General features: G+C 37.7%; 2 protein-coding genes across 2 annotated transcripts; one reads left to right on the top strand and one right to left on the bottom strand.

Moving 5' to 3' along the window:
* The first annotated feature begins 41934 nt into the window (after nucleotides 1-41934).
* On the top strand, nucleotides 41935-42873 carry MC2R (melanocortin 2 receptor). Its single transcript, XM_058177440.1, has one exon. It carries the CDS (start codon nucleotides 41935-41937, stop codon nucleotides 42871-42873), a length of 939 nt encoding a protein of 312 aa, XP_058033423.1.
* A 16298-nt stretch (nucleotides 42874-59171) lies between these two features.
* MC5R (melanocortin 5 receptor) lies at nucleotides 59172-61302 on the bottom strand. Its single transcript, XM_058177073.1, has 2 exons — nucleotides 61230-61302; nucleotides 59172-60511 (listed from the first exon to the last, which is right to left on the bottom strand). The coding sequence occupies exon 2, from the start codon at nucleotides 60410-60412 to the stop codon at nucleotides 59435-59437; it is 978 nt and encodes a 325-aa protein (XP_058033056.1). The 5' UTR covers nucleotides 60413-60511; nucleotides 61230-61302; the 3' UTR covers nucleotides 59172-59434.
* Between the last annotated feature and the right edge of the window lie 10787 nt (nucleotides 61303-72089).

The raw sequence follows: 72089 nt of genomic DNA, 5'->3' as shown, positions 1-72089 counted from the left end.
TTTCCAAATAAGTGAATCAGAAAACATGTGTCATCTCTAGTTCTTGATACACTAATTGAAACTAAAAGATGGCAACAAATAAACATAAAAAGGCACCGAAAAGTAAAACATTATTTGAATTGTTTACTGTGTGGTTTTTTTAAAATGGCATATAAAGTTGAACTCTCCTTTCAGCATGCAGTTTAAATGAAAACTGTAAGATTTTAAAAGTCTTTTTCCTCTGAAAATAAAGTGAAATTTGTTTGCTGATTTGCAGAATGGCTATAAATCAGAAGCACATTTTTTTTAAAAAAAGAAGAGAACCTATAAAACGGATTTGAAGAAAGATAATCTGAGTTCTGTAGCTGACAAATATGTCAGGGGATAGGCATGCTGTATAAAACTAAAATTAAAATATTTAGATAGTCTGAGGTTTAAAACATACTTATTTAATTGCGCAGGACTGAGCTAGATTTTAATTTACGGTTTTTAAATTGGGTTTTATTTTCATATTTTTAATTTAGGCTTTTAGAATAAGTTTTTTAACTGTTTTTAGATTGTATTTACCTGTTTTTTAAATGCCTGTAAACCGCCCTGAGTCCTTTGGGAGATAGGGCGGTATATAAATTTAAACAATAAATAAATAAATAAATAAGTGCCCTAAAATAATAAGACCTCCCCGAAAATAAGGCCAAGTGCTTATTTTGGGGTTCAAAAAATATAAAACAGAGTCTTATTTTTGGGGAAATTCGGTATTTCATTTCATTTCATTTTATTTATTTATTTATTTATTTATTTATTCGATTTTTATACCGCCCTTCTCCCGAAGGACTCAGGGCGGTGTACAGGCAAGATAAAACAATACAATATACAGATTAAAATACCATTTAAAAAACTTATTTAAATTAGCCTAAAATTAAAAAATTCCATACTAAAAACCCCGTTTAAAAATTGATAAAAGATAAAATTCAATTTAAGACAGCCCCGCGCAAATAAAAGATCGTCTTCAGTTCGCGACGGAATGTCCGAAGGTCAGGTATTTGGCGAAACCCGGGGAAGTTCGTTCCAGAGTGTGGAGCCCCACAGAGAAGGACCTTCCTGGGGCCGCCAGCCGACATTGCTTGGCGGACGGCACCCTGAGAAGTCCCTCTGTGAGAGCGCACGGGTCGGTGGGAGGCATGTGGTAACAGCAGGCGGTCCCGTAAGTACCCAGGCCCTAAGCCATGGAGCGCTTTAAAGGTCGTAACCAGCACCTTAAAGCGCACTCGAAGGCCACAGGCAGCCAGTGCAGTCTGCGCGGGAGCGGTGTTATATGGGAGCTACGCGAGCTCCTCTATCACCCGCGCAGCTGCATTCTGACTAACTGAAGCCTCCGAGTGCACTTCAAGGGAGCCCCATGTAGAGAGCATTACAATAATCCAGGCGAGAGGTAACGAGCGCATGAGTGACCGTGCACAAGGCATCCCGATCAAGGAAGGAGCGCAACTGCCGAACCAGGCGAACCTGGTGGAAGGCCCCTGGAGACGGCCATCAAATGATCTTCAAACGACAGCCGTTCATCCAGGAGGACACCTAAGTTGCGCACCCTATCCTTTGGGGCCAATAACTCGCCTCCAACAGTCAGCCGCGGCTGCAGCTGACTGAATCGGGGTGCCGGCATCCACAGCCACTCCGTCTTGGAGGGATTAAGCTTGAGCCTGTTTCTCCCCATCCAGACCCGTACGGCTTCCACGCACCGGGACAGCACTTCAACAGCTTCATTGGGGTGGCCTGGGGTGGAGAAGTACAGCTGGGTGTCATCAGCGTACAGCTGGTATCTCACCCCAAAGCCACTGATGATCTCACCCAACGGCTTCATATAGATGTTGAACAGAAGGGGCGAGAGAATCGACCCCTGCGGCACCCCACAAGTGAGGTCCCTCGCGGTCGACCTCTGCCCCCCTGTCAACACCGTCTGCGACCGGTCAGAGAGATAGGAGGAGAACCACCGATATACGGTGCCTCCCACTCCCAATCCCCCCAACCGGCGCAGCAGGATACCATGGTCGATGGTATCAAAAGCCGCTGAGAGGTCTAATAGGACCAGGGCAGAGGAATAACCCCTGGCCCTGGCCCTCCAGAGATCATCCACCAATGCGACCAAAGCTGTCTCCGTGCTGTAACCGGGTCGGAAGCCGGACTGGAACGGGTCTAGATAGACGGCTTCATCCAGGTATTGGGGTAGCTGTCGCGCCACAGCACTCTCTACAACCTTCGCAACAAAGCGAAGGTTGGAGACTGGACGATAATTACCCAAAATAGCTGGGTCCAGGGAGGGCTTCTTGAGGAGGGGTCTCACCACCGCCTCTTTCAAGGCGGCAGGGAAAACCCCTTCCAACAAAGAAGCGTTGATAATCTGCCAGCCTCGTGTCACCTCCTGAGTGGCCAGTACCAGCCAGGAAGGACACGGGTCCAGTAAACATGTAGTGGCGTGAAGCCTCCCCAACAGCCTGTCCACGTCCTCGGGAGCCACAGGGTCAAACTCATCCCAAATGGACTCAACAAGACGTGTCTCCTCTCCCTCGCCTGGATCATCCCAATTTCGGTCCAGACCATCCCGGAGCTGAGCGATTTTATCGTATAGATAACCACTAAACTCCTCAGCACGTCCCTGCAACGGGTCATCCCGCACCTCCTGATGAAGGAGGGAGCGGGTCACCCGAAACAGGGCGGCCGGGCGGTTATCTGCCGACGCAATGAGGGTGGAGGTATATGAACGCCTTGCCTCCCTCATTGCCACTAGGTAATGAGCAATTTGATCTAATACTCACAGATCCGTCTTTCATAGATTTGAGACCATAAGCAAGTCACATTTACAACACAGGGATATACAAGAATTTATTCCAGTACAGAATCTGAAGTGTGTGAGATGAGGGATATTTGCCTTAAAAAATATATTAAGTTTTGTTTTTGCCACTGTTTTTATTTTCTTCCATAGATTCCATCCTTTCATTTCTGTGGGGAAAATAACAAAAGGGAACTAGGGCTGGGGTCTAACGCGTATGTAAACATGGGTGTGCTTTCTAGCTGTAGAAAATGCAAAATCATTCAGCATTTCCATCCCAAAAATTCCTTAAATTGTGAACCTTTCTCTCCATTCAGCATAATAATAGTATTTTTTTTTTCTAAAGAACAGGTTGTTTTGCACAATTGGCTATTTACATTGAAAAAGCAAACTTCTGTAAAATGAACAAGTCTAGTTTAATCTTACAATGAAGAATGGAAGTCTTAATAGGATTAGTGACCAATACATTTTATTCCATCAAGTCTGATTTTTGCTTGCCCCGCCTCAATTAAAAAAAAATTATCAACCATGTTTCTGTATATATTCAAAACCTGTACCAATTCTGTGTTTTATAATCTGGTGGAACAAAGAAATGAGAGTTCCACATGCCTTTTTGAGAAAACCTAATTTCAGAGTTGAGCATTAATAAGGTGGTTTTGCTCTCTCCTCATCAGATGACACAGCCAAAGGTGTGGCAGTGTAGCCCAGATTTCTTCCCCATCACTATCTCTAAGAGAAGTATTTTGTTAAAGCTCCAAGGCCCACAGTTGATTACTTTCTATAAACAGAACAAGGAAAAATAACTGAGAAAAGACAAAATATTAATAATTAATATTTCCCCATTTCCCCTAAAATAAGACCTCCTCAGATGATAAGCCCATTCAGGCTTTTGAGCGCATGCACTAAAATAAGCCCCTCTTGAAAATAAGCCCTCCCCAAAAATATTAAACTGCATGTGCAGCTGGTCCCCACCATTTCCTTTGGTTAGGGTTAGGGAGACAGAGCTGAAAATCAGGTAAGATGGCAATAAGAGTCCCATCTTGCTCTAAGTGCCCTAAAATAATAAGACCTCCCCGAAAATAAGGCCAAGTGCAAAAAATATAAAACAGAGTCTTATTTTTGGGGAAATTCGGTATTTCATTTAATGAGCAATTTGATCTAATACTCACAGATCCGTCTTTCATAGATTTGAGACCATAAGCAAGTCACATTTACAACACAGGGACATTACATTACGTCCCTGTGTGAAACTGGTCTGTCTGAAGCAACTTAAATTTGCCTAAATGAAGATCTTTGTGCCATTCAGGTACTAAGACATAGGTATCTTAGTTGCTATTTTGTTTTATGTATTTTTAATGTTTAAAGTTTTTTTAATGCTGTGCCTTTGGTCATTTATTTACTTACGGTTCATTTTTATTTTGTTGTACACAAAGTCACATTGTTTTATTGGTCATCCTAAAAATCCATAAAAGGTAGACATTGACCAGTCATTTAATAATTGTTCAATGTTACAGTGGTCTCAGAAAGGGCACTTTACAGCCCATAAAGTACTTCCAACCATCATAAAATCTCACACTAGGCCCTCACACTAACATCACTGCATTTTGGGTACTTAACAATCTTTGGGTACTTAACAACCTGTTTGTACTTGCAGTCGGCTGCCAAACATCCCGCAGTAATGTGATTGCTGTTTGCAATCTACTCTGTAGGTTTCTCCAGAAAGTCAGTGGGGAAGCTGGAAGGGATTTTAAGCTACTGCTGCCTACCAAGAGGATTCCTTCTCATCTCTGGGGACTGGCTGAAATAGCTGCCTGTCAAATTCAGCTCAGCCCCTCCACTGGACTGCAGATCTTGAAGATCCAGGCCCCATTTCTGCAGCCCAGCAAAGGCCTTCTCTTCTGTATTCAGAGGAGGTACAGTTCCTCTGCCAAGCAGCAAAAACCCAGCAGAGGCCATTCTTTTTTATGCACAGAGGAAAACTCAGCCTGTCTGCCAGGCTATGTCCTCTTAGGCTAGTGAACACTGTCATTCTTGCAGTAGTTTGGAAGCCCCCTTTTCCAAATTGCACAATTTGAAAAAGGAACCTTCCAAAGATCATCAGAATGGGGCCACTAAAGGAAAAGGTAAAAGTAAATGGACCCAGGCAGGGTGGGATGGGAAGGAGGCCTGGGCCTCCTGGCCCTAAGCCACCTAGGCACAATTGAAGTTCTCTCCCCAGCACTCCATTTAACAACCAGAACCAGGATTGGGGCTGCTGAGTGAAGCAGTCACATGCCATTCAACTTAATGACCACTTCATTCAATGACTGAGATCCTGGTTCCAATTGTGTTCATAAATTAATGACTACTTGTAAATAAATATATGAATGCATATCTTCTTCAGCGTGTCAAAGAAGTAATATAATTTGCTTCAGCAAGATGTTTGTCAGCTCTTCCAGGCAGTGATGGGATTAAAATAATTTAACAACCAGTTCTCTGCCCTAATGACCGGCTGGGTGGGCATGGTCAGTGGGTGTGACAGGCAGCACTCAGCCTCCTGCACTTCCATGGGAGCAACACAAGGCCACGGAGGGCATGCCACCCCACCCATGGTAAACCTCATTGCAGCCTCCCAGGAGCAAAAACAGGCCATGCGGGGTGGGGGGGTGCTGCAGCCTTCTGTGCCCCATTTTGATCCTAGTAGACCTCCCTGCAGTTCCCTGAGAGCAAAAACAGACCACAGGGGGGCCATGCTGCATCTCCTATGCCCCATTTTGGGTCTAGTAGGCCTCCCTGCACTTACCTGGGAGTCAAAACAGGGCACGTGAGGACTATTAGAAGGGGAGGGGAGTGGCCAGCCAGCAATTTAACAACCGGTTCAGCCGAAGTGGTGCGAGCCGGTTCAATCCCACCACAGCTCCCAGGCCGAGGAACAAAAATCATGACTGATAATACTGATTTTATTATAAGGTTACAGTAATAGAATCTTGCAAGTCTGAAAGTGCTTTCCTCCACCACCATTACATTCCAGAAAACTAGGGAGAGTCGATTCTGAAATGTTTTCTCCATCCCTATTCCTTTGGATCAGATTTCTGTTATCAGACTGGTGTAGCTCTTTCTCCTTTTCCCCAAGGTTATTCTCACATCCCATAACAGTGCTTAGCAGTACTGTGATATTCTGATCACCATTTACAAAAATGGAGGAATCTTCTTGCATGCATGTACAGAAACATCTTCCAACTATTGCTACTACCAGTCAAAGCAGATGAAGAATAACAAGACAGCCATTTTGTTTCACATGCAAAAATATGTAGAAATGAAAAGCAACTTCAAGGGGCTGTTTCTCCCGAGCTTTCTTCAGTGCTTAACATCCACTGAAGTTCTGCAAAGGTCAGATTTTCTTCTGAAGACTGGCAATGCAGGAGGACCTCAGATGATATTCAGCTGTCAGTGAAGAAATATAAGTCCCACTGAAATCTTTGTCACAAATTAGGCATAATCAGTATTCTCGTTCGAAACTCTAATTAACAGCAGCATATGTTTCATTTCAGTAGAAAAATTCCTCAGAGGTGTCTTCATTATCTTTAGGTATGTGACAGAGGACAGCTGTCAGTACTTCTTTCTCATTAGGAAAACAGCCATCTACAGACATTATTAAGAGATATGCTTGTTAATAGAAAACGCTAATGCTAATAGCCTTCATAAAGGACAAATCCAATCCCAAAGAGCTATCAGTCAATTGGATAATTATACTGAATATTATCAAAGAACTTCAACAATATCTATTTTTTCCTTTCAGGCAAAGAGATCCGTAGAGATATATCTTGCTTTGATTCACAAAATTAAACCTTCTTCATGCAAATAATATTTATAGCTATCAACTGAAAAAGTATGCATTTTATGCTATTTTCTCTAACACATTTATTAATGTAGACTGTCACTATATTTACAGACATAAAACAAATAAGAAATACAGATCCTAACAAACAAGGCTACACAGAAAAGGAAAAATGATCAGGAAAATGAAAATAAAGTAAAATAAAGCAACACTAAACTAAGATACAAATACATTTAAAATTATAAAGTGTGGTGACCGAAGTTAAAGTGTTAAAAACTTAACTATAGCATGGTGAAAATAAGTAAGTCTTTCACAAAAACCTAAGATGTCACTAAGTTCTAACCCACAGGTGTCAAACTCGTCACGTCACATTGCCATCCCATTTTGCGATGTTTTTCCCTTTCACAGAACTGGGGTGGGTGTGGCCTGCACCTGATACATCTGGCCCGCAGGCCACAAATTTGACACCCCTGTTCTAACCAATATAAAAATCTATAATACCAATAACAACATTTTCTTAAGTACATGAGCATTCTTACAAACCAAAGCTTAAATGTATTTAGTTAATATACATGTTATTGATAGAACTTAACTTGCAAATAAATGTAGGTTACAATCCCAAATCCTGAAATGTAAGCAATAAAATTAGAATCAGCCTTCACAGCAATTACAGACCAGTGCTTAGTAAGATCTTAAATATCCATAAGTTGTGTTTCAGATCAGTATAATCTGAATATTCATTAAGGTATAAAAACATAACTGGACGAGAAAAGTGATATTTGTCCCTAAAAGTAGACTTTAAAAATTCACCAGAGAAATTTAATAAATTTTGATAAAGAAAATGGAACAAAGAAGGATCGCTATGCAGCAGTGAAGAATATATGCTTTTCCATGATCAGGAGCTAGATAACTAATATCCAGAGAGCAATATCACAATATGTTGGAAGTTAAAAATAGCTTATGTTAAGTCAAAAATGCAAAGAAAATAATGGAAGCATCTACCAATCAGGCCAAAATATCTAATGAGATATTCTTATGTAGCAGCTTAGAAATTGGAATGTGCTGCAGGAATATGGAATCAAAACCATTTAGTATGGTCTGGTTCGTGAAGTAGTGTATTATAAAAAAAATTCAAAGCAACCATGAATAAATTGGCTGAACTTGATCAAATCATTGCCTTTCAGACTCAATTATCTTATAAGACACGGTCATGATTGGATTTATTGCATTGCATAAAGGCAGGTTGCCATAAAGTGCTTCATAGCTTTTGACCTTTATAAAGAACTGCAGCTATTAAAATCTGTTTCTCTCCTTTTCCTCTGGTTTTTTTTTTTCTGTTATTGCACATTGTTTTTTCAACTTTGTTTTGTTATTTGACTATACTTCTATAGTAACATAGCAGGTTATGTTAGACTGTATTGATAGACAGACTGTGTCTGTGACTGATGACCTGGAGCCATTCTTTCACACACTTCATTTTAATTTCAGAGCTGGTATCATATTTCATATGCAAGACTATCAATCAGCCATGAAACAATGCAGTCCATTCTGATGATTTGTGACAATTCTCCTGTGGCTTGGTGCTTCTACATCTTTTTAAAAAGATGTCAAGTCATTTAATTAAAAGATCAGAAAACTGAAATGCTTTGGGTCCAGAAGATACAGTGCTACACTAATCTGTTGTCACAGCTGCTTCAGAGTTCATTATTAATAGGCAGAATATGACGACTTTATGACTTTTCCCTGACCAAAGTGGTCAACTTCAACATTTCTACAAATTCAGTTAATGTTACAATCCAGTGTCTCTCTTAGTTTTGATCAAAATGTTGGAAATGGACAACTGTTGCCAATCAAATCCTGCTGAAATATAATTCTGACACTTGCTACCATTAGCCAAACATATTTATTGACTAAAGTTTAAATAGTTGTGAAGAAATTCTGGGTAGCCAACATGTTTTTAAAAGATCAGTATAAATGACAAGTTTTGAACCCCAAAACATGTAACGAAAGAAAGCATAGATAAACTTGGGGATTATTTTACCAATGGTTAGAAAATAGAAGCAGAAGTTAGAAATTGAGAATTAAGGATGTTATGTAAATAAAAATGAAATTAAATTACTTTAAATTAATTAATTAGACTTGGGCGATAATGCTTACAAATGTGATGGCTGTATGATGTTTATAATGTTTAATATTAACTACTGGTAATTATAAATAAAACCAAACAAAGCGTTTAATTAAATAATGGAAAATGTTTAATAAGGATATGTGAAGAATGTGGTGAATAGATTTTGAGAATAATAGTTATAACTATTGTGTGTATAAGATTTATTATTTGTATTTAAAATATATTATACCCAGTCAGTACACTGCCATTGTGGATATGGAAATTTTATATATAACAAAGAAAATTGTATAATAAAAAAATAATATTAAAAAAATAGATAGTAACCAATTGAAGAATATGTCCTTCAAATATACTTAACAAATTTCACAGGCTCAATTCACTTGCAGTAATTATATAGGAGATGGCTCAACCATGAGTGACTGTCCATATTGCCTCTCAGTCCAGAAAAGTGTGCAATTAACAAACAACATGAAATTGCATAAAGATCTTTCTGGGCACAGTTGCCATCTGCTCTTTGAACAGGAGCCATGAGCCCAAGAGGAGCTCCCAAATTAGTCATCAGTTCTCTTTGGGTAAGGTGGCCCTAAAACCCAGAGCTAAACAGGGATTAAGCAGATACCTGCGTTCTTCCCTACGCAGACCCCCACCAACAGCCTTCCAAGATTAAGTCAGAACCTCCATGGCATTGCTTGGTCAGCTCAGATGAAGATATTCCATTTAATAAGCAAACACATTATCTAAAATCCAGGGGTGAAATCTAAAAATTTTCCCTACCGGTTTTGTGGGCATGGCTTAATTGGTGGGCGTGGCTTGATGGTCAGATGGCTTGGTGGGCGTGGCCAATAACAATAAATAATAAAAATAATAAACAAAGTATAAAAAAACAATAAGAGGTACCAAAAACCAACTTTCACACTTTACACACACACAACATAACACAACTGACTCACACACAATGTAAAAGCAGCTGCACTTCACACTTCACATAGTCACAAAAAGCTCAAAAACCAACTTTCACACTTTACACACACACAACACAACACAACACAACTGACTCACACACAATGTAAAAGCAGCTGCACTTCACACTTCACATAGCCACAAAAAGCTCAAAAACCAACTTTCACACTTTACACACACACAACACAACACAACTGACTCACACACAATGTAAAAGCAGCTGCACTTCACACTTCACACAGCCACAAAAAGCTCAAAAACCAACTTTCACACTTTACACACACACAACTAACACACACACACACACACACAATATGCCACATACAGCTTTCTGAGATTTTGTGTGTTTGTGTAGTTAGAGTGAAACACTACAGAAACACACCAAATCTCAGAAAGCTGCACAAATATTTTATTTTATTTTATTTTATTTTGGACTTCAAATCCCAGAGTTCCTCAGTCAGCAAAGCCAGCCAGTTGATCACCGAGGAAATAGATTAGCAGAATAGATTGATTCTGTCTGGGCTGAAACTGAAACGGCTTTCCGGCTGGAAAGAGCCATGCGTTCATCAGTAATCAGGTAAGTGCCTTAGAATCTCTACTCTTAACATGTTTTCTACAAGTAAGAGTACAAGTAAGGTTCTGCTGTTTTTTACTTTTAAAGGCCTGTTTCTGCTGAAGCAAAACCGGCTTTTAAAAGTTTTTTAAAAAAACACCTCTGCAGATGGAGCGGCTCAGCAGAGGCAGGTGGGGCGGGGCCAGGGATTTTTGCTACCGGTCCTCCGAACCAGCAGCCGCCATCGCTACCGGATCGCACGATCCCCTCCGATCCGGGAGCATTTCACCCCTGCTAAAATCCATTTCAGCTGGACAAACAAGCTTTTATTGATGGCATCTTCCTGACATAGTTACGAGTTTAAAGTAATGAAAAGTAATGAAATGTTTTATCTGTGACAATTGTTTGTGTATACTGTTGTGACAAAAAGAAATAAAAAAAAAAGTGTGGCCGCAAAAGGCAGACACTATCTTCACAACTAAAACTGGAAAAGAGTAAGTGCTGCTATAAAAATTAGTGAAACTTGGGTCTCTCTTTATTTTGTTATTTATTTGCTTGCTTGTTTTGATGATTTGGACCTACAGATACACTTGGATTAAACCGGGGGTCTGCAAACTTGGCTCTTTTAAGACTTGTGGACTTCAGCTCCCAGAGTTCCTCGGCCAGCAAAGCTCAGCCACAAGTCTTAAAAGTCTTAAAAGAGCCAAGTTTGCAGACCCCTGAATTAAACCATTATGACAGCAATGGTTTATAACATATCTCTTGGGCAATCTAAGCTGAGATCAGACTGTCAGATTTCAATGTACAAATGTATGAGAGTCCTTGTGTTTGTACATTGTTTCCAATGAGGAGAAATACATTTTAACTTGTTATGCTTTCCTGTTCTTCTTCCAGCACACAAAACTGAACACTTGCTTAATGTCAAAGAGGTTATTTCTAGAGAATGTAAAAAGAGGAAAAAGTAATGTCATAGCAGAAAGAGAGAACTTCTACTGAAGATGACAGTTCACCCATGGGGGGAAAGGGTTAACTGGAGCTTGAACCTTTTGAAGTGAACCCAAAGTCAAAAGCAAACGGAAACTGCAGTACTGTTTAATTTATTGGATATACATGAAGGTTATGCAGTATTTCTGGTTCACTTTCCAAAAAACACTTCCCAGATTATAGGAGCACTAAGCTTATCAATAACACTTTAAAGAAGACATATCCTTTCTTGGAATTGTCTTGTAAGTTAGGCAGCTGATGAAAATGCATGGCTGCTTTAAGCTAAAAAATATATCTAATGGAACTAAACTGAAGTAATTTTTGCAGGTGTATAGGTAGTATTCAATTTACGACCATATTTGAGCCTGGGATTACAGACTTAATCCATTGCGGTTGTTAAGTGGGTCACTAGGTGACCACGCCTGATTTTATGACCTTTTTTGCAGAAGTCATTAAGTGAAAGCTGCAGCCATTAAGCAAATCCGTTTTATCCCATGGGCATTTGGGCTGGAAACAAGAAGTAAATACCAAAAACGTGCAAAAAAAAATGCCGAAAATGGCAGTCATGGGATCATGGGATGCTGCAAATGGCCATAAATGTGAGGTGGTTTCCAAGCATCCAAAATATGACCATGTGACCATAGAGAGGTACAGTCAACGGAACTTTGAAATTGGTTCATAACTTCAAACAGTTGCTTAGCAACCGGTCATTAAGCAAGAAGCACTTACAAATGTGAATACATACCACTATTAGTTAATTTCCTCAGAATCTGGGGAGTTAAACAAGAAATTAGGGTTCACTCTAGACTTTATTTTGTATATCTGATGAAGTGGTCTGTGTTTCACATATGTTAACTGAATAGAAAATTTGTTAGACTTTAACAGTGCCACAAAAGTGTTCAGTTTCTCAGATTCAACTCTTCTCAATATTTATGAGTCCTGGAATCTACTGCTAGGAATCTTTATTGGATCATTTCAGTATACCTTTTTATCATTATTCCTTGAATATTTAAGGAGTGTGTAAAGATGATATCATTCTGATATGTGCTCCTGTCTTACAAATAAGCACCAGACCGCCAAAATTCAGAAACTGGAAAAATTATGGAACAGTTCAGCAGCAGATTTAAATGTATAGAGAATGATTCTCTTTTTACCTTTTTCATTTCCTACAATTCAGGGAAAGAATACCTGAATCATGCTGTTAATCCGTGAAAAATAAAGAGAGCTGACTTTGGAATGACAGCTGCTATTGGGAACCCTGCTGTTAAACTGTCTCCTTAGTGAAAAATGCTGCTCATAATTCATTCATACAGTGTATGGCTTTTAATGGGTTTTTTTGAGTAATATTCAAACAAACAACTACATCAATGCAATTATTTCCTCTAGCCACCCTCTTATGAGATAAACATGGAGGCAAATGTAGGTAGCACCAATAAACAACTCTTTCACGTTCATTAAAAGTCCTTTGTAAGTCAAAATAGAAATAAATATGCTGAGAGGTCCTGGCTAATGAAAGTCCCTTCTTGTTGACAGTTTTTCATTTGTATGCACTTATTTTTAAAAAATTAATTTGTCATTATTTTAATGACAAACATCATAACATCATTTGTCCATGAAGCATGGCCTTATGCTCTATAGCAGGGGTGTCAAACTCACATCATCACAGCATTGTCACGTGATGTATCAGGACATTTTTACCCTTCACTAAAGCAGATGTGGGTGTGGCCAGCATGTGATGCATCTGGCCCATCGGCCGGGAGTTTGATAGCCCTGCTCTTAAACCTCCCCTCATATATTTAAGAAATATATCTAATAAATGAGAAAATCAGGGTTGCCTGGACACCAGAAATATTGAAATGAAAATAAATACAGCAATGGAGAGTGATAAGAAGAAGGAGAGAGATGGAAAGGGAGAAGGAGGGAGAGAGAAAGAAGAAAGGGAAGAGGAGAGGAGAGGAGGAAAGGTAAGGGAAATAAGAGTAGGAGAGAATGTTAGATAGGGAGGAAGTGGGGAGAAGGGGGAGAAAGGAAGGGGAGAGGAGAGAAGAAAGTAGGTAGGATGAAAGAAAGGAAGAAGAGGAATGAGAAAAAAAAATTGCTGTGAAAAGGAAAAGATGAAATGGAAGAAAGGCAACCCTGAACATATTTGAATATATTAGGATAAAAATTGAAACAATTAAAAAAGAAGGATGAAGGAGAATGCATGCCAATAAAAATGGAGAAATTAGAATTTGAGGGCGAAAGAAGATGAGACTTAGTGAAATGAGCAAGGAAATATTAGGATATGAATAAGAACTATGAAAAAAGAATATTTTGGCAAAAATTGTAACTAAGTAAAATGTATTTGAATATAATAAGACATGATATGGCCAATACTCTGTTCATAAATTATGTATGTGTGTAGGGAGGGAATTAAAAAACCAATAATAACTTGTTCAAAAAAAATAACAGCCCTGCTCTATAGGAAGAATAGATTTTTAGGGTTCTATGGCATGTTTCATATTTGTTTATCTGGTAAGTTGTCTTGTATTGAAAACAATTTGAAAGAGGGATGATGTCTATAAACAGTTCAGAAAAAGAGTTTGCTTTCATTTATGAGAAATAGAAGCTCACTAGAACAGTGAGCTTCTATTTCTCATAATAATTTATCTATTTATCATCATTTCTATAATATTTATCAGAATCAAGGCTTTTGGATGTAGATTACATGACTCTTTTTTAAAAACTTTGGAAGTGTTAATTATACTATCTTACCAGTTGTTAAAGTTGTTCTAGTCCCCTTTGATTTCAAAACTTATAGACTTTCAGCCTACAGTTCAGGAGGCAACAAGCTTTCAGTCACCTGTGATTGATGAGGATGATTCTGCTGAGGTAGGTGCTGATTCAAAGTCTGAGCTTGAACAAGAATACAAAGCCCTTAATCAGACTGCCAGGCAAAAAGAATTGAGCAGCAGAGGTTGTCTTGGCATCTCAAGAGGAAAAGGTGATGATTCCTTTTATGAAGCACAGCAAGGAACTCTGACTATTTAACAGCATGTGTCAGGCTTCTTCTCCTTGTTAGAAAAATTCTCCTGCTTTCTGAACTCTGTTCCTGTGACCTCTTCCTCTAAGGCTCTGTGATTTAGTTTGACTTTGGCTCAGCTTCTGTAGAATAACTGGTATTTAACCCGCTGACTTTTCTTGGCAATCCTGCAGCTGAATTCTTAAAAGCCAGCAGCCTGCAATGTTAGCATAATTGTGAGTTTTAAATTACCAGTTCTTGAATCTGTTTTGGCTACTGGTGGAAAATTTGCAACAGTCATCAAATCATATCTATATGATATGAGACTTAAATGTAAGCTCTTCTTCTTCCATCTTTCCATTCAATAGACTCCTGGCCATTCTTCTTCCCAGCATTACATTATTCATTGTTATCTGCAATAAAGCAACCTGCCTAACAGAATAACACAGTTGGAAGGGACCTTGGAGGTCTTCTAATCCAACCCCCTCCTGCTCAAGCAGGAGACCGTATACCATTCCAGACAAATGGCAGTTTAATCTCTTCTTAAAAGCCTCCATTGATGGAGCACCCCCAACTTCTGAAGACAATCAAGTTCCTGAACACAACGCTGAACTTGTTAAAGATACTGATTTATACTTAATTATGCCTGGCCTGACAGTTGGGAGGCTGCCAAAGATCCTCCTTTCTATGTGAGCTTGTATTTCCAGAGAATACCTATTTCCCTCCACCTCTGTTCTATTAATCTTTGCCTGAAATGATTCGTATCATAATTACAGGAGAATATTAAACCCTTTAGCCCTGACTCTAAATTTCTGACTTTTTGAAAGAGTGGGGATGCTTGTTAATATTATTTAGTAATAATTGAATTATTTTAATCTGGTATTCTCAGATAATAACTATTTTTTCACAATGAATTCAATGAATGCATGATGGGGTGTAATAAACTGACCTCCAAGCTATGTATATTTACTAAATGCTCATCTTTACATTCCAGGCATAAAGCTTGGTTCACAGATTACAAACCAAAACAGAACAACCCAAAATTTAGCTTAGAGTTTATTGCTATCAGAATAACAATAAATGGGCCTATTGCATGAATAAGTCAGTGCATGGAAAGAGAATCCTGCAATGGTGTAAACATAAAGTAAGCCTCCCATCCATACGGCTTTACAGGAAGGTTTTCCACACACTTACACTCCCATTTAAAAACATTCTGAACAGAATAGCACTGGGCAAAATCCTTTGAAAAGGGTGCTTTGCTGAAGTAGTTTGCCATTTTCCCCCCAGCTGTTTTGTAAAGCTGCTTCAAACTACTTTCATGTTTGTACGTCTGCACAGCTAATGTGCTTCACTGGAAGAGGGGTGGAGGAAGCATTTCATGCAGAGGCAGTTAAAGTTGTTTGTGAAGCAGCTACTCTGAGCTTGAGAAAAAGATGTAAAAACCTTCATGATTCAAGAAATGATACTTTGTCCAAGGTCCTATACATCAGCGGTCACCAACTGGTGGTCCGTGGACCACTGGTGGTGCATGAGAAAATGTTGGTGGTCCGCAGAAAAATTATTTGCATTTTTTACATTGCACTACTTGTCTTTTTAAAAAATGCATATTAGTGGTTTGCAGGATTTAAAATTATGAATTTAGTGGTCCCTGAGGTCTGAAAGGTTGGTGACCCCTGCTATACATCATGAATCACCTCTTTTAAACAATTTGCATAGCCTCAATGCAGAATGGAGAAAGTGATGTGATGTGCAATCAACAATCATGTACTAATTAGACCATTGCTATTCAGTAGTTAGTGGAAAAATAACAGTGGAGTGACAGGATCAGAACTGAATAGATATATAGATATATATAGCTTGGGAATATAATTGAAGTGCAATATATTTGGGGAGGAAGGGAGGGTTATTTTGCAACAGCTGCTTCTCTGTCCAACTTAATTTCTGCACAAAGAAAACACGATGGAGAATGGACCCAGTGTGCTTCTCTTGGTATTTACACCCTAGGGTAGTCAGCAGTTGAATTGGTCAACTATGTGCAGATAAATTTTTGTTAAAATATAGCAATTTATTCAATTGGTTCTTTTGAAGACGTATAAAAAGCACTTTTCAAAATGTGTTCTTTTTCTTTCCCATTATTCAGGTGTTAAAATTGATAAAGTACAATTTCCAAATTGACTTTTTTTTTAATTTTTCATGGATATTTGGTACATCAAAGTAAATCTTCCTTTTCTCTTGCTTTACAAGAGAAAATTTTAATTAGTGCTATAGAAATTTAAATGAAAAGACATTTAGCGCTTTTTACATTTATTGCTTTCAATTAGTGTAATACATTTAGAAATTAATTCTTGTTTGCAACCATAAGTACATCAATCTGTCAATGTGAACAACACTTGATCGGGATACGCACAATTACTTGTAGTGAATATTCTGTACTAATTACTTTGAACTTTTATAATCAACAACTTATATGGAACAGTTATGCAAATATTTATGGAATAGTAACACCAGATTTTTGTCCTTTAAATACCACCATCTCAACACCAGACCTGCCATTGAAGGTATATGAGAAGTATCATAAATACTAAACTGACTCTCACTTTAAAATGAATAGCACTGAATTCCAAGTCAATCTTTAAGGTAATGACACAGAGCTATTAACTATTACTTAACGTCAATTACCTTAAGGAAGAAGGGTCTACCCTATAATATCTACACAGTGATTCATTTATCATTGAAAAAGTAATTACAACTTTGGTACATCTGTCAGTTCAGTCAATCTTTCCATTGCAAGTCGTTAAGAATCTGGATCAACTCTAGCTGCAATAGAAATAACAACAATTTGTACTTATGGAAATACAGTAGTAATGTGGATAGAATGTCAAGAATAAAGCAAAAGTATTGAAAAGATAGAGAGAAACCTAGTGTGGAAAATGCCCATTAAATTCCAAGTTGAAAGAAAATAGTGAACTACAGCATGACATTTTTATGAATAGGCAATACTTGACTGCTTAATAGCTAACTTGCTTTCTAAAAGTAGAAGTAAGACCCTTCTTTAAGTTCTACCTAGAAGGAATTGTGTCCTGCAACTGAAGGCAAATAAATGTGTCCCAGGATAATGTTGCAGAGTCAGTCCAGGACTGATTACAACCAAAGGTTTATTCTTCCAAGCTTTCAGGCTTACCCTGCAGCCTGTTATCAGGGAACATCTCTCTCTCCCTCCCTCCCTCCCTCCCTCCCACCAGGATGTACACTAAGCTGTTCTATGCATTGTATTTATATGGTGCCTGGTTGTATATGGCTTTTAGTTATTAGGGGTGTTGATGGCCATCAAATTCTGGAGAGAGAAAGAGAGAGATGTTCCCTGAGGATGGGCTCCAATGCAAACCCGAAAGCTTGGAAGAATACACCTTTGTCCCCAATGATCAATTCAAATTGGATCCTGCAAATTATGTCCTGCTTGATAAAATTCTAGAGGTGCTAAAACTAGAAGACAAACAGAAGTAAGCAAGGTTGACAAAGAAGCTTCTTGCACCACAACGAAGACATTCTTACAGTGATGGACTGCTGCATGTTCTCAAAGGTTCGGGTGAACCCTTAGCTCTGATCACTGGCTGGGCCTGCCCACCTACCCTTGTGCTATGCTTTCCATTTATAACTAAATTTCTGACTCGTTAGCTGGCCCAGCTGTGATCCGCACCGCCCCTGCTGTAATCATAGGAGCTGCCTGAGTTGATTAGGAGCATGCTCCATTTCTCTCCTAAAGGGGGCGCGCTCACAACCAGCGAACCCTTTGTTAAAATAAGTGCAGCCCACCTCTGCATTCTTTGATTCAGATGGCTTTGTGTCTAAGGCAGAACTTGAACTCATGATCTTCTTGTTTGTTTGTTTATTTGCTCGCCTGCCTTTATTATTTTTACAAATAACTCAAAGTGGCAAAACATATCCAACACATCTTCTTCTTTCTATTTTCCCCACAACAACCCTGTTGAAATATTGAAAATGAAAACATTGAAATGTTGAAAGAAGTGAAGGATGAACTATGAAAAAATTATTTTAAAATTCAGTACAAGTGGACCTTGAGGGAATGATTTGAAAAGTAAATCATTTTAGTTAATTTTTGAAAGAAAAGAATACTGACAAACAGTTCACGGTTTCTACCTGATGCCTTAATCATTATCCTGAAAAGCCTTTTTCTTTTTACTGATCACTCAAAAAAACCCACCCTGTTATTACTGAAATGTCACCGCATTGTTTGCTCTATTGTTAGCTATTAATTTTAAATTGCCTTTGATTTATTTGAAATAGCTGATTTTGCTTAAATTGGATGACTCATGCCGCATACATTTAATTTTCTCTGCTATTGCTGTTATTTGTTGCTCTGTAATTTCCAAAGCATTTTCGATTTTTCTGGTGCCAAGCCAATATTTTTTTAATTAGTCTTGTCTTGATTCCTATATTCTTCAATTTTTACGCTCTCATGTTCTTTAAACCTGATGTTAATTTCTTTATTTTGGCCTCCAATCTGATCTTCTGCTTTATGGTTGAATATGATTTGGCTTGTCTTTTTTCCTAATTTCAATTCCAGTTTTTCCGTTACCACTATTACTATACCATAGGCAAGCTGATTGGTCTGTTCGATAGATGGTATTTAAATCCTTGCCTTATTTACATCTTGGTGCCTGGTCTTTTTTCGGGCGCTGTTTTCCCTGCTGGCAGTCTGTCTTTCTGTTGCTAATTCTGTATGTGCTATGATTTTCTCTTTTTATTCTTCTTTGCCAGACAGTCAATTCATTGGTTGTTTCAAAAATGATCTGTACTGGCTCTCTTGTTATTACTTGTTCTCAGTTATCATTTCTGCATTTCTTATCATCTGTTTCTTTTATATTTTCAATTGTTGTTACTTGAGTGTGTTCTGCTGTTCCACTATTATGCTTGGGTCTTCCTTTTTTACAATTTTTTCTCAATCTCAGTTCTACATCCCTGAATACTTTATTTCTGGCAATAAAAATATCAACAACTATCTCCTTTGATCTGCTAATCAGTGTTCAGTGATTAGCAGTGATTTGATTCTAGATAAATTCTTTTCCAATTTTAAACATTCATTTTAAGCCTTCCTGCTTCATTGGTTCCGATTTATAAAAGCAAGCCATAATGGTATGATTTTCAAATATAGCATACTTTTGTCTTGTCTGTGTTTATTATTTTTTCAGTAATCCTACAGGGCCAGGACCCGTTTGCCCAGCCATCGCTCCTGAGTCTCGTTGCCCACTTGTTGACAGTTGCACGGGAACTCTGATATGAACCTTGTTGTTCCAGGTGACAATTGCTCTAATACAGGATTCTTTTTTTGTCTCCTGACCATATTAAATGGGTTGAGGGATATGTTTAGTCTAACTCTTCACTAAGACCTGTCTGGCATGGGCGACCCATCTGGTAGAAATACACTGGGATAGGCAGATGCTGTATGATGTGTGGGAATTATCACCGCAGAATGCAAGCTGTTCCAAATAAAACTGTCTTTTGCAATTGACTGATGGTGATTTTTGTCAATGCTGTTCTATTTTCTGAATAATCTTGTACATATTGAACCCCAATTATCTTGATGATTTTATGCAACAGTGGAAAACAAAGTACATAATTAAAAAAATAAAGCCTTCACGGAGAGATAAACTTTCAGAATCTACAAAATCTTTTGCACAAAGAATTATTTTAAGACGAACAAGAAATCTTTTTTATAGATTAGGGTCTTTTTAAAGTTAATCATTCATGGCAAAATATTACTATAAGCTACTACATTTTCAGAAGATCGATGGGATTTCTTATCAACTGTTTTAAATTATTTTCTTCCTGAAATTGGCCTTTTGAGTACAATCTCATGTAACACCTAAAATTTAATAATCAGATCAAAATAGCTTGTATAACTATGAAGTATAATTTTCCACAGTAGATAACATTTAGAGAACAATGCAATGACTTTGAATAAAAAAAATTCAGTAGCAAAGGGTTTCATTTTTTGAAGAAATAATTTCTAAGTGCAACAATATCCTACATTTCCAAAAATGACCTGGCTTTATGTATGCACAACATAGTATGTTTCACTTTTTACTCTCATTTCTTTGCTAATTTCCCAACTCTTGGTACCAATATTTCAATGGTCAACTTCTATTCGTACAATAGAGTTTCTAATCCTTTCTTCTTTGATCCATCTGTTTCCAGCACCTGTTGTTATTCAGTTGTTCAGTCACTTCCAATTCTCCATATCCTGACTGACAATTTTGTCCAGATTGTCTGTTGGTAACTTCTTCTTGGAATTATTTTAAGTTCATGGTTGTGTTGTACTTACTGTCAGAATCTTTTTCAATTGTCTTCATTTTTTACACACACCAAGGTCTTCGCCATGACTCTTGTGTTTATATTATGTCTCCACATTATTTAAGTTATAGCTTCATTATTAGTGTTCCCAGTGAGGAGGGGAATATATCACTGAATTATTTGTTTTTCTTGAAGTCCAACATGTTCTTAACAGTTTTATCATGCACATCAGTTTTTCTTCATCCAGACTTTCTGATAGATTTTATAGCTAGAGATTGCAAGTTGGTCTTGACAATTGCTTTTGTTGTAAGTATGTTGTCTCCTAGCCCTAACCTACTACAAAATTTGTTTTGAGGAGCAACTGTATTTTCTTGTCCTTCAGGCAGAAACATTGGTTATAACTGTAAATGAAACGAAACTGTAATGCCTTTGCTAACTTCACACATCTAACAGTGGCTTACCTAATTACTTTTCACTCAGTTAATCAACGTTTCTGGATTCACATGCTATATCACACTGATCACATATAGGCTGTTTCTATCACATGCTAGTCTAAAATGTAGTTGATTAATTTTGTATCTCAAGGGGTAATATAAGTGTAACCACTGTGATACCACAGAATATACAATTCTTCTCTAATTTCAGACATACTCATATATCAGACATTTTAGCAATGAGGGCTACTAGTATCATATTTGTACAAGGGTAATTAATATAAATATACCCCCAAAATACCATGTGGCATTTTATGCCAGAAATCACTTGAGAAGTGTTATTGAAGAACATTCTAGATAATTAGGAATCCCACATCCAGTATGACTCATAGTTTATGTCTTCTGTCAAATATCAAGTGTATAATTCTCCAAGCATTAGAAGCAAAATAACCTTCTGACAATTAATAATGATCAGCACTGATATAAGACTTTACACTTGATTACCAGTTATACTAGTGCTGTCTCCTAAAATTTCCCTTCACAACCTGCTTTTAAAACTCAGCTTTTAAATGGCCATGTTAATTGCAAAAGGTGCTTGTGAATAGCCTTTACTATAAATCAAGACAACTTAAACATTGACTGAAATGATTAAATTTCTAAGAAATAAAAGAACATTTAAAATATTTGATTTAAATCAGATTATTTTGAAATTCATCATTTTCTGCTCATACTTTCTTTCCAAAGGTTGTTATATGGTGACAATGTCAATTGAACGTATTTGGAAGCAGAAAAACACAAACATACTTGAAATTATAAAATGTAAATTTTCTTTTAAGAACAGTGAAAATATTAAATATAATCACTGTATTCATCTAAAGTCAGAAAATGCTCTGGTACATACCTGTCACTGTAAACTTTGACTGTAGAGTTGACAAACTGTAGCCTTTCAATTGTTGCCAAACTGTAATTCAGAACTCCTTCAAGCATAGCTAATGGTGGAGATGTTAGAAGCTGTAATTCAACAGTATGTTCACCTTACTCCATATACTTGTAGATGTATAAAGCAATAGATGTATACTAAGAAAAGGCTAATGTCTAAATTAAATAATAGTTTTATCCAAGATAAAAAAGAATCTATTTTAATTTAGATTACAATTTCAATTAATTAAATCCAGTTTAAATCATTTAAAAGATCCTTCACATTAAAGATTAAGGGGTCCTGAAAGTTAAATGGGATTCTGAAGACACAGGTGTCCTCTTCCAAATTAAAGACTAGTACACAATTCACTTGTCAGTATTGACAAATGAGTTATGAAATGAGTACTGGCAGTATAAGAAAGTTTGCTAATTGGAATCTTAATTACAAGTAATGACAGATAATTAAGCTCTAGGCTCATCTGTTTTGCACATACATTTAGATATAGCAGGAATGGCATCTAACCATAATTTTAGATAAAACGGGTCCCATTTCCATTTCTTTTCTCCTAAAGTATTACAGAGAGCTGAAAATATAAATATTTTTATATTTATGAACTATGAAATGTATATATAAAAACAGAAGGCTTAATTATGTGGTAGAAATTCATAAAACAAGTCAAGGAAACTTGTGAGCCATCAGACTGATGAATGCAGTCATTAACCAAATGCAGTTATATATTCCATGACATGAATATTCTCTCTTTATAGAGATATATGTTTAAAGCAGGGGGCTCAATGGCTTAGTGGTTAAAGATGTTGAGCTTTTCAGCTGGAAAGCTGACAGCCCAGATATGAGAGCCAAGCACTGCATGATGGGGTGAAATCTTGTGCTTGCCCCAGTTCATGGGTGAAATCCAGCAGGTTCCGACAGGTTCTGGAGAATCGGTAGCAGAAATTTTGAGCAGTTCGGAGAACCAGTAGCAGAAATTTTGAGTAGTTCGGAGAACCAGCTTCTGGTGTATATTTTAACCTTTCTATTCCTAATTAAATCTACTTAACTTCTCTCCGTGTCTTCATCAACTCTACTCCCAACACCAGGCTATTTTCCTTCAAATATATTACATGATTGCCTTTTCTCGCCCAAGAATTTCTAAGGAATGGTATAGTTATATCAGAAAATGTATTTTCCCTCCCTCTCCCTCTCTCTTTCTCACCAAAGTCTAAAAATTAAGAGTTAATATATTATGTTATGTGTATTGGACAAATGAAAAATAAAAAATTGTAGTATTGGCTCCCATCCTAATTGTTGGGTGCTATTTCACAAGGGGAGAGCAATACAGAAAATGCTTTTTCCCTTACTGACATATCAAATACTTCTGTTAACAATTATCCATGGAGATCTTATCACCATAGTATAGAACTGAATCTGAGTTCTTCCCTGTATTCAGCTGAACTCATTCCTTCTCTTTCACCTAAAGAAAATGAGAGTCTTTTCTGTTGCTTCATCCCCTGGAACCAACATGCTCTGTGGATTGATTAATAGAGACAGGCCACTTAGTTACAATCCTGTCCAAGGCCACTGCTGCCTCTGTATTCTAAGACAGGGGTGTCAAACTCAAGGCCCATGGGCCGAATCTAGCTCATGGGGTGCTTACATCTGGCCCATGGGGCCACCCTGGAAATAGTGAAGAACTGACCCGCAGTAACTTTGCCAGCAGAAACGGGCTCCCAAGTCCCGCTTTTGGCTGCGACGGTCTCCTGCAACCCTCTGCCAGTGAAAAGGGAGCTCAGGACTATAACAAAAGAAAAAGGCTCCAAGACAAAATCTAGATCTAATATATGTCTTCTAACACGAGTTGGACCCCTGATGATCTTGGACAAACCCTGGAGAAAGGAAATTTTGCTGAATATGATTATTCTAAATCATGTGGCATGATCCAGCAACTTGGGAGGGGATGCTACTGTGGGGCAGAGGGGCAGCCCAACAACCCCCTACCTTTATAAAAACCATAAAAGATTTGGAGACAAAATACTATAATCCAAATATTGAAAGTGCTTCCTCACAAGAAATGGCTAATTGCTCCTAAGTATTCTTTTTCTTTCATTCCACTTGTCCAACTTTTGTCTCTTTTGAAGATTGCTGTGTAATGTTAGGTTCTCACCTTTTCTATTTTTCTAATTCCAGATATGTACAAAAATTGAATGGATTTTCTCCTATTATTTATCACAACGTTGAGAGAGAGATAAATTTCCATAGCTTGCTTTTTTTTTTTATTCCCTCTGACACAAAACAGATTTACGGTATTTCAAAGTGATGTCCCACAAGGTTGCAATAATATCAGTGCTGGTGAGTTTTTTCACCCTCCTCTCTGGTGTATTTTTGTCTGCTGCTTTCGCAATGGCTTTATTCATTGCTTTAAAAGCAGACTCTCCCCCAGGCTTTGCCATCATACTAACCTGATCTTTTGTATGGGAAACAAAGAAGAACTAATCCACAGAAGGAAAGTTGGGAGAAAGACTTCTTTTCAAAGAAGGCTTAATATAGAACATCTGTGGCCTGGCATGGCACATAGGTATGTATATCTATATGTATATAACTAGAAATGTTTCTCCAAACTCTTTTTTGCTGTTGTTGTTAGGTACTTTCATTTCTATTTTCTTTATATGCCTATAGTTACAGCTATTACTTGTTCCCTTTTTTTCAATGTTTCTAGCTGGTCAATTATCTTTCTGAATGTGAAATTGGAGCAAAAGGCTGCTTGTATGACCTTTTGCAGGGTCTGGCTCTAGTTGGTATAGCAATTCCTTTCCATGGAATTAATCTATTATTTTTGTTTGGGTGCAAGAGACCTGTGGCAGCTCTTTGGCTGACCTTCTCCTACGAATGCAGATGTATCTGTTTCTTTTATCTTTTTATATCAAATTGACTTTCAAAGGAAAAGATGTTTTGCAGTTTAGAGATGTGAGAAACAGTTGCTTAATGAATCCATTTTCCACTAAAATCTCCAAACGCAAAATAAAAGGACTCAACTTCTGCCTAACCCGCTTTAAGATGCCAAGAGTGGTTACATGTAATTTCTACATACCTGCAAAAAAGTCTTTGGAGCCAGAATCTTCAACTGGGAGACTGAAGAGAATTCCTCATCTCAGTTTCAAACCTTCCTACCTTAGAAATTGTCAGATCGCATTAGCTTGAAAGTCTGAAGGAAGAGACTGGAAATTAGTAGTAATTATTGTGTGAAGTTAAATAATAATGGCTAGAAATGGAAAAGTCTATTCAGTAGCAAACATAGGACTTCTGGTTTGACAAAGCAAGATGTTTAAATCACTCACAACAATGAAATCTTCCTTTGGGTTTTAATAATTTTTCCAGCCTTATAAAAAATTACTTGATATACTGTATGGCTAGGGAAACTCCAGGTAACCTTTCCTTCTGAAGGTGTATATCAATCCTTTCTTTTGTGGCTCTGTTTCTAGAGCCAGTCATTGTGCACTAAGTTTGCGGCTGGACATTTCTATGTACAATATGTTGGATTACTTCTTCAATTATTCATTCAGTCTAAGATATCTGTGTTGCTCTATTGCAACATCACACAGGTAGAAATGAGACTATATAGAATAAAGCCTATTTTTATTTATTTTATTTATTTATTTATTAGTCAAGCATGTATGAGAAAATAAGTATAAGTATAAACTTAATATATAAACATGTAAGTATAAACAGGTATAAGTATAAACTTAAGAAATGAGTATGAATAAATAGGGACAGTAGGATAGGGACGGTAGGCACGCTGATGCGCTTATGCACCCCACCTTACAGACCACTTAGGAATGGGGTGAGGTCCACGGTAGTCAGTTTAAGGTTAAAGTTATGGGGGTTTGAGAATGTAACAACAGTCAGGTAGTGCATTCCAGGCATTGACCACTCTGTTGATGAAGTTGTATTTTCTACAATTGAGTTTGGAGTGGTTTACTATGAGTTTGTCTCTATTATTTTCTCGTGCATTATTGTGGTTGAAGCTGAAGTAGTCATTGAAAGGTAGGACATTGTAGCAGACAATTTTGTGTAGTAAGCTTAGGTCAGACCGTAGGCGAAGATTTATTTCTGACCATCCTTGCAAATAGTAATTTAATGAGTAAAATCCCACTGGGGAATGGGTTCTTCCACAAGTCTTAAAGTTGCCAAGGTTGGAGACCTCTGATTTAAAGGAAGGAATATATACATTATTATTTGTGTGAATCCATTTCCAAAATATTAAATTCTGTATTTATGTTAATTATCCTTTCTATAATGCACCCTTAAATAATTCTGTGCATGTGAATGTAATGAGGAATAATACTTCTTATATTCACTATATTTGTATTCGGCTATCTAGCAATGCCAAATATGAATAAAACATGTAGGAGACCTTAGTTCAAACATAAACTATTTTTGTCATTGAATATAAAAGTAACTTCAGGAAACATTTCACGATGGTAGGGTAATGCTAACTTCTTTTTTCTCTGACATTCTCTATAGAAAGAACTTTAAAATGGTTTTAATATTTCCATTATCGCTGTTTCCTGTGTTACATTATTACAGATATGGCCAGCAGCTGCTTAATTCTCTAAGAAGTCAATAAGTGATTTTTAACCCTTGCAGACAATTCCCTTTGCACTTAAGACTTGAAATAGAGCTGATTTCTGTCAGCTTCTTTACTTCATTAGTTAAAGACTATTTGTAATGGAATAGATCAAATATTCTGCAAATAGAACTGGCAACTGAAGGATTTCTGATTTATCTCTGGTGAACTCAAGGGACTCTTTGTACCAACCACACTGAAGCTGTTTTTCTTCTCTCTTGCACCATAGTTAAAATGAAAATGTCAAAGCAGATTTTAGATTCGTAGGTTCTACAGATAAATATCAGACAGAAACATTCTTTGATGAAGAGATTAGAGCTAGAAATAACTGACAATTCAAAACATCAACATTATCCTTTTGCAAATCTTGGTGAGAAAGTCTTTCTTGGGGAGAAAAAGTTTGTTATTTTGTGAAACTCTATAAATGCAAGTGATTCTTTTTTTACATAAGGATTTGACAGATCTAGGGACAGCATGGCTCATTTGGCTAAGACTCTGAGCTTGTCAATCGAAAGGTTGACAATTCAGCAGTTCGAATCCCTAGTGCCACGTAATTGGGTGAGCTCCCATTACTTGTCCCAGCTTCTGCCAACCTAGCAGTTCGAAAGCACGTAAAAAATGCAAGTAGAAAAGTAGGGACCACCTTTGGTAGGAAGGTAACTGCATTCTGTGAGCCTTTGGCGCTTAGTCATGCCAGCCACATGACCACGGAGACGTCCTCAGACAACGCTGGCTCTTCGGCTTTGAAACGGAGATGAGCACCGCCCCCTAGAGTCGGGTACGACTAGCACATATGTGCGAGGGGAACCTTTACCTTTGATAGATCTGGTTAAGAATCCAGGATACCACACAAAACATTCCTAACATAACAGAAAATCTATTCAGTGATCATAGCTTTCATTTTTTTCTAGTAACTTCTAACCCATACGTTTTGTCAATTTCAGCAAAATTTGGGTGCTGAACTGCATTTGCTAAGATTTCAGGAAAGTTTGAGCTCACAGAATTAATTCTGCTACAGTCAGTGAAAAAACTCTAAGTCACCAACTTTTCTTCCTTATGGATCTACTTTCATGAAAATCAGAAAAATATCTATATAAATGGAATGTAATCTACATGTAGTCCAGCTGTTCCTAGAGTCAGATAAACAAGTAATAATACATTTTTAGGAAATATCCATTTGTATAGTGTTTGCATGAATATGTCATATTTAGAAAGATATATGGTATTTTTCTTACATCACAGGAAGTGGTCTTTTATAATCAAGATACAAAAAGAATTTATATTCATCAGTACATTTTTTATATTTGTAGAATAATTTTGAAAAAGGAAGCAATATTCTTGAGATGTATGTAAACTGTATACGACATGGAATATATTATCAATGATCAAAATTGTATGACTGTAACTTTGTTGCTGGCAATCCTTATGATTTATATTGATATATTGACCATCATTTGTGTTGTAAACGTATCTTTTCTTTTATGTACACTGAGAGCATATGCACCAAGACAAATTCCTTGTGTGTCCAATCACACTTGGCCAATAAAAAATTCTATTCTATTCTATTCTATTCTATTCTAAATATATTCTTTTTCTATGTCTTTCTTAGCAGGTGTCAGAAGTGAACTAAATTAAGGAACCTCTGTAACTGGTTAGTTTCAAGTTAATCAGCAACAAGAATAATGTTTGTTATGCCATTAATAAGGTATATTCTAAGAGGACTGTAGAATGCCCAAGAGAGAAGATATGGAGCCCAAAAGAAAGGACTAGGCATACAATTATCATAGAGTTGCAGATGACGCTTCATACAAATTCTGTGAGTACTGAGAACCAGGGATGGGTTCTAATTTTTTTTACTACCGGTTCTATGGGCGTGGCTTATTTTGTGGGTGTGGCTTGACGATCATGTGACTGGGTAGGCATGGCCAATGCAATGTCACTCATATCAAGGAGTACCTTGCCTGGCCCCTCCCCTCCCAGCCATTCCTTTTCACACCCAGCCTCAACGTATCTATAGTTCTGCAAAAATGTTGTTCATCTTTTTTCAACTTTATTAACTACATACTATAGATCAGGGGTCTCCAACTTGGGCACTTTAAGACTTGTGGACTTCAACTCCCAGAATTCCTCAGCCTTTGCTGTCTTAAAGTCTTAAAGTGGCCAAGGTTAGAGACCTCTGCTATAGATGCACTATCATGGACCACTGAAAGGAGGAAATGGCTAACGTGGTTTGCCCAAGAGTGTAATAGGAAACGGGTTTTAAGGGGCTACTAGAAAGAAGTGGGGGCAAAGTATTTTCCAAAGCACCAGAAGGCAAAACAAGAAGCAGTGGATAGAAACTCAACAAAGAGAGAAGCAACCTAAAACTAAAGACAAACTTCCTGACAGTGTGAACCTATATAGGTTTCAGTCATAATTTCACATATAAAATAGCCATTCATGTAATACAACCTGCATATTGTTCAAAACAGTCATTAGTATTATGGCTGATGTTTGACAGCAAGCCTAAAATCCCCATTCCCTCCCCACTCCAGGGGAAGGTTACTTCAAAATCCCCATTTCCTCCCCACCCCACTAATCGGTTCTGGGAAGGAATCAAACTCCCCCCTCTTCATTTCCCAAATAAAATATCCCAGATAATTAAGGAATAATCAAGCTGCTAGCAAGGAACCTGCCTGGAATTCCACATTCCTGCCAGCTGCATAAAGGAAACTTTGTAAGCAGAAAACAGCTGCCGATGCTTAGAGGTGGACACCGGAAGTTCAGCTCCATTTACAAGCAGACAGAAAACTCATTCAAGACAGGATACTTCACAATGGAAATCGCCCAAACCCTTTTAGAAACACAAAGCCCATGTTGCGCAAACCCCAAAACTTCAAAAACTTTGAACCATATAAGAATTCCTCCACTTATCCAATTTGTTGTTCAGCTGACCCAGAACGGAGCTTCCAGCTCTGTCAATTTAAAGCGACAGCGTTTTTTTTCCCCTTCTTCTTTGCCAAGCGATCTCCTGGCTGAGAAGCAGTCCTGAGAAGCAGTCCTGATCAATTGGGAGGCTTCTTGGCTTCTCAATTTAAAGCGACTGTGTCTTGCGTTTTTTTTTCCTCTTCTTTGTCAAGTGAGCCCTGAGTTTTTCCTTCCAGCCGATAAGCTGGGAGTCCAGACACAGCAATAGATTGTGGGTGGGGCCAGGCAGAATTTTTACTACTGGTTCTCCGAACTACTCAAAATGTTTACTACCGGTTCTTGCGACCTGGGGAGAACCGGTAGCAACCCAATACTGCTGAGAACACATGGTTCTAGTTAGGAATATGAAACTGTTTGGTGAATTTGTTTAATTGAAAAGTTTTGTAGCTATGTGAACACTAATGTCTGTAGTTTACTTAGTGCTGCTCTTAGGTAAGACAACCACAGGGGAAGTGGCTGTGTTTGCAATGAAGATGAAAAACATTGTAGCCAGTCATAATAAAGAGTGATCAAAATAGCTGTCCTATTTCTAAAATTCTATACCCATTAATGTTAGATAAATCAGTAAGTTTGTTGTTGTAACTACTGCTTATCACCTATTTCATATCATAAAATAACAGCAGAATAGTAAAATAGTAAAATGAAATAATTTTTGAAAAAGCAAGCACATTAGAAATAAGATTAAACAAGATAAAGCCAGAACTACACTTAAGAATTTAAATATTTCTAAGTTTAGATGAGAGCAGAGTAGCAATCTGTTTATTAATAGAGTTAGATAACCAGATTCAGGGTCAAAGGATTTGGAGCAATGAATTAGAGGTGATATTCAGCCGGTTCAGACCGGTTCAGGAGAACTGGTAGCGGAAATTTTGAGTAGTTTGGAGAACCAGCAAATCGCACCACCAGCTGCCCTCACCCATCCCGCCCGCCCCACCCTATATATCTTGCCTTTGCCATGCGGCCCAGCTAATCTCCATGCCTCACCTCCACACCTTACCCAGTCTGCTCACCAAAGGTAAGCATGCTGCCCTTTCGCCCTTTGCCTCAGGTTGGGGCCTGGGACACACTATTTCCCAGCTATGGTCTTGCCCTGGAGCCTCTGCCTGCTTGCCATTCAGCCGGGTCAGGGAATGCGCCATTCCCTGGCTCCAGCTTTACCCTGAAGCCTTTGCCTGACTTGGTCAGGGCAGGGAATGCACCATTCCCCGGTTCCAACCTCTGCCCGCTCATCGTTCGCCTTGGCTGGATCAGGGAATGCGCCATTCCGGCCTTGCCCTGGGCCTCTGCCCACATGCTGCCGCCTCCCTCTGGCCTCAAACTACGGGCCCCCAGGCCATAGCAATTTATTCAGTCTATGGCTTGCTGCACTAGGCCAAAGGGCCACAGGGGGGGGGCTGGAGTGGGTGCAGAAGGGCCGAAGTGGTTTGGGAATGGACCGGACAGTTATTCTTACCTGCAAGAAATCCCATCTGAAAAGTGCTGCAGCAGAGATCTTGCAGCCACTTATTCCACCCCTTGCCAAGCCTCAGTCACTTGTGAGACACTCCATGTGCTCTCCCGGTCGGCAGCTGCTTCTCTCCACTGCTACTCTTGCTGAGATAGCATCTTGTGCAATTTAGCAGCTATGAGCCACCGCTTTCCTCTAAGTCCTATCTGGAAAGCACTGCAGCTGAGAGAACCAGCATTCAACATGGCTGCTGCTTCTGTCTGCCTCAGCACTGTCCGGATGGGATTTAGAAGAAAACAGCAGCTCACAGCTGCTAAATTGCACAAGATGCTCTCCCACCAGTGCAGAGAGAAGCAGCCACTGCCCTGGAGAGCAGAAATGGGGACCAGGCCCTGAAAGGCTGCTCGGTTGAGCCTTGCCGCATGGCGGAAGCCACACACATACACTCCCACATTTTTGGTGGTGAAATTATTTGAAACCCACCAGTGCAATGGATGTGCAAATTCTATAAAGTAGCACAGCATTTTTTCTGAAATATGATAGCTGCCCTTGAATACTAAGATATGGCTGCTTAAAGTTGTAGACAGTGGTATTTTAGCACTTCCTTATGCTCTACATCAGATTTTTGCAGATCAAATCCAATGCACTGTACAACACTGCTTTCTGGGTTTGATTTACTTTACTTTACTTTACTTTACTTTACTTTACTTTACTTTACTTTACTTTACTTTACTTTACTTTACTTTACTTTACTTTACTTTACTTTACTTTACTTTACTTTACTTTACTTTACTTTACTTTACTTTACTTTACTTTATTGATTAGCCCTTGGGCCATAACAAAGTGCAGAGTTCCAGACACAAATTATTACTAAAATCTGATAAAAACAATTTAAAATAGAATGTGATAAAAATACAATTCAAAATGAAATTGGAGCTTTCTGGCTTGAAACCAACAGTTGTATTATTGGGTAACCGTTTGATAAAAGGCATTCCTATCCAAACTTTGCCATCCTTTTTATTTACACAGTACCCATAAAAAAAATAAGGAAAACTTACAGTGTAATTGGTATAAAACTATATATCACTGGGGCATAGCATCTTTCACTGCTTGCCTCTAACCGCAGGACAAAAATGTTCTGCTAGCATCTTTTTCCTACTGATATTACCCTTACTATGTTCCCCAGTTACAAGTACTAGAATTTTCCCTTTCGTTTCAAGAACCTCTAAGGCAGGGATGTCAAACTCACGTTGTCACGGCGGTGTCACATGATGTATCGGGACTTTTTTTCCCCTTTGCTAAACTAGACATGGGCATGGCCAGCGCGTGACAGGCCGGGAGTTTGACAGCCCTGCTCTAAGATCAGCTTTTGTAAATTATTATTTCTGCTGGGTTGGAGAGTAGTCAGATGACTGACAGCAAAGGCAAGATAGAAATCAGCAACAGAAAAAAAGTAACAGTCTTGGTGATTTTTTTTTCTCCCAGATCAAGGATAAGCAGATAATACTTCAACTTAGCAGTGGGGCAATGCCCTTCGAGTTCAGTACTGAGAAAACAATCCTGTATAGCCCTGTAACAGTCCAGTAAAACAGAGTCTGGTGGGTTGACAAGCATATATTGCAGGACCTTCAAATGCCAAAGAACTATGGAAACTCAGGCTGTGCCCCTGAAACACTGGAATATCATAGCGTCTTATAGAATAGAATAGAATAGAATTTTATTGGCCAAGTGTGATTGGACACACAAGGAATTTGTCTTGGTGCATATGCTCTCAGTGTACATAAAAGAAAAGATACGTTCATCAAGGTACAACATTTACAACAATTGATGATCAATATATCAATATAAATCATAAGGATTGCCAGCAACAAGTTATAGTCATACAGTCATAAGTGGAAAGAGATTGGCGATGGGAACTATGAAACGATTAATAGTAGTGCAGATTCAGTAAATAGTCTGACAGTGTTGAGGGAATTATTTGTTTAGCAGAGTGATGGCCTTCGGGAAAAAACTGTTCTTGTGTCTAGTTGTTCTGGTGTGCAGTGCTCTATAGCGTCGTTTTGAGGGTAGGAGTTGAAACAGTTTATGTCCAGGATGCGAGTGATCTGCAAATATTTTCACGGCCCTCTTCTTGATTCGTGCAGTATACAGGTCCTCAATGGAAGGCAAGTTGGTAGCAATTATTTTTTCTACAGTTCTAATTATCCTCTGAAGTCTGTGTTTTTCTTGTTGGGTTGCAGAACCGAACCAGACAGTTATAGAGGTGCAAATGACAGACTCAATAATTCCTCTGTAGGAATATAGCTTATGTACTCACAAGCCCCAAATATATTCTTTAAACTCCATACTTAAAAGAATTACATCTTTTCTGTTTCTTTGCAGTAACAAACTAAAGTGGTCCTCATCCTGGACTTACAAGCTGTTAGCTATTCTTCGTCCAAGATCTGGCATAGAATTCAAACTGTTTTCTAGAGCCCTCTCAATATTTTCAGCTGTTTCTTACTGTCCATTTTAACAGCATGTTCCTAATCCAGGAACAGAACTCATTACTGAACATAATGCATTTTAATCCATAAAGCCCTATACAGAATTCAGCATACAACAGACTGATAGCATTGTGTAGTGTGTATAGCAAAGGCTCATTTTGTCCCTATTTTAGTTAATAGTCCCTCTGAAATAAGGTGGATAAATGATTATGATTCAGTCTTTAGATTGAAAAACTATTACTACCAAGGCAGTACAAGTAATTTTTAAATTAAATAAAAGCTCAGAAAGCTTAATTATGTGAAGGTAAATTACCAACACTTTCTCTTATTCATTTTCCATTTCAATAAAAGTTTTCAGTAGGGATACAAATGCACTTTGCACGTATTACTTACTTACTTACTTCACCTTTTGAACAAAAAGCAACTACTCAGACCTAGTGCTCATGAAATAATACCAAAGTGACCATAGAAATATTAGAAGAATCATATGAATTTTTCAGCCACGTTTTCATGCTCACGTCAATTAAGGGGTGATTATTTTTATAAGACTAAAATACAAGTACAGCCTTTTTATACTACATACATTCTTCATATTTAGGTTATAGACTAAAGCTATGTGATGTATGACTCACATCTGATGCACTAAAAGTTTAAATTTGCTATCACTGAGGAAAAATTAAATTAAAATTTTATAGAAACATATTTTTTCTGCAATCAAACCTAGGATCTTGGTCAAAGGAAGTTGAACTACCATCTTCAAAAAATTAAGACCTTCATTGAGCAATTCTAAAAGAATAATCAAAATAAGCTTGCCCAATCCAATTTGTAATTTAATTATAATCTTGAATCTGTTTCTTCAATAACAATATCTGCAACTATGAAAATTTCACAGAAATCTAATGGAAAAGATAATGTAATTTGCAAATGTTTAGAAGAAATGGATAAAGGAACAAAACTGCAGTGCTGACAAATTTATTCCAATGTCACGTAGGGCAAGAATTTCCAGTGATGCTCTGAAAACAAACAAAAATGATATTCATGCAGTGTCCTTGGAAGGAAGAAACAGACGCAGACATATGGGAAATGGAGCTTTTTGCAATTCTTAGTTGCTAGAGGGAAAAAAAGGCTGCATACACAAATTTCATCCTTGCAATTCTAGGTGAGTTTACTGCTGTTCTGTATTGCCTGGGATAAAAAGTATAGGAAGTGCATTATGCACACTAAACAAATTAATTTCTAACCTCATCCTCTGTTCACATCAAGTCTATCTACATAAATTGTATATCACCACATCAATGGCAAGGTGACTCTGTAGATCGCTAGAATGGATCTCCTCAGGAAGTGAATATTTTTTTTAATACATTAGTCATACCTATGTGGGAATGTATAATGTGGTCATAATATGTAAGTTATATGACATCACTACTGTGTTTCCCAGAAAATAAGACTGAGTCTTATTTTCTTTTGTGCCCTAAAATAAGCACTGGAGTTTATTTTTTGGGGGGGTCTTATTTTTTCCCCCCTTGTACAGGAGGCCCACTTCTGCTTGCTCGTGGCAGGGCATGAGGCAGCATGGCGTGCTGGTGCTGCAGCCAGGCAGGGGAGGTGGAACTTCCCCATGTGCCCTGCACCAGCTTACCTCAGGGACCCCGCAACTAGGCCATCCATGCCCCAACACCTGCCACAACTCCCAGCCATGGCTCCAGCATGCCATTCGGCCTCCTGCTCCATTGCAGCCACAAGCAAGCATAAGAAGTGAGCTGGAGGCCATGTGGACTCCTGCTGCACATGGTTGCTGGTGCTGGTGTCGGGGCATGAGTGGCCTGGCTGCAGGAGCCCTGAGGTAATATGGGGCGGGGCAGGTGGAGCAGCTTCACCACCATCCTGCATCGCCTCATGGCCGCATCGTGAGCAACCAAATAGAATGGGTGGGCAGGAGGCTTTTCAGGCTTTTAAGTAGGGCTTATTTTGGGAGTAAGGCTTATATTAGGCACAGACGTAAAAACATGCTAGGCTTATTTTCAGGATAGGTCTTATTTTTGGGGAAACAGGATAGTAACATTAGGAATTCTGGCCATGTAGGCCAGATGAACTAAAAGCAGCAAATTGTTGACAAAGTTGTAAACATAGAGCTCCAAAGAATAAAAAGTACTTTTAGCCCAGTGTTCACAGAGAGGAAAGAAAGAGATTTATTTTGCTTCTTTATTTCTCTGGGTTTAAAAAACTCTTGGATTGTCTCCTGAAGGTGTGTTGCCTTCATGAAGAAGAGAATACTTTTGATTCTGTTCCCTTTCTTCCACTTAGTAAGTTTGTTCCGACATCACTAAAGCCTAGTTGGACAAAGTTTAACTGAAAACCCCTGGGATCTATTTACAAGTTAATACGTTTATAATAAGGATTGAGCATATTTGATTAATCGTTTTAAAATTAGCACTAAAAAATTAGCACTTCTCGGCACTAAAAGTGTACTCTTCCTTTCTGAAAACTGGAGGTGAGTTACCAATATAAGATTTTTAGCAGAGTGAGAATCAAGTGTTTGAGAGCTTCTCTGATGGGCAGACTGGAAAATCTTTGGGAAAACTAGATGCTAGGTAACTGGACAAATGTGTTGCAGGCAAAGGAACAAACAGAGGCATATGCAAGTTGTCATGGCTACCATTCTTTCTAAGCGGTTTTCATTTCATAAGATTTTACTTTAATCTTAAATCATCTTATTGGAGAAAAAGGATGTTGATCATTTGGACAGGACACTAAATTTCAGAGAACTTGAGTTATACTGGATACATAAAATCAAGCCTGCCATAAGAATTATGAGGTATAAACATGGCTCATGAATACATGCATAAAATCCTGTCAGTAAAAAAAATGGCACACAAATATGTGGATAGTTTACAAGATACGGGCAATTCCCTTAAGGGCAGCTGAATTCCTAGGGACTCTATACATATGTCCATTAAGTTCTCCTGGTAGCAATATGGAAATATTCTGTCATTGCTTTCTTTCAGAAAGCTGTTTTGATACCCCAGTCTACCTTTCTGGCTTTCTATTTCCTAGTATTTGCTGAAAAAATATTAAGCAGGTCCAACTTTCCTTAAGTTTCCAAGAAGATATCATAAATTTGCCTGATTTTCATGTTCCTGGAAGATTAGTTTAGTTTCTACACTAAAGTAGAAACATGAAAAGCAGAATCTCTAAGGTGCTTTTTTCTTCAAAAGACAACCAGATTGTTTTTTTCTTGAGGAAGAAGATCAAAATATTTTGCTTCTCATCCAAGAAACTTAGATAGTTCTAGTGGCGGAAGGATGGAAGGATAGCTACTGACTGTTGAGACTGGATGGGTGGAGGAACGGAAGGATAGGTTCTGATAGGATGGTGAGTGAAAGGAATGTATTTCTTTGCAATCATCTGGTTATTAGCAGTCTAACAGTCCCACCATCCAGTCTCAACTGTCAGTATCTGTATTTCCATCCTCCCACCATGAGAACTGATGAAGCACCTTTGAGGCAACTATGACCTGGATGATTGAGAATCTCCACAGGCATGAGAAGCAGAATCTCTCCACAGACATGCAGTAGCAGCAGGAACGGCCAGCTGACATACGAAGTGCCAGTCTGCCCTTTGACTTTCACATGAACAGTATTTACATGACTATTTATTTCACTGTAATAAATGTTTGAAAAATCATCTGTCCTGAATCTTTGCTGACCATATACAAATGAGCAAAAAAGATAATTCTTTCATTTGTTTGATCATATGAATATTTGTTGATATTTATTCAGTGGTGAAATCCAATTTTTTTTATACAGATTTTGTGGGCATGGGCATGGTGTGGCTTGGTGGGCGTGGCTTGTTGGGCATGGCAGGGGAAGGCTACTGCAAAATCTCCATTCCCTCCCCACTCCTGGGGGAAGGATATTGCAAAATCTCCATTCCCACCCCACTCTGGGGCCAGCCAGAGGTGGCATTTGCCAGTTCTCCAAACTACTCAAAATGTCCGCTACTGGTTCTCCGAACTGCTCAAAATTTCTCTGATGAGTGGACTGGAAAATCATTGGAGAAACTAGACACTAGGTGACTGGACAAATTTGTTGCAGGCAAAAGAGCAAACAAAACCATATGACAGAACGAACCTGTCAGAACCTGCTGGATTTCACCCCTGTATTCATTGACTTGAAAGTGTATATTATGTCCATCTTGTTTCATCTTGATTAAGGCTCAGGATCAAAACCATCTTTATGTATTGCATTGTCCACCTCTCATTAACTTGGCACTTCCAAGATGTTCTTAAGTTTACAATTCTCACATCTCCCACTTTTTGTACTCACACATCAGAAGAAGCCCGGGCTGCTTTCCGTGTAGTATTTTTTTTTTGTTTTGTTTACATTTATACCCCGCCCTTCTCCGAAGACTCAGGGCGGCTTACAATGTATAGGGCAATAGTCTCATTCTATTTGTATATATTTACAAAGTCATTCACACAAGTATTCACACAAGGGAGACTACAGAGAACTCAAAAGGGGAACATCCGTAGGCTTCACATAAACACTTGCTAAAGAGGATGTGTGAATGCCATAGTCATTTCTATCTGCCTTCATTTTGAGGCATAATTGAACTGCTTCAATATTAAAATGCTATAGTTCAAGGTATAATGAACTCACTGTTCATGAGGACTAGGGATACTAATAAGTTAAGCTGCAAATTGTCCTTTATTGTAACGATAATCCCTTCTGTGGATTCTTATGTAGCATGGCATTATTTTAAATGCTTCCAGTGGAATCATTCCCTAGAGATATGAAAATATTTAGATTGATAAAGAAATGTGTATATTGCTAGTTGTCAGCCATACAATTACCATCCTCTGCTTTTTAATATCTATTTTTTTTCTGTGATTCATATTTTTTTCTCATTAATATGAATTGAGCACAAAAATATCTATTGCATTTATCGAAAAGAATCCCTCTACAGGGAGCGGGAGAGAGAAAAGTAATTAACCTCTTGCCTGACCAGGTCTCCCTCTTTAAATCCAGCTGAACTACAGCTTCGCCTAGCTTTATTCCAACAAGTAGTTGTTGAATTGTTTGGCCTGAAATCTGCTGGTTTTTCATCAAAAAGCTTTTCTGAGTCACCAACTGACCTGGCCTCAAAGAAAAGGCCTTTTCTATTTTCTTTTTCAGACAGATAACTAGTGTCTTTCAAGATCAACCAAAAATATTTCTGAAATAGTTTCCCCTTTTTGTAGTGTTATGGTTTCTTGAACTTATAGCCCCATGCTTCCCAGATTCCTCCCTTAATTCTTACAATGGCATTCTTTTTGGAGACCTTTCAATTTTGAAGTTGACAAACATGAATGGAGAAGCAAAACCCGGGCAGATCAGAAAAGGCAAAAGATACTCAGGATTCTAATCCTTGCTTCTCTTCTTTTCCCAACACAGAAGAGAAAAATATTTTCCCGTCACAATTCATTCCCATACATTGTTTAGAAATGCAAGATGGGGAAAATGTTCCACTTTTCTTTGCTCCCTTCTACTCTGCTGCTCCATCTCTGGCAAATTCCTCAGTTACCTGGAGGCTGTGATGTTATTAAGCAACCACATCCTTGCTTAAAAGGATGGATCAGATGGGTGGGCCATCTTCTTCTACTAGGATTAAATTTTATTGTTTACTGTTTGTTTACTGAAAATAGCTTTATTACACCTATGTCAAGCTGGTTTCCAAAGTAGCTTGTTGTCCAACTGGCACCATTATAAAGAGGTCCTTGACCTGTTTGTGGGGAAAGCCTATAAAGCCACTGTTATAGGAAGGCAGGGAAGAGGGTGCTAGGCCTGTTTTTTTGTCAATTAATATGATGTGCTTTTCCCAAAATCCAAGCTCCACAGAGTAGTGGTATTACCATGCAAGGATGTAAAGGAAGAGGGGGGATTTGTGCAGTGATATTGTTGTGGTGTGGGGCTTGTCATAACTTGTTGGGCTTTATTACTATAAACCTCCAGAGGGGAAAGGAACAAGAAATTATATTTTTATTATTTTTCATTGCAATTTCTCTTCTTCCCAACACAGAAGAGAAAAATATTTTCCCGTCACAATTCATTCCCATACATTGTTTAGAAATGCAAGATGGGGAAAATGTTCCACTTTTCTTTGCTCCCTTCTACTCTGCTGCTCCATCTCTGGCAAATTCCTCAGTTACCTGGAGGCTGTGATGTTATTAAGCAACCACATCCTTGCTTAAAAGGATGGATCAGATGGGTGGGCCATCTTCTTCTACTAGGATTAAATTTTATTGTTTACTGTTTGTTTACTGAAAATAGCTTTATTACACCTATGTCAAGCTGGTTTCCAAAGTAGCTTGTTGTCCAACTGGCACCATTATAAAGAGGTCCTTGACCTGTTTGTGGGGAAAGCCTATAAAGCCACTGTTATAGGAAGGCAGGGAAGAGGGTGCTAGGCCTGTTTTTTTGTCAATTAATATGATGTGCTTTTCCCAAAATACAAGCTCCACAGAGTAGTGGTATTACCATGCAAGGATGTAAAGGAAGAGGGGGGATTTGTGCAGTGATATTGTTGTGGTGTGGGGCTTGTCATAACTTGTTGGGCTTTATTACTATAAACCTCCAGAGGGGAAAGGAACAAGAAATTATATTTTTATTATTTTTCATTGCAATTTCTCTTCCTTCTCCTTCTCCTTCTCCTTCTCCTTCTCCTTCTCCTTCCCCTCCTATCTAGGATTCTAATAGCACATTTCATGGTTTTCATTTATGGTTTGAGAGCTTCTGTTGTTTTTATTGATTTGTGTACCACTCAGATATGGTGTTACAATATAGACAACTGCATGTGTCTTTTAAATTAAATAAATAATAATACATATAACAATTATGTTAGACTATAACTTATGCAGCATTTCCTTGCCATTTCATCATAAATATACTTAGCTGAATGACTCTGATTGAATCTGAGTAAAGTGGAACAACTATAACTAGAAAGTCATCTTTTCTACTCTGATCTTTCTACAATAGTGGCCAAAATTGCGGAAACATTCTGGGAAAAGTGTATTTTCTAAAACTAGCTAATAACACCACTTTTTTTAGTAGTACCATAAAATTAAATATCAAAGGAAAGATAATTTAATCAAGAATGTAATGCAATAACTTTTATGAAGGATTTGCTATTAGAATAGCAGTTAACAGTATAAAGAAGAAAAGTGAAACACGCAATATACAAAAATTATCACCATATCAGTTAATACTTAGTTGGATAACCTTTAGCATGAATTACGGCCTAACAACGTCTTCCCATGGAGTGAACCAAGTCTTTTAGTTATGCAACTGTTATAATGTGAAACCAAGATTGAATGATATTAACTGGATTTTATTGCTAGGTCGCTTCTGACTAACAAGTTTCTTTAGTCGGTTCCATAGATTTTCAATTGGGCTAGGGTCTGGGCTATTCCCAGGCCATTCCAACAGTGGAATATGATTATCTTGAAACTCCAAAAAAAAAGTGGTGTTATTAGCCATCAAACCTCAAAAATACACTTTTCCCAAAAGGTTTCCACAATTTTTTCCACTACTGTAGATAGCACAGGAAGATCTGAAAAGAGTTCATGTGAACATTTGTATGAAGGTTCATAAAAGAATCCATGGAATTTGGAATCCAGATAAAACATTCAAACATTTTGTTTATATAGGAAAGTGGGTCAATTGGGCAAGATATTGCAATTATGTATGTGCATCTCACATCACTTTTGGGGATGAAACTGATGCAGACAGTCCATAAAGCAGAATGTCTTGCAATTTTCTATTCAAGGATGATATGTGAAAAGGACTATGACTGATCAGTCAGCTCATAGTAATTCTACCAGCTCTAGCTGAAGCAGTTTCATCATAATCAGATGTCACAAAGGTACTTTTTCAAGAAGCAGCTGGAATTTCTTGTTTTTCTTTGAAGACATTTCATTTCTCATCCAAAAAGCTTCTTCAGCTCTGACTGGATGGAGGGGAATAGAAGGATTTATACTCCTTGCAAACAGCTGGTCATTTGCATTCTTTTAGAAAGTGGTTGAGCCCCCTGGAGGTTTATCTGTGTCATCAGGGTCACCTGAGTAGTGCAAATGGGTGTGGAGTCTTCTTGGAATTGTTGAAAGGACTGTGTTTTAGACTGGAGATAGATGATGTATATCCTTCCCCCTTTGTTGAGAGAGGGCTGTTCGATTTTGACATAGATGGCCTCTTTGACCACCCCACCCCACCCACTTTCAAACCAGTGGTACTCTCTGTCCAAAATGTGGACTTCAAAGAAAAACAAGAAAGTCCAGTTGACTCTTGAAAAAGCACCTTTGGGACAACTATGATCTGGATGCCTGAGAATCTCCATAGATACCACAATCAGATGTTCAGCTTGATATAGTTGCAGTTTCATAATCAGGTCAAAGTAACTGTCATGCATTTCTCTCTACCCACCCACCCTTATCCTCTCCCACATCCTCAAATCAAAAAGGTGAATGAAATGAAGACCAACACAGCTTCTGAAATAACAAGACTTCTGGAACAGAGAAGCATTCATGTATTTGAAAACCACAGTGAACAATCACTGAACGTCTCCAATTGTATGACGATTGTTGTGCCAGAGGAAATCTTCTTCACTATTGCTACAGTAGGAATCCTGGAGAACCTGCTGGTGCTCATCGCAGTAGGGAGGAATAAGAATCTGCATTCCCCCATGTACATTTTCATTTGCAGCTTAGCTGTTTCAGACATGTTAGGAAGCTTGTCCAAGACTCTGGAAAATATCTTCTATATCATATTTTGCAAGATGAGATCCCTTCCCTGTCATGGAAAGATGGAAACAATTCTGGATGATGTTATAGATTTCATGTTTATTTTATCTCTACTGGGATCGATTTTCAGCCTTTCGGCCATTGCCGCTGACCGATATATAACTATATTCTATGCGCTGCGTTACCATAACATCATGACTCAAAAGCGGGCTTTACTGATTTTGTTGGTGATTTGGGCTTTCTGTACAGGGAGCAGCATAGCAATGGTGATTTTCTCCCATGAGACCCCCACTATTGTATCTTTCTCAGCTCTGTTTTCTTTCATGCTCATTTTTATCCTCTGCCTTTATATCCATATGTTTCTGCTTGCCCGTTCCCATGCCATAAAGATCGCCTTGATGCCTGCAAGTTCTGTCCAACAAAGAGTGAACATGAAAGGAACCATTACATTAACAGTGTTACTTGGTGTTTTTCTCTGCTGCTGGGCTCCCTTTGTTCTTCACATGCTTCTGGTACGGTTTTGCCCTGAAAACCCTTACTGCGTTTGCTATTTGTCCATCTTCCATGTCAATGGTATATTAATCATGTTCAATGCTGTCATTGATCCCATGATTTATGCATTTCGAAGTCCAGAACTGAGAAGTACTTTTAAAAGATTGTTCATCTGATGGCAGCCAAGCTGGGCTTAGCTACTAGAAATTCAAAACTCCAATGAGTTTTATCATTTTACCAGTTTATCATATAGGATCTCAAGGATTTTAAAATAGAGTTCTCCAACCTTGGCAGTTTTAAGACTTGGGAACTTCAACTCCCAGCTTGGCTGGGAAATTCTGGGAGTTGAAGTCCCCAAGTCTTAAAGTTGCCACAGTTGGAAAACCCTGTTCTAAAGAATCTAAACATGTCAATTATCAGTGCTACTCCACCAAGCTTAATATCTGTAACTAGACTGCCATCAGATATAGGCTTCACTCAGGTCTTTGTACATAGATAATGATTTTCATTAGAATTTGGGAATTGTATTACCAGGCTGCTGTATTAACATGGATGAAAGAATGGATTGTATTAAGGAATACAAAATTATTGATGTTGGAAGGGCATGATTTACAATTGGGTTGGCAAACTTTTTTGTGGTATGGGAAAAATAAGACACATGGATACTTTCAAAGACATTACATAAGGAATGCATTAATATTAATATGGGAGAAAATTAAAGAACAACATTATTTGAGGAAACCAGTTTGGCTTTCAACAGCTGAAGCAGTGATTCACCCAAATGTTATTAATATGGGAAATATTGTTAGATATAAAGATATTTTGAATGAAAAGGAGGTACTGAAAACTAAACAAAAAATTAGTGAGCAAGGGATCGATATAACATGGTATTCATAAGTGCAGGTACATTCTAGATATGAGAAAGATGCTAAATTACATGGTTTCTATAAAGGGTTAACAGAATTAGATAAAAAACTAACAGGAACAGAAGAAAGATTGATAAAGAAATTGTATAGCTACTTACTGGGTATAAAGTTGGAAGAGGAACAAATAAAGGAGACAATGATAGCATGGGCAAAAAATTTTGGTTACATGATAGAATTAGATAAGTGGCAGAAACTGTGGGATAGGAATTATAAATTAATGATGTCACTGCATATAAAGACAACTTGTGTAAGACGTTTTATAGCATCAGCAAGGTTGGCAATGATGTTTAAAGATAAGTCAGCTAAATGTTGGAAGTGCCACCAGATATCTGGATCTTACTATCATATGTGGTGGACATGTGTAGAAGCCAAAAAATATTCGACAAAAATAAAGACATGGTTGGGAAAGATGATAAAACAATGCACTGAGCTAAAGCCAGAAATATTTTTGCTGGGGATTTTACCAGAAAGTTATAATAAAGAGAATACTTATTTATTTATCCATGTTTTAACTGCAGCTAGAATTGTATTTGCACAACATTGGAAAAGTGAAGAGATTCCTATTGATGAGAAGGTGATTAGGAAAACATTAGAATGTGCAGAAATGAACAGATTAACACTAGCAATTAAGGAGAAAGACACAAACTGAATATTATATGATACGGGAAGTATTCTATCAATGGTTAGAGAGTAAAATGGAAAACTAAAAATAAAAGGAGAAGATTAAAAAGAACAGAAAATATGTTAAGATAGAAGTATAAATAAGGTGATAATTGTTAGTATTATGAAGATGAGGGTAATTATGCATAATGTTATTATTATTGTATTTACACTAGAGAAAAATGAATAGGCTTATGATGTTTAACTGTTTAACATACTATAATTTTAAGATCAGAGAATTAATAGTAATGTGAATGATATTGTAAATGTTGATGGTTGTTGCACAGAGATATTTGAACCCAGACGACACACTGTTTAAGGAAAGATGGAGTGTTTATATTCAGAAAAATAAAAAATAAAAAGCTTTTTTAAAAAAAGAATTTCCCAAAGGAATCTGCAGTAATAGGGCATACAGCTGAGGTTGCTATATTATTTACTGCTGATCAATGGATATGTTTTCTCTAACCAAGAAATTCTTTGAGCTAATTAACATACTAATCCTTTATTCTTTCCATGGTAATAGGATTTTGCTCAAATCTGTATGCTGCAGCTCTTAAAGAAGAATCGGATTGTAAAATGTGTTTTTGTTCCCCTTTGCTTTAGGTCTAGTCCAGGGGTCTCCAACCTTGGTCCCTTTAAGACTTGTGGACTTCAACTCCCAGAGTCCTTCAGCTGGCTGAGGAACTCTGGGAGTTGAAGTCCACAAGTCTTAAAGGGACCAAGGTTGGAGACCCCTGGTCTAGTCCATCTTCCTCTTATAAAAACAATGTACATAAATGATGTGCATAATCAAAGAAAATAGCCTGAATACTGCTAAAGAATAGCCAGGTTTCAGACCCTTAAAGGATGTTTTAATTTAGGATCAGCATTCAGGAAACATAAGAAATATATTCAAAATATACTGACCAACAGTCATGACTATTATATTTTACCTCCATATACAAAGGCATCCCTTCCCTCACTATCAATTTCTTGGGAACACTTGGGATATGTTATTACATTCATGTCCTGAGTGATGTGCCATAGATACCCAAAAAGTCACTGAGGAAACAAATCAATGGACTAGATAAACCTGTCTAGGGATATACTTAGTCATCCAGGTCATGACCCAGAACTGAAGAAGCTCCCTGGATTAGAAGTGAAATGTTTTCAAAGAACAACTAGATAAACTTGTTATATGATAATGATGTTTTTCCATAAAAAGGTGGCTACAAATGACATCCATTATCTGTGCTGTGGTTTTTTTTTCTTTAAAAAGAAATTAGCACCTTAATTATCTGACTGTGACCCAAGTATTGTTGTCATCATCATTTCATCTCATTATCATGATCACCATTATCACACTATTTGTGTTATCTTTTAATTAAAATATGATACGTCTAACATAATGATTTTTAAAATTCACATTAACCTTTATCATACCACAATTATTTATGCCACCCAAATTTCAGGTCATATCCTTCTAACCAGTGGTGTATTGCTACCAGTTCGCACTGGATTGAGTGAACCAGTAGCAGCAGTGGCGGGAGGCTCCACCCACCTGCCTGCAAGCGCGCGCAAGCCCACAAGCAAACCAGTAGCTACGGATTTTGAAACCCGCCCCTGCTTCTAACTCCAAAAGCCGCCTATTTCTCAGCAGGACTTACTCATGGAGAACATAATTCTGGAGTTGATTCCTTATAAACAGCATCTAGAGACTGAAACTGTTGGCAAAAGGCAATAGAAAAGTGTTCATTTAAAATAAAAAAATCTCTATTGTCCATCATATTTTAGAAAGACATATGTACCTAACCATTATTTGAGGTTGAGACCAGATAGAGCAGAAAGAAAATCAAAAAGCTGTAAGTTCTGTTTTATATTCCTCAGAGATGAATAAAATTCTTTCAACTGTATCTGTAAGTGAAAAAGTATAATGGGAAGGTCAGGAAACTGCTATTTGCTTTCCTGAAGATTATGGGCTATGAAAGTATTTACTAAATTGCTATCAGGCCATTTATTACAGTGCTCCTCAGAAATTACTTTTCTAACACCACAGAGTATAGATTTTTATAGAGCACCGACAGCAATTCATTATGACAACATCCAGTTTGTACCTCAAAATTCAGGCATTATTCTTTTATGTACCATGACCATCATTTGTGAAGTTCTTCAGCAACTGTTGGCCATGCCTCATAGACTGCATAATTAAATTGTGTCTATACAGAGTTCTGGAAACTCTCATTATGGATACTCAGAGTAATTAACCTCTGCCTGCTTTGAAGCAGAAGTACACCAATCAAAGTAATTAATCAATTGGCAAACATTTCAATTAGTTAAATATAAGCATCCATTGTGGAAAACATCTGCTGGTTGGGTAAAGGTGTATGCATTCCAATGCTTATGTATAATAGACTTCTCTCTGTATTGCTTTCTCGGATAAATATATTCTTTTGGTTGCTCTTGCCTGGGGGAAAATGAAAGTTTTATATTGGCTGAGCCAAAAACAAATGTACAATCAGGAAAGAGAGCATAATCTTTTGAAAAGAGGACTGCATGTAGGAGACAGTGTATTGTATAAGAGAAAACTCTTATGCAGTTTTTTGAGGGTAAGAGTACGGAGACTGGAAAGGAACTCTATTGGTTGAGTTTTAGGAATTGGTATTTTCAATTTATTAAGAATTTTCCTCTCCAAAGTAAAAGGTCATTAATCTTTTTTTATATCTATCCAATAAAAGAATAGTTTATCCAATCCAATTGTGAGTAGCAATTCAAAATCTATTACATTGATTTGGAGATAAAAATTAAATTTAGAATTTGCAGTCTGCACTCAGTGAAAATCCATTCCTAATAGTTTTCGGAAATTTTTATTCAAAAAACTAAGTCTGTACTAGATAGACACATCTTTATCAAAAGACACATTTCTACCACAAGGATCTACACTTGTTTGTGATAACAAATTTTGTTTTAATTCCAAGGGTTCTGTCACATAAATGTATAAAGTATGAGGTAATGGCTCCTAAGTGAGAAATTATACACCCATGAGTAATATTGAGGTTTTGAAGATTTTTAGCAAAGAATTCTTCCAAGCTAATAGCTTGGAAACTTCCAGTATGAGAGGTTTTGCTAAGTTCATTTGGCTCAAAAATTGTTTTCCAAATCAATTAAACAACCAATCCCTTTATTTTTCTTTTTTTCTTTTTCTTTTTGTCTTTTCTTCAAATGTTGGCCTATGTGTCAAAGGTGGTGGGGCCTACTGGAGTGAGGTTTTTAATACCAAAAGATCTGGTTATCTTGAGGTTCTTTGAACCATTAATGTCAAATGTCTTGGTAAGCTTTACTGTGACGGTACTTTCTAGATACAATTTTAGATGAATAAGATTTACCTTCTATTATAGTGTCCTGAAAATTGTGTTGCAAATTGGAGGCAATCACTGAAGTAACATTATCTGAAATCATAAGATCGATATTCAGGCAATGAAGTTATCTTTAGCATTTTTCTTTCCTTCCTTTCTGCTTGGACTGATTTGGGTTTGTTATTAACAAAAATATGTGTTTAATCACGTCATCAGGCTCTAAATAAATGGATTATCTCCTGTGAAACCTCCCTGAACCCTTCTCATTAATCTACCAGGATATTTCATGGAAATCATCACTATATTTTTCTTTCAAAACTCTGAACAATATTCAAACACAATATGTCATCTACTGAGAATAAGCTGTGTCGATATTAGCAATTGGTGTGATTGCAGTAGGCACTTCTTTAATTCACATAATTGTCCTATTCCCTGTAAAGCCATCAATAGAGAAGTAAGTACTGTCTACTTTTTCACAGATTTGACTATTATAAGAATAATTACATAAAAGAGTGCAGAATGACAAGATTTTCAGTGATTGGAAGGACTAATGCTTATAGGTCAATGCGCTAATGACATTTTCCCTAGCACATGCTTGATAGTTGTTGTTTTTTTTAGTCCTTTAACTTTTTTTTAATGGGTTATGCCGCATAATCAATGCTAGCTCTAAATTTCTGGGCACTGAAAGATTTCTTAAGAAATTGACATGATTACAAGCCAGCGCTTTCTTTAGATGGGTCCCTATCTGTCCAGAAAAAAGGCAAGAACAAATGTGAATTGTAGAGACCATCCTGGGAGGTGAGAAAGAGTGAGACAGTAAAACATCACTAATTTGGCTACTGGAAAATAGGTGTTTCTTGGGAGACCATATCAAACATGATGCTCTTTTTCTGAGAAGGCCCATAATATTCTACCAAAATTTCCAAATGGGCAAAAGGCCAATGCTTCAGAGAGACTGAAATTGTTTATATTAGTAAAGTTATTAAGTGGTAAAATGTGGAATAAAATGAAAAGGTAATGACATTATGCTAATACAGAGGCATTGTTCCATACGGACTCTGTATGGAATCTCATGTTGGACACTGAAGAGGATGCTAAGCAACCTACAAATTGGACAAGGCAGCAAAGTCATTCAGGTTGGCTTCATGCCCTTTGTTCTTGTTTGGAAACCCATCTCACCACTTCCGCTGCAGACCCTTTCCTCACTGAGAACCAATCTCTTGAGGACTCGCAGAACGAGAACCAAAGCATAAGGAGGACAGTTTTAGGACACTGAATCGATCAGAAATCTGAAACAATGCAGATATCCTGCTAAAAGTATTTTTGAAATATGGCTGTTTATCCTCTGTTTCAAGACATCTAATACAGGGAGTCTATAAGCAGGTGTGTGATTCACTCAGTTCGGACCGATTTGGGAAAACCAGATGTTAATTTTAATCTGGTTCACCGAACCGGTTGTTCCAAGGACTGGCTGACCATGCCTACCCTGCTTCGCCCCTCCCAGGAGTCTCCACACAGCCCGTTTTGGATGCCAGGTAAGTTCAGGGTGCGTGTGGATGTTCTGGGAGGGCGAAAAATGGGCCTACCAGAAGTCCGGAAACAGGCCATTTTCTGGCCTCTGGAGGGCCTCCAGTGCCCAGGGGAGGCCATTTTCACTCTCCTGGAGGCTTGAGGAAAGCCTCCAGAGCCTAGGGAAGGTGAAAACACCACCCCTCCCCCACCATGGTGTAGGAGGCCGAGTAAGCCATGTCCCCATGGCCACATCCACCCAGCAACCAGGCAGTGAACCATTTGCTGGAATTTTTCAATCCCCACCCCTGTCTATAAGTAATTGATTGTACTATCAACCTCAAATTCTGATTTCATTCATCTGAGTGTGAACTAGCTCTTCCCAATGACCCCAATCAAGCAGTCTTTTGAATCACAATGACAGGTTACTCACATGCAAACAAATATAAGCAGAATGCCTCTTCAGCACAGCCTTAACAGAACACGGCCAGCAAAGGAAGATATTGTTTCTGGGTGCACCTTCAAGATGCTGGTTTCATCTTTAAAGCCCTACATGGCTTGGGACCGGGTTGCCTAAGATTTACCTTCCAAAATTCTGTCTAGAAAGGCACATGGACTTGTCTACATAATTAATTCTAAACATAAAAGGCCCAAAAAAGCAGAATTGTAGCTTTTTCAGCTGATGATGTTGCTTCTAAGTCGCCATGCAGGGAGAAGCATATAACCGATGTATATATAAAAGTATATGTAACTGATGCTCTTTATTTTATTTTTTTTCTATATCCACTTTAATTTTGGTACTATAAAAACTCTGATGTCCTCAATGCTTTTCCATAATAAAATAATTAACTATATCACTCATTTGGTTGGATCTGTATCAACATACTGCTTGAGACAGTGAGAATTTGCACAGATGCAGGGAGGAAAGAAGCAAAAAGGAAAAATGTTGAAATAATCATGTCCCTATTTCTGATTCTGAAATGTTGGCAGCTATATTGTAACATGTTGTCAAAGCTTTAAATTGATCAGAGTAAATCTCATTAGCCTCACTGAGAGTTTCTGTAGCCAAGAGTGCTGTCTTTGAAATCCAGGTATTAAATAGGAAATCATAATAATAATACCAACAACAACAACAACAACAGAGTTGGAAGGGACCTTGGAGGTCTTCTAGTCCAACCCCCTGCCCAGGCAGGAAACCCTACACCATTTCAGACAAATGTTATCCAACATTTTCTTTAAAATTTCCAGTGTTGGAGCATTTACAACTTCTGCAGGCAAGTTGTTCCACTGATTAATTGTTCTAACTGTCAGGAAATTTCTCCTTAGTTCTAAGTTGCTTCTCTCCTTGATTAGTTTCCACCCATTGCTTCTTGTTCCCTCAGGTGCTTTGGAGAATAGTTTGACTCCCTTTCTTTGTGGCAACCCCTGAGATATTGGAACACTGCTATCATGTCTCCCCTAGTCCTTCTTTTCATTAAACTAGTTCCTGCAACCATTCTTCATGTTTTAGCCTCCAGTCCTCTAATCATCTTTGTTGCTCTCCTCTGCACTCTTTCTAGAGTCTCAACATCTTTTTTACATCGTGGCGACCAAAACTGAATGCAATATTCCAAGTGTGGCCTTACCAAGGCATTATAAAGTGGTATTAACACTTCACGTGATCTTGATTCTATCCCTCTGTTTATGCAGCCCAGAACTGTGTTGGCTTTTTTGGCAGCTGCTGCACACTGCTGGGCAAATGATTGCCCAGCTTTGAAAATATCCAAAATAGGCTCCAAAATAATTCTTCAAAAAAGCATTTTAAAAGAAAAGTATCATCACCCCAGAAATTAGGATACAAAATAATGAATTATACCAAGAAGAAAGCAAATTCCTGTTGAAAATTGGGGGAAATGGCTTCATTTGTTTCACAATTAAATCAGTTACTTAGAGGTGACTGACTTGGTCAAACAAAAGCAAGCTAGCCATCCATACCCACATGCTCCCTGTTACATAAGCATATTTAACTTAAAAGCAGATGCATTTAACCATCCCGGTCTTCTAAATTTTATATTTTTAAATGCTGTTGTTATATTTTAATGTTTTATTGTACACCATCCAGAGTCCCTCTCTGCAGGAGATGGGTGATTCAAAAATGTGAAAAATAAATACTATTTGTGAATGATGATGTCAGGATGCATGTGTTATTTTGACCTCATTATAGTTTGTTACAGATGTTACTGTATTTGGATGTTTGTTTTTGGAGTCCTGCAGGAACAGCAGATTGGTCTTAAAGTCTTACACGATTCTTTCAAACTAGATGATTCCATTTGTATTATGTCCATCCGGGAGCACATGACAATGCACACAGCTCTTCCTCTGAATCCTTTCCTGCAACTTCCCTGTGAGTTGAGCTAAAGGAGAGTGAGCAGCCCAAAGTCAGTCAAGAAATCTTCCTGACTAGGAGTGGATTTCATAATAGTACCTATAGTACCTTATGTTACCTATAGTACCTTAAGCTATATGCTATGTTTTGACTCACACAGGGGGAGCAGCATTGAAAAAGGATGAAACATTGCATTTTGCTCTGATCTGTAATTCTTTACCTGTAATAAAAATAGTCTACTCTTCATGGCATTGATTCCTATCAATATGTACATTACTGATCAAAGAATGCAGCAGCATGGGCATCAGATCAACTTTCTTTATTTTAATATTATTTTTGAAACACTAATATACTGATAGTCGACACACTCTTTGTGCACGAGTGTTCTTGAGAGTGATAATCTGACCTGAACAATGATTAGTGAAAGAGGTTTTATAGCTATAACAGAAAGCAGATTTATTTACAAAGAGTAAACATCAACATAGACAAAGCTTAGCAACAAGCTAACTATTGTATATTATGCAGAAGAGAATGTAACAGTATGAGTTCTGTATATGTATGTGTGCACACACACTTACAAAGAAAAGTAGCCTCACTTTAGCAATCTTCAGACAAAGAGTAGGTACCATAGTAGAAATAGAGAGGACACAAAGTAAATTCTTAACACTCTATCTTCTCCCTACTGTACTATCCTCTTACAGTCGATATAGTAGTACCAAAGTACATTGAATTTAACCCTGCAATATGATGTAGCTAAATATATTACAAACTACCAAGTTATTATTTTGCTTAAACCAGAGTATTAACCAGAAAAATAAAGCAGTTTCTTTATCTGCAGTTTATTTCCAAAACTCAGAATCTGATTGTGTTTAGGTTTTTAATTTCTCCTTAGAATCTTGAATTACCTGCAAAAATGTAGAAGTCCTTGGTTAAAATCTAAGTTTCACTGAGTACATAAGTAAATAAAAGCTGATGTAACTGCTGCATGATAAAAAAAAAGTTACACATGACATATTTCTGCAAATATGAATGCATCCTTTATGGTTTATCTGTTAATTCAAAATAAGAAAATGGTGAATATGATAGGTCTAGATGTTTGAATATGCTTCCAGTTGGTGTAGTGATATTTTGGCATATGTAAAGTTTTAAAAAGACCCAAAATGGTAATTAACTTGTTAGGCCTATAATTAGTCAGATGAAGATAATTTCACAGGTGAACAAATTCTCTGACCCTCCTAATTTCTCAGGTTGTGATTATTATTCTGTCTGCTTGCAACCACTGTGGACTCCTCTAAGCAGCTGTCAAAGCATTTGAACATGAAGTTAATTAACTCTCACACAACAAGGAAAGGTTATAAAAAAATTCTCTAATTGCTCCCAACTAGCCATTTAAGTTGTGATAAGGATTCTTAAAAATTGAAGTTACTTGAAACAGCTTAAGTCAGAGCATGATCTATACCACGGGTGTCAAACACACGGCGTCACATTGCTGTCATGTGACGTATTGTGACATTTTTCCCCTTCATGGAGCTGGGGTGGGCATGGCCTGCGCATGATGCATCTGGCCTGTGGGCACCAGTTTGAATCCCCTGATCTATACCATCAAGAAAAATATCTATTAGAGTTGGTGAAACCTGCTTAGATCTGAATCAATAATTTTCTTCCAACACCCTGCTGAAAAAATTAGCTGAGATTAGGGTAGCTGGTCACAGATCTACAAGGTAGCATTGCATACCCAACAATCTACATAGGAAAATTTCAGAAAGAAACTTTTTAATAACCTCTTCACAGGTCATCATTTAAGTCCCACACATATCACTTTGATAAGCCAGAAATGTTTTGGGATAAAGTATTGTAGACTTATAAAGCAAAAATTGAATTGATGACCTCTACAAAAATACATTCGGAGACAAAAAAAGTAGCATTCAACAAGAAGAATATTTTAAAATTTTGGCGGGTCTCTATTACGTTGGTGGTTATGTGGCAGTTAATAACATAAAAAGCATTTTGTATGGGTGTAAAAAATACATGGATTCAACTAAATACCAGCATATCCTCAAAGCTAATCTTCTAGTCCGGGGGTGTCAAACTTGCATCGTCACGTTGTCGTCATATGACGTATCGTTACTTTTTTCCTCTTTGTTAAAATGAGGGTGGGCGTGGCCAGTGAATGATGCATGCAGCCCATAGGCCGCGAGTTTCACACTCCTGTTCTAGTCAGAGAAGGAACTGAAGCTGGAAAGAGGCTAAATAGTTCAGTAATATACAATCTAAAACCTACTTCCAAAACAGCCTTGAAATACTTACAGGAAGGAGATGTTTGGAAATGGCCTTTGTAGACCCCAGTAGCAAATAACACAGAACATTTGTGAGGAAATCTCAAACAATGAAGCTTTTAGAAAGTATAGGTAGTCCCTGACTTACAACAGTTCCTTTAGTGACCGTTCAAAGTTACATCACTGAAAAAAGTGACTTATGATTGTTTTCCACACTTATGATCATTGTAGCATCCCTATGGTCACATGATGAAAATTTGGATACTGGCAACTGGTTCATATTTATGACAGTTAACTGTGTCCTGGGGTCATGTGACCTTCAAGGCCTTTTGTGACCTTCCGAAAGCAAAGCCAATGGGAAAGCCAAATTTGCTCAACAACCCTGTTAGTAACTTAGCAACTTCAATAATTCACTTAACGACTGTGGCAAGAAAGGTGGGGAGAATGGGAGGAGATTCACTTAAAAATTGTCTTACTTAGCGACAGAAATTTTGGGCTCAGTTGTGGTCATAAGACAAGGCTTACTTGTACTTCAGACACTCTTTGCTTACTGATCACTCATTCAACAGCCATTTGAACTTACAATGATGTGGAATGAGTGGTATTTACAACCACTCCTTGAGGTTTCGGCTATTGCAGTACCCCTGCAGTCACATCAGGGGTGAAATGCTCCCGGTTTGGACCGGCTTGCCTGATCCGGTAGCGATGGCGGCTGCTGGTTCGGAGAACCGGTGGCAAAAATCCCTGGCCCTGCCCCCCCTGCCTCTGCTGAGCCGCACCATCAGCAGAGGGGTTGTTTTTTTTTTACTTTTAAAAGCAGTTTTTCTTCAGCCGAAAACATGCCTTTAAAAGCAAAAAAAAGCCTTTGAGGATCCTGCGGCTCAACTGAGATCAGCAGAGCCTTTAAACTCTTTTTTTTAAAAAAAGTTTTAAAAGGCTCCTCTGGCAATCTCACCTGAGTTCCCTACCAGCAAAACCTTAAAAAACATGTTTTCTACAAGCTTTTCAGCCTAAGAGCTTGTAGAAAACTTCCTTTTAAGAGATTCTAAGGCACTTACCTGATTACTGATCTAATGCATGGCTTTCCCAGCCCGAAAGGAGCAGTTTCAGCACAGACAGAATCAGTTGCTAGCTAATCTATTTCCTCAGTGAGCAACTAATCTGCCTGTTTTGCTGGCTGAGGAACTCTGGGAATTGAAGTCCACAAACCTTAAAGTTACTAAGGTTGGAGACCCTGATCTAAAAAATATAAATAAAATAAAATAAAATAAAATAATAAAATAAAATAAAATATTTGTGCAGCTTTCTGAGATTTGGTGTGTTTCTGTAGTGTTTCACTCTAACTACACAAACACACAAAATCTCACAAAGCTGTATGTGGCATTTTGTGTGTGTGTGTGTGTGTGTATCAGTTGTATTGTGTTGTGTTGTGTGTGTGTGTGTGTAAAGTGTGAAAGTTGGTTTTTGAGCTTTTTGTGACTGGGTGAGGTTCCTGCTTGTTGCTAGGGCCATTTTGGGTGAAGTGCAGCTGCTTTTACATTGCGTGTGAGTCAGTTGTGTTGTGTTGTGTTGTGTTGTGTGTGTGTAAAGTGTGAAAGTTGGTTTTTGGTACCTCTTATTGTTTTTTATACTTTGCTTATTATTTTTATTATTTATTGTTATTGGCCATGCCCATCCAGTCACCTGACCAGCAAGCCACGCCCACCAATTAAGCCATGCCCACAGAACCGGTAGGGAAAATTTTTAGATTTCACCCCTAAGTCACATGATTATAATCTGGGCATTTGGCAAGGGGCTCACACTTACAATAATTAAAGGAACCCATGATCACCATTTGCAAACACACACACTCACACACACCCGCCCGCTTCCCACAAGCAAAGTCAATAGGGAAGACAGTAAAAGGTTTTAAATGGCAACCATGTGACATCCTCACTTAACCCACAGTGATTCACTTAACAGCAACCGGAAGTGCTGGAAGTGCCATTGCTAACTGGTGTTGTCACATGACATTTTTTTTACAACCACATCACTTAGCAATGGTAATTCTGGTCCTAATTGCCAGCATTAACTGAGGACTACCCCTAACTAAAAATAATATCCCAGATTCTGCTTTCTATATTTACATTTTGCATTTGAAAATTTTGCATTTAAGATTTAGGCAGGGAGTGTTCTGTTCATTTAAGAATTCGGTAAAGCATACAGTTTGACCAGGAGTACCTACATTTGCATATGTTTAAGTGCTATTGTTATTGTTAACCAATCTTTGGTCAATTTATACTTTCTGGTTTCTAATTTGTTATGTGATTTTTAATAGATTATTTCTTTGCATTCAAGAATGAAACCCAAAATCAATGGATCCATTTACCACATGTATTTAAATTGAACCAAGAAATTGTTCATGTTATGTGATTTTTAATAGATTATTCTTTGCATTCAAGAATGAAACCCAAAATCAATGGATCCATTTACTGCATGTATTTAAATTGAACCACGAAATTTTGAAATTTTACTCCTCACAGATATTTTACTAAAATTTGAAAATGAAATTTTAAAAACGTGTTTTTAAGAGGCGCCATCATTGATCAGGCAAAATAATGCAAATCAGAAGTAATTCCACTTCAATTATTTTAATTATTAGCTCAAATGCCTGTATGTTTATTTCATGTAAAATTCCAAAAAAAAAATAACCAACATACATTCAGCAAGTTTATACAGCTTCACATTTCCCATGTGGCAATTCCAATTTATAACATAGTCCACATCACATGAAAATTGAATAGCCTTTGAGTATGCGTGGTTTCCTTTTACAACAACTCAAACACTGCCTTCTGCTTGAGACATTACTGTATTATTATAAATTCTTCAATCTTCGTCCTATAATGAAATTTACTACAACACAAAGCATTTATTTGCATAGCAGTATATAAGTTCCTTTTCAGGGTAGGGCTTGAGATAATGCAATCATTTCAATAAGAGTTACATTTCAACAAAACAAGATTATTCAAAATCCTTCATTAAGTCAGTAATTTGATATGGTAATCTATTTAAAAGCAAACTGAATCTGAAGAATCACTTATAGCAGCTTTTCCGAAGCAAATAAGTTGGAACTGCTATTCCTCGAATTTCCAGCCATGCGGAACATTGTAGGATCATTCTGCTTTTACGGGAATGTATTTCATTCATAACCTTGGGGTACCATTACATATGGTCTTGAGGCTGAAAATATGGATAGAATGTAATCCACCTGCTTCTATTCCATTTCAGTATCACAAACACATTAGGAGATATACAGAACATAAAAAGTTACTGAATCTGAGTGAATAAGAACTTCTGTAGTGCTGCAAAACTTTCTTCTAAACTTACTTTACCTTTCAAATACAAATTATAAAAGAGGTAATTTGTTACTTTAAAATTTATAATCAGAAAAATATCTTACAGATGTATTACATTTCCTACAGGATTTGGTGTATTTTCAGCAAAAAATGGAATCATAGACTTGGGTGACACTCTACTGTATATTGCCCTCTGCTCAGAAGAGGAACCAGAATTAAAACAGACCAATGTATTATTATCAGGGACTGGTTTGGACAAAAGTCAACTGAACTTTTTCATGCGGCTGTTGATAAAAATAGGATTGCCAACATGATCACCAACGTCCGATGTCGGATATGGCACAAGAAGAATAAGAATGTATTACTGGCTAGCTGCTGTTTGAACATGACCAGTGAAGGCATTCATTTATTGACATATTATCCCATAATTAATTAGCTTGCTAATTAGTGTCTTGGAATACTATAACCAACATGTGTTATATCTACACATTCCCACAACCTACTAAGCAATTATTAGATAAGACTTATTTGCCATGCCAACATCTGGCAATTACTACATTGTTTTTAAGGAAAAACATTTGTCACTTATTCATTGTAAGTATTAATCCTACAAGTTGTTGATCCTCATTTTTCTGAAATGACATCCAAGGATAACTGTGGAACTTGCTGTACATTTATTAGAAGAAAACATAACTTATTATTTCTGAACATTGACCTTTGAACAACTGCAAACCTAGCAACATCCTAGTCAGTTAAGATGACTGTGAAATGCATGCTGATGGATGCATGGATTTTAAAATGGATTTTAAAATCGTCTTCCTTGAGCACTTAAAAATCTGGGATATTAATCCAGCCAACATTAAATCCAATCAAATTTATTACAGATATCACCATGTGCTTAATTTTATCACTGAAATCAGTAGAACTATTAAAATGCTTCACTTTAATCATAATGTAAGTATTCTAAATGTGACATTATTTGTAAATGCTGGCTCAAGAAGCCCACATTCAAATTAACAGGAAATGCACACTTAAATATTTGTCTGATAGTAGCATGTAGTCATTGGGCCAAGTATGCCTTAAATTGACTGTTGAATGATAAATAAAAGGTGCATCTTATTTTAGCACAATTGTAAATTGTTGTTTTTAAAAATAGTAGTAATGATAGGGATTTACCACAAATAAACAGCAGCATCTAAATAATCTGATGCTCCTTGCTAAAGCAATGAAGAAGCTTTAAGATGCCTCAATGGACTTTGATGAATTCTGTCCTATGCTGTCTATCCCAGACATATGACATAGCACTTAGCAATAGCACTTAGATTTATATACTGCTTCACGGTGCTTTACAGCCCTCTGCAAAGCCCTCTGTAAGCAGCATATTGCCCCAACAATCTTGGTCCTCATTTTACCAACCTCTGAATGATGGAAGGCTGAGTCAACCTTGAGTCAGTCACAATCAATCTCCTGGCAGTGAGGTGAATTAGCCTGCTATACTGCATTCTAACCACAGCGCCATCATGGTAAATTCAGGAGAAACAGCCCTATAGCAGCAATGGGTATAAATACATCCAATCAAGCCAAAGACCACTGAGCATCTGCAGCATTCATTCCCATTTAACCCTCACTATTCAATTAAGACACACCTATCCTATAAATATTAAAGGGCAAGTTATTCTTAGCTATTTTTCAAAGAAAAAGAAAAGGATGCAATAGACGAGATATCTGTAAATATCAAATAATTTATATCACCCATAGTCATAGAGTTAGGTATCTTTAAAAATGATAAACAAATATTAAATTATTGTACTTACATTGAGTAAACTATTGTGCTTTTCTTAATACTTTGGCTTCTTTTCCCATGAATAACTGAGTTCTTTATAAATTATATGCAAATTGCATTTGTACATAGAGTTCAGCAAAGACATTTTGTGATTCTTAAGTATTGATTGTTTAAAAGACTTATCTGGATTGCTAGCAACACAAAGAAAATTTACTATATATGCCCACCAAACCAAACAACTGTTTGTATCTTTATAAATAATTAACACATACCATATTCATGCTTGCTCAAGGAAGATAAAATCATCCAAAAATGGCAATACAAATAGGAAAAAATGCTCCTTTCCCACATAGACTGTCAACAAGGATCACAAGTTAGAAGTATAGCAGTTCATAAGGAACAAGATAAAATCAATAATTTAGTTTGTAAACTAATAATCCTATGCATGTTTACTCACAAATAAGCACCACCGAATGAGCTTTCACGCAACTGCATTTAGGCTAAGTGTTATTTCTTAAAAGTTCTTACAGTATGGGATCCATATCTGTTTTCTAATACTTGCTGGGTAATCCACAGACCATGTTTATGCTATAGCAGCATATGATCTCCTTAAAAGTCTTCCACATTTCCTGGCTCCGAAAAGCATAGATCAAGGGATCAATCACTGAATTGCACATTATGAGAATGAGGTACATGTTGAAATGAGACATGAAGCAAACACAGTAGAGGTTCTGAGGACAGGAGATCATCAGGATGAGGTGGAGGAAAAAGGGAGCCCAGCATACAATGAAGATGCCCAGTAGTATTGTCAAAGTGATAGCTCCTTTCATGCTAGTCCTTTGATGGACAGAATTATATCCTGGTAAAGCTGCTATCCTCTTAACATGAGTACGAGCCAAAAGAAACATGTGTATATAGAGAGAAACCATGAGAAACAACATGATGAAAAACATTGTGATGAGGCACAGAATTACGTACTTTGATTCATAATAAAGGATAAAGATGATTCCACAGCCAGTGCAGAAAATCCATATGCATGCAATGATGAGTCCCGATCTTCTCACAGTCATGATATTATGATAACGGAGGGCATAAAAGATAGTGATATACCTGTCAACGGCAATAGCTAGTAAACTGCACATGGAAGCCACCACAGATATGCAGATCATTGAATCAAAAACATTATCTATGTGACGTACAAAAACATCTTCAATAATAAGATGCCTGTTGTTTAGCAAATATATAGTTATCGTCTCCCAGGCATTTGACACACTGACCAACATGTCAGCAACCGCTAAGCTACATACAAAGAAATACATAGGAGAATGCAAGTTCTTGTTCTTAAATATGGCACAGATGACAAGGATGTTTTCAAGAAGGCTAACAATGCCAAGCATGAGGAACACTTCAGCTGCTATAACCACTTGGTCACATGTTGATGGATTGGTCCCAGTGGTGGGGATGGCCAAGTTGCTCCCAAAAGCAGTGAAGTTAGAGTCTAACATGTTGGGATGGTTGGACAAATTCATCTCTGTAGCAATTATTCCCTTTTTAAGATGGTCTTTTCAGTCTGAGAGGCTTGTCAGAACATAATCTTGGAAAGGCAATTTCCAGAAATGCAGAAGTTCCTGCAAAGAGAAGGACCAAAAGTAATCTGATACCAAGAAAGGAAGTGGAATCTCAAGACATTGTTTCTGAGCTTAAGGCTAAGAGAAAGGAATAAATATGGAATACAAGAATCCAAAGGCAATGATGGTGATCAATATATCTCCCACTCGTCTATTCCACCCCCCCCCAAAAAAAAGATTTCATTCCTTCCTCCTAAATCCAGCTACTTTTGACTGATAGATGGTTTTTTTATGAATCTGAGGGAATATTAATATGCTAACATTTCTAGATTAGCAAATAATACTGCATAATTGTTCAGCCTCTGCTATTCTAAATTATACACAGTGTGAGTTTCTTTTCAATTGTCTACTAAACCATAAAGCAAAATGTTTAAATATTTTCCTTGATTTTTCAGTCTACGAAAGAATGATATGTCAGCTTCCTCGCAGCTTCCTCGCAGCAAATCCCATACCTTCTAATAAAATATTGATATTCAAATGTGTATTATAGACCTTTTCTTGTTCTTTAACACGATGCATCAGTTTGATCAGAATTTTAGCCTGACTACGGATGTTTGAGTTCAAATTTCTTTGACACAGCAGGAATATTATCAAAAATAGTGCAGACCATTCAGGTTGACAATATATTTATATTCTTAGTCTAAGCAATAATATTCAAAGAATCCCAGTATTCCCCAAAGACTTAATTTGCAAGTAGATAAGAATTTTAGCTATTTACCAAGCCCTGTTATTTGTTCTGATCCTGTTTCTCTTCAGATCTCGTATGTTTTCATCAGGATGTCAGAAGTTTCTCTTGCCCTGTTTCTTACATCATCAAAGCTTCTTAGGTTATTTGCAGGTGTAAGTGCCACGTCAAGAGAAATGCATATCCAAAAAGACAGGGCTGCTGCTGTTATAAATTAGTTAGTGAGGTCCTGCCTTTTTATAGTCTCAAGAGTAAAATGATTTCAATGCTTCAGCTCCTCCTATACGCCTCCTTTCACCTAACTTCACAAGGACTTCCCAAAGATGCAGACTTGAATGCTTAGTGCCATCTCATGGCTGCTACTGGTGGTGCACCCCCTTCTTCTCCCAGGCCTGCTCTGTTATTAGAAATCATCCCTATAATATTGTTTCCATTTTTCCTACCCCAAATTGTAAACATTTTTTTAAATGAACTGGGTTTTCTGTTTTTAAAAACAGCCTTTCTCATATATATTCTGCACAATTTAATTTGAATCAGAGTTCCCAAACCTTTAGACCCAGCATGTTTGCAGCATAGAGGCTCTTTCCTAATATCACATAACAGAGTGTCAGCTTCTGAGCATACACAAAATGCCTCCTGATCAACCTCAGTGCAGGCTGAGCTTGGTTTGCTGTCTTTAATAAGGAAAACTCTGGAATTTAACATTATATTAATGACTAAGCTAGAGTGCTCCAAATTTACTACGCTGATCTGATGCTGCATTGTAGTGGACCATTTACAAAAAACTTCAGCCTAACCTGAATGGAGATAGATGAGAATTGCATTCTCTTTCCCAGCATATTCTCTGAATATATTGTTTGTGACAAAGATTACAGATGATGGCTAAAATAAAGATTAAATAGATTTCTAAATAAACAATAAACCTCCAAAAAGCCTGGCTTTTTGACTTCATGAAAAGCTAAAAAGAAAATATATTTTAGATTCTCATTGATCAAACTATTTGTTTAGTTTTAATTCACAACTCAGCTCAGTGTTTCAGCATGTGAAAAAATCACATCTGGGGTAAGAATACTTACTTGTATACCAGAGGTATCAGCAGATTCTGACCTGTTCTGGAGAACCGGTAGTGGAAATTTTGAGTAGTTTGGAGAAACGGTAAATACCACCTCTGACTGGCCCTGCCCCCATCTATTCTCTGCCTCCCAACTCCCAGCTGATCGGGAGGAAATGGGGATTTTGCAGTAACCTTCCCCTGGCATGCCCACCAAGCCATGCCCACAGAACCAGTAGTAAAAAATTTTGATTCCCACCACTGTTGGATACTATGCCTTGCACTCTGCTCCTTTGTTCTAAATTATATAATTATATGCAGCTCCAAATGATTTAGAATGGCATACATGAAGCAACAAAAATCATTAAAATAGAATTATAATAATCAAAATGCTATGTCTTAATTGCACCATTCAATCAGTCTCCATTATCTTCAAATGTTTTCCTGAAGAGATTTATCCAGTGGTGGGATTCAAGTAATTTAACAACCGGTTCTCTGCACTAATGATTTTTTCCAACAACCAGTTTGCCAAACTGCTCAGACAGTTAACAACCGGTTCTCCTGAAGTGGTGCGAACTGGCTGAATCCCTCCATTGGATTTAGGGCGACTCAGAAGCTGAATAAGGAGGAAACCAGTTTCTTATAAGAGGGATATCTCAATAATAGGTTCAACTTCTGATCACTAAGTAATGGAACATTTTACAAGCCTTTACAAGTATTCAGGCTCTTAGCCATATAGGGTTTTAAAAGGCAATAGCCAACATTTTGAATTATACCCAGAAGCATCTTAATAGCCAACGTAGATGCCTAGTGGGTCTGAGTGAATTTAGGTAAACCCATTACTACCTGAACTACCACATACCGTATTTTTCAGAGTATAAGATGCACCTTTCCTCCCCCCCCTAAAAGGGCGTGAACATTTAGGTGCATCTTACATACCGAATGTAGCCCCTCCCACCCAATGGCCCCCACCCTTTGGCCTCTGCCTCCCAGCAATTTACCTCCTTGCAACAAGCAGCAGGAAGAAACAGCTCATTTCAGCTTCAGCACAGCCTAATTAGAAACAAGTTGATTGTTCCCGACTCTCTGCTGCTTGCTGCAAGGAGGTAAATTGCTGGGAGCAGATTTTTTTTTTCTTGTGCTAATCAAGCTATGCTGAAAACGAAAATGAAAGTAAAGCAGGTTGTTTGCTGTTTGCTGCAACGAGGCAAAATTGCAGGCAGAGGCAGATTTCTTTTTCTTGTTTTCCTCACCAAAAAAGGTAGGTGTGTCTTATAGTCCAGTGCGTCTTATACTCTGAAAAATATGGTACTGCGTCAGATTATCAGAAATTTCCAGATTATCTTCAAACATAGCTCCATGTGGATTGAAATACAATAGTCCGGCTACAAGATGACCCAGGACTGTCCAATACCTTCTACTGCAGGCAAGGTCACATTTGATACACTAGACAAAATTATGCTCTCTTGGCTACAGCTTCCACCTGCTGTGAGTGATCACCTAGTGATCACAGAAAAGGAAGTGCAAGATCTGTTTCACAGACAAAAGCCAGGAAAAGCTCCAGGCCCAGACAAGATAACTCCTTCTTGCTTAAAAGTCTGTGCTGACCAATTGGCCCCCATCTTCACCCATATCTTCAATAAACCACTAGAGATGTGCTACGTTCCTTCTTGCTTCAAACACTCTACTATCATCCCAGTGCCGAAGAAGCCCACCATCAAGGAACTGAATGACTACAGACCAGTTGCTCTAACATCTGTAGCCATGAAAACCTTTGAAAGGCTAGTGCTGTCCCACTTGAAAATCATCACGGATCCGCTGTTAGATCCCTTGCAATTTGCATATCGAGTAAATAGATCAACAGATGATGATGTTAATATGGGTCTGCACTACATCCTACAACATATCGAATCTCCAAAGACCTACGCAAGGGTCCTCTTTGTAGACTTTAGTTCAGCATTCAATATCAACATTCCAGACACACTTCTAACTAAGCTAAACCAGCTACAGGTATCTGAACAGACTTGTACGTGGATCACAAGCTTCCTAACAAACAGGAAGCAGCAGGTGAAGCTAAGCAGAATCATATCAGATACCTGTACAATTAGCACGGGGGCCCCCAAAGCTGTGTGCACTCCCCACTTCTCTTCTCTCTGTATACCAATGACTGCATCTCTAACGATCCATTGGTTAAACTACTGAAGTTCGCAGATGGCACAACAGTGACCGGTCTCCTTCGAGACAACGATGAAACCGCATAGAGATGGGAGGTTGAATGACTAGCCTCATGGTGAGACCAGAACAATCTGGAACTGAACACACTCAAAACTGTAGAAATGGTGGTAGACTTTAGGAGAAACCCTACCATACTTCCACCCCTCACAATACTAGACAACACAGTATCAACAGTAGAAACCTTCAAATTTCTAGGTTCTATCATATCGCAAGATCTAAAATGGACAGCTAACGTCAAAAATGTCATCAAAAAAGCACAACAAAGAATGTTCTTTCTGCGCCAACTCAGAAAGCTCAAACTGCCCAAGGAGCTGCTGATACAGTTCTACAGAGGAATTATTGAGTCTGTCATCTGCACCTCTATAACTGTCTGGTTTGGTTCTGCAACCCAACAAGACAGACACAGACTTCAGAGGATAATTAGAACTGCAGAAAAAATAATTGCTACCAACCTGCCTTCCATTGAGGACCTGTATACTGCACGAGTCAAAAAGAGGGCTGTGAAAATATTTACAGACCCCTCACATCCTGGACATAAACTGTTTCAACTCTTACCTTCAAAATGACGCTATAGAGCACTGCACACCAGAACAACTAGACACAAGAACAGGTTTTTTCCAAATGCCATCACTCTGCTAAACAAATAGTTCCCTCAACACTGTCAAACTATTTACTAAATCTGCACTACTATTAATCTTCTCATCATTAAGCTAGAATCCCACCTCTGGCTCTCTCTCAACCCTAGGAAGGAGGCAATGGCAAGTCATTTCTGAACAAGCTAGCAAGGAAATTGCAGAGACTTTTCCAGGTGGTCACCATGAATCAAAAGGGATGCAAAGGGATAAAAATAAATAAATAAGCAAGCTTATATCAAAGTGCATCATAGGGCCTTTTTCTCCCCCAAGCAACCTGTTAGATAGTTGGACTAAGAAACAATAATTTCCATGGCTAGGAATACACCGGAACTTGACTCTCTCCATTCCTACTCCAATTCCTATCCCATTCCCTTTAGTCAATACACCGTACTGGATCTTCAATTACTCCTTTATAATCTTCAGTTCCTACTTTTATGTCATTTTAACTTTCCTAGGAGAGGGTCTTCTTTCCCAAAACAGCATATTTGTTCTCTTTACTCTGTCAATCTTCTCCCATCATGACTCATGGTTTAGAGTGATCCTATCCTATGAAATCATTTGAGACAGAGAACCATCTTCCTGATTAGGATGTAATAATACATGGAATGCTTTATTTATCTACTCCCAAGATTGATCTCATTAAAAATGCCTGGGAGAGGGAGGGAAAGCAATTAATCCAGCTGAGCTTTTAATTCTTCTTGACTGCAATCAAATTAAAATCTATCCTTGAGTACCATTATCTTGGTTATAGAGATACAGTGCTATTCCATTATGGCATACCAAGGCTTTTTGAAAGCATAAGTGTATTTTACAGGGCAACATTTTCCATTTAAGTTTACTTTAAATTAATTCACTTTAAATTGAATTTTATTTTATTTTATTTATTTATTTGGTTGAATACATATTAGATAATATATATAAGTATAAGCATGAACTGAATACATAAAGTGAATACAATTAAAGGGAACATTAGGACAAGGATGGTAGCCACACTGGTGCTCTTATGCACGCCCATTACAGACCTCTTAGGAATGGGGTGACAGTCTTAGGTTAAAGTTTTGGGGTTTTGGGGATGAGGCCACAGAGTCTGGTAGTGCATTCCAGGCATTAACAACTCTGTTACTGAAGTCATATTTTCTACAATCAAGATTGGAGCGGTTCACTTTAAGTTTGTATCTATTGTGTGCTCGTGTATTGTTGTGGTTGAAGCTGAAGTAGTCATTGGCAGATAGGACATTGTAACAGATGATTTTATGAGCTATGCTTAGGTCATACTGAAGGCAGCGAAGTTCTAAATTTTCTAAACCCAGAATTTCAAGTCTGGTGGCATGAGGTATTTTGTTGAGATCAAAGGAGTGGAGGACTCTTCTTGTGAAATATTTCTGGATGCGCTCAATTGTATTAATGTCTGATATGCAGAGCGGATTCCAGACAGATGAGCTGTATTCAAGAATTGGTCTAGCAAATATTTTGTATCCTCTGGTTAGTAGTGTAATATTATCAGAGAAGAAGCTAAGCAAGATTAGGTTTACAACCCTTAATGCCTTTTTGGCGATGTTGTTACAGTGCTTTGGCACTTAGATCATTTGATACGAGTACTCCAAGGTCCTTGACAGAGTGAGAGTCATCTACAAGGTCATGTCCACTTAGCTTGTATTTTGTGTTCTGATTCTTTTGCCAAAGTGTAAGACAGAGCATTCGTTGGTTGAGATTTAGATTGTCAATTTTTTGACCATTCCAGCACAAAATCAAGGTCTTTTTGAAGGGTAGCAGCATTGTTGTTGTGTTAAATAGTTTAACATCATCAGCAAAGAGAATGCAGTTACTTATAATATGATCATAAAGGTCATTTATGTAGTAGTGTGAGGAGTGTTAGTTCTAGAACACTTCCTTGGGGCACACCGCTATTATCAGGTGCATATGTTGGGCATGAGCCATTGCTGTTTACAAAGATTGAGCCAAAGAATGTGTTAAAGAGGTTTGCTTTAACTGCTTCATCATTGCATTCTTTACCATTAGGTCCTTTTAGGGGTGGGATGGATCTTGAGTCTATAAGTTTGTTGTTTACAAAATTATAAAAAGCGCAATTGGATTTCGTGCACAGAAGGTTTTCTTCTTCTTTGATGTGGTAATTGGTGCATTCAGTCTTTATTTGGTGGCATATATTTTTGTAGCGGCTTTTAAAGTTAGCCACATAGCCAGTTTTGTTTTTTCGCCAGAGGGATTTTTTGGGGGGATTGGAGCTTTCTTACTGATATGGGTAATTTACTTCTTAAAAAAGCTTTCCACTGTTATTGCAGAACCCCTAAGCATAATCTTTGATAAATCCTTCAGGACCAGCTCCCTTCCCAATCTATGGTCACTAGCCACGGACATCCCTGTCTTTAAAAAAGGAGACCCCAGCCTAGTTGAAAATTACAGACCAATCTCTTTATGCTGCGTCATCTGCAAAGTAATGGAATCAATCATCAACAATCCATTACCCTCCACCTAGAAACAAACAACCTACTCTCTAATAAACAATTTGGTTTCAGAAAAAAATTATCCTTCACTTCAAAAACATATGGACTACAAATCTTGATCAGGGCAAAGCAATAGATGCAATTTACATAGACTTCTGTAAACCCTTTGATTCAGTGGTGCATGACAAACTACTTCTAAAACTAAAATCCTACGGCATCTCCAGACCCCTCCATAATTGGATAACTGAGTTCCTGTCAAACAGGCAACAAGTGGTCAAAATAGGCAGTGCCCTATCAAATCCTGCTCCTGTTAATAGTGGTGTCCCCCAAGGCAGCGTTATAGGATTGACACTCTTCATATTATACATAAATGACCTCTGTGACCATATTATAAGTAACTGTGTTCTTTTTGCCGATGATGTTAAACTATTTAACACTACCAACAATGCTGCTACCCTTCAAAAAGACCTGGACTTTGTGTCGGAATGGTCAAAAATTTGGCAACTCCAAATCTCAACCAACAAATGCTCTGTCTTACACATTGGAAAAAAGAATCAGAACACTAAATACAAGCTAGACGGATATGACCTTGTAGATGACCCTCACTCTGTCAAAGACCTTAGAGTTGTCATATCAAATGATCTAAGTGCCAAAGCCCACTGCAACTACATCGCCAAAAAGGCATTAAGAGTTGTAAACCTAATCTTGCGTAGCTTCTTCTCCAGAAAGATTACACTACTAACCAGAGGATACAAAACATTTGCTAGATCAATTCTTGATTACAGCTCATCTTTCTGGAACCCACACTTCATATCAGACATTAATACAATTGAGCATGTCCAGAAATATTTCACAAGAAGAGTCTTCCACGCCTCTGATCGCAACAAAATACCTTATGCCACCAGACTTGAAATTCTGGGATTAGAAAATTTAGAACTACGCCGCCTTCGGCATGACCTGGGTATAACTCATAAAATCATCTGTTACAATGTCCTTCCTGTCAAAGACTACTTCAGCTTCAACCACAACAATACACGAGCACACAATAGATTCAAACCTAAAGTGAACCGCTCCAGTCTTGATTGTAGAAAATATGAGTTGTTAATGCCTGGAATGCATTACCTGACTCTGTGGTCTCATCCCAAAATCCCCAAAACTTTAACCTAAGACTGTCACCCCATTCCTAAGAGGTCTGTAAGGGGCGTGCATAAGAGCACCAGCATGCCTACCATTCCTGTTCTAATGTTCCCTTTGGTTGTGTTCAGTTTGTGTGTTTATTTCATGCTTATACTTATATATACTGTTTAGTATGTGTTTAACAAAATAAATAAATAAATAAATAAATAAATAAATAAATAAATAAATAAATAAATAAATAAATAAATAAATAAATAAATAATTTTTTTCTGGTTTTGGTGGTGATTAATGGTACAGATAGTTTAATAACTCTATTGACTTTGAGCAAGAAAATATTATAATGGTCTTCGGCAGTTTTACAGTTAGAGAATAGAACTTGCCAATCAAGAGATGAGAGGTCAGTGACTATGAGGTCATAGTTGGCTTTTTTGAAGTTGTAATTGGGTATCCCATTATTATTTTTATTTTTTTATTTTATTTACATTTATATCCCGCCCTTCTCCGAAGACTCAGGGCGGCTTACATTGTGTAAGGCAATAGTCTCATCCTATTTGTATATTTATATACAAAGTCAACTTATTGCCCCCCCAACAATCTGGGTCCTCATTTTACCTACCTTATAAAGGATGGAAGGCTGAGTCAATTATGGTGATTTTTGTAAGTGCATATATTGAGACAAAACTCTATCATGCTGTGGTCACTGTTAGAAAAGAGGTCTTTTATTTGTAGTCCATAAATAGAGTTTAAGCTGTTGCAGAAGATGAGGTCAAAGCAGTTGTTGAGTCTAGTTGATCTAGATCTAGATTAGTAACAGCATTATATAGGGTTGTATGGATGGGTTCAATTGTACATTCATTTATTGTCCAATTAATAAGAGGTAGGTTGAGGTCACCCAGAAAAATGAGAGGGTATGGGCAATAGACTGCCCATGTTAGTAGTGTAGTTAACTTGTTCACATGTGCGATGTTGTAATCAGGGGCTCTGTAACATAGTAAAAAGCTAAGCATGATGTTTAAGGACAATTCGCAGACGATAGTTTCCGGAAGAGCAAGTTCATGTGCAACTTGAATATTTTTTAAGTTTGGTGAGTTTTTGTAGAAGATAGCTACTCCACCACCTCTACGGGTTTCGCAATCAGACCAGTAAACATGATATTCTCTTACTGTGATAATGGAGTCAGGGAGGGATGAGTTTAGCCATGTTTCAAGACAAATATAATGTCAAATGTACCAGTATTTAATAAGAGGAGAAGTTTGGGCATTTTGTTTACCATGCTTCTTGCGTTTATTAGTTTGCATTTAAGGTCAGTAGTGGTTGGTACTGAGGAAGTAAGGGGCATGCGTACCTAGTTTTGGATGACGGATGGTTGGATGTTCTGTACGATGGATGTTTTGGGTGATGGAGGGTTGGATGTTGGGGGACTGATTGTAGGTTTTACTTTTTTATGCAATCAGCATGGTAGTCGGTGTATAGATTAGATTCGCCTCCGTCTTGGCATCTTTTGAGTTCTGTGCAGAGTTCACGGGAGTGGATCCATTGTAGTAAGGATAGGTCAGACCTATCTAATCTCATGAATCTAATGTTCTACTTGCCATTTTCTTCCTACTCCTGTATAATGCCATGGAGGCATTTTTTGGTTTTGTTTTATGTTTATCCATCATTCTTAATCCTAATTCTGCACACCCACATCCTCTAAAAACAGCACCCGTTCCATTCATAAAATCTTTCAACCAGAGAAACCCAGTGCTCTTTTAAGAATTAGTCATTGTACTTAATTCCTACTTTTCTATAGTTTGTTCAGATTTAACAATTTTAACATAACAATTTTTCCTGAACACTTTGCAGTCTGCTATAATTTATTTTTTTTAAACCAAAACCTTTATTCAGCCTTTTCTTGTTCCAAAGAAACTATAATATTGGTTGACTCAGCCTTCCATCCTTTATAAGATAGGTAAAATGAGGACCCAGATTGTTGGGGGCAATAAGTTGACTTTGTATATAATATACAAATGGATGAAGACTATTGCTTGACATAGTGTAAGCCGCCCCGAGTCTTCGGAGAAGGGCGGGATATAAATGCAAATTAAAAAAAACTTTATATGGATTCATTAAAACGCAATAATAATTAACACAAATGCAGCATTTTAGCCATCTTGACAGCCATTTCTTGCCCTGTCCTCAGGAAATAATAAAATATATTTTAATAGAGAAGAAAAGATGACAAAGTATGCATATCAATAATGTATATGTGTACACAAAAAGTATTGTATCTCAGCATATTTTTATCTGTTCTTCTGAAAAAGATTCAGAAATCATTAAATGCATTTATGTTCCATAGTATAATGATCAGATGATAATTATCATGTCTAGAATGTAAAACTATAACACTGTTATGACAATTAGCTTCCCTGGAGGAACTAGAAAAACCTGCAGTTGTATTAACTAGTGTCTAAAACAAGGAAAGAACTAAAAGATGGAAGGGGCCCCTGCAACTGTTGATTCTTCTGTAAGCACAATTCTAAAATATGTATGAGAAGCATTGTGCTTGCTTTAGGCAAGTGGAATTATTGCCCAATGTATTAAAGCAAACAAAGCTCCTAAGCTCCATTTTGCAAATCCCCTACAACACTTACGATGAGCTTCCTATGGGTCACATAACTACTTAGGAAATTATTTTAAAATGACTTTAAAGTGTAACTATGCATAAATATTTAAATTATATCTATCCTAAAACACTTCAGTGAATTAGAAAGGTCAAAAGAATATATCTAATAACTGCAATCTGTCTTTCAGAGTGTTTTCCACTGTATAATTGCACAATGTAAAATGGTATGGGAATATTTATTTATTAGACTTTTATCCCACTTGTACTATTTTTTTAATAAATAACTTAAGGCAGTGAGCATATATAATACTCTTTCTTCCTCCTATTTTCCCCATAACAACAATCTTGTTAGGTGTGTCAATCATGAGACATGATTGGCCCAATGTTACTCTATCAGCTTTCATGCCTGAGGCAGGAGTAGTCTCACAGTCTCTAGGTTTCTAGGTCAAAATATCAACCATGACACCAAAATGGCTCTAAAAAACTCAACTTGAATACTGTACATTTTGTTTTCACCAAATGAACTTCCGAGTGACATTGTCACTATCAGCTTTGCAATAGGAGGTCTGTATACCAGTGTTGTGATGTCACTAGAACAGTCTTCTAAAGTTTCTGAAACATAAAAACGCTTCTGGTCCTAGTGATCGACCCAGATTGGATTTTTATGACATTATCCTGGGACGCATATAATTTGCCTTCATTCATAGAAAAAACCTCTAATGGTGACAGCGCCACTGCTATAGAAAAAGCCCCATTGGAACATTCCGC

The sequence above is a fragment of the Ahaetulla prasina genome, chromosome 3 (genome assembly GCF_028640845.1).
Source record: "Ahaetulla prasina isolate Xishuangbanna chromosome 3, ASM2864084v1, whole genome shotgun sequence".
NCBI lineage: Eukaryota > Metazoa > Chordata > Lepidosauria > Squamata > Colubridae > Ahaetulla > Ahaetulla prasina.
The sequence above is the reverse complement of the archived record's forward strand: the minus strand, read 5'-3'. Positions and strand labels throughout refer to the sequence as shown.

Excerpts from the sequence above, each read along its gene's own strand:
- MC5R (XM_058177073.1), bottom strand. The coding sequence starts at position 60,412 with ATGAATTTGTCCAACCATCCCAACATGTTAGACTCTAACTTCACTGCT.
- MC2R (XM_058177440.1), top strand. The coding sequence starts at position 41,935 with ATGAAGACCAACACAGCTTCTGAAATAACAAGACTTCTGGAACAGAGA.